A 72089-nucleotide genomic window follows, 5' to 3' on the forward strand; every position below is an offset into this window, starting at 1 on the left:
TTAGATGAGGCCCACCCATTTTAGGGGCCACAATCTGCTTTACCCAGTCTACTAATTCAATTTTTTTTTTTTTTTTTTTTTTTTGAGACAGTCTTGCTCTGCCGCCCAGGCTGGAATGCAGTGGCGCAACCTTGGCTCTTGCAGCCTCAACCTCCTGGATTCAAGTGATCCTCCCTCCTCAGCTTCCCAAGTAGCTGGGACTACAGGCATGCACCACTATGCCCAGTTAATTTTATTTTTTGTAAAGTCAAGTTCTCACTATGTTGCCCAGGCTGGTCTCAGATCCCTGGGCTCAAGCAATCCTCCCACCTCAGCCTCCCAAAGTGATAGGATTATAGGCATGAGCCACCCTCCTGGCTGATTCAAATGTAAATCTCATTCAGGAACATCCTCATTGACACACCCTGAACACCCTCTGGCCAAATGTCTGGGCATTTTCTGATTCAGTCAAGTTGACACATAAAATTACTCATCACATTCGAAGTCTTCCCAGGAATGCATAGAAATACTGGGGAAGGGTTTTGGATTCCCATTGTCTAAAAAACTGGGGATCTGAGCCAGTGTAATCTACATCTTAATAGGGCAGAATTCAACTTGAGTGAAAGAATAAAGGTATGTGGCATGGAAGTGTCTCTCTGTGGGAGGGACAAAGGCTTTATAGGGGATGTCGTAGTTGATCTGGGTATTGAAGCATGCATATGTGTGTGCTGGACTGACAAGGTGAGGAAGAGCAGGGGGAACAGATGGGCAAAGTCACAAGACAATAATGTAGTGCTTAAGAACACAGACCCTATGAGAGATTGCTTGGTTGAAATGCCAGCTCAGCAACTTACTAGTTATAGTACCAGAGGTAAGTTACTTACTCTTTCAGTACCTTCATTGCGTTGTTTTTGATTTTGTTTTTTTTTTTTTTCAAAATAAGTATCATGATAGCATCTACCCTCAAAGAGCTGTTTATCTGCCATTTCCTGGATGCCTGGTAAGCAAGAGCATCAGTGGGAGTTGAGCAAGAGGGAAGCAGTAAGGTCCATTGGAGCATGTGGATTTGAACCTCAGCACTTTTTACCTTAGCTCTTGAAATGCAGCATGATTTCTGTTCAGTGAATGGCAAAGTTTATGAGGTTATCTTGGAAAAATGGCAACACAACCTAATTGGAATGGACTTTCGCAACTAAGGACCACTCTGAAGTGTGTAGGTTGCTAGAAATCCTTCCGACTTAGCTTTTGTTGAATTTGAATCCAAGATGCAGCTGACGCTGTGTGAGAGCTAGATGGAAGATCGCTGGGTGACTGCCCTGTGAGAATAGAACTGTCGAATGGCGAAAAAAGAAGTAGAAATGATGGCCCACCTATCTCTTGAGACTGTCACCCTCGAGATGATCATCATAGGAGTCCTCCACCTCTCCACAGACGTCCAAGAAGGAAAAGCTTCTCTCACAGGGGGAGTGTCTTCCTTTCTAGAGATAGGAGAAAACACGGAGATCACTGTCTTGGGAGAAAAATCACAAGCCATCCCGATCCTTCTCTAGGTCTCAGCCAGTCTAAGTTGAATGAAAGGAAAGAGAAGATCAGTTTGCAAGAGAAGTTGTGTACAGGAAATAACTTCATTTGACAAGAGTATGTGCAGAAAACTCAAGTTTTGTTTGAGACTTCATAAGCATGGTACATTTTAAAGATGTTTTAACTTTTCAAATTTGTTTGCCTTTTGGCACAGTGACACACAAAGGTTCAATTCTCTGTGGTTTGAAATGGATTCTATGAAGCATGTAACACCAAGAATTATTACTTTATGATGTTCCCTTAAGCAAAATCGAATTTGCTTTGAATTTGAGTTATGCATAGACTGATAATAAACGTCTAAATCCTGCCCAGTAGAAATGTAATTTAAAAAAATACAGAAACAAAACTGGCCAAAATGGAACTAAGATTTACTTTTTTTCCATAGCTGTGATATAGTATGCATCTATAGTTAAGCAAGTGGTAAAAGTTGCTGTGGAACACAAGCCAATGGATAAAAAGAAAAGCTGTAACATCAAACTAAATTAGAGGTTTTTGAGAAATCCAACTAGTTTTCACCCTGGGAGAGGTTGCCAAGTTGGTATAGAATCTGTTAAATTTCAAATAAGTTTACCTTTACTTTAGGTCATAAGTTCCTTATGTAATTGCTATATATGAAGACATGGCTGTTTGCAACATTCTTCACTAGGAAATTTGAGATTTCAAAATACCAATGTCCTGCCAGTTTAAGGGTATTTTGTAGAAGCAGACTTTGAGTTACTATGCAAAAATTTGTTTTCATGCTGTCATTTGTAATATGTTTTGTGAGAATCCTTGGGATTAAAGTTTTAGTTACAAAAAAAAAAAAAAAAAACCTGTTTATGCCAATTGAATGAGTCACCAGTACACAGTAAATTCTCCCTGCATTAGCCATTGTATTTCAAGGCTCTCTAGAGGGACAGAACTAATAGGATAGATGTCTATGTAAAGGGGAATTTATTAAGGAGTAATAACTCACACCATCACAAGCTCCCAAAATAGGCTCAGGAGCAAGGAAGCCAGTGCAAGTCTCAAAGCTGAATAAGCTAGAGTCCGACATTTGAGGGCAGGAAGCATCCAGCATGGGAGAAAGATGTAGGCTGGGAGGCTAAGCCAGCCTAGCCTTTTCACATTCTTCTGCCTGCTTTTATTCTGGCCGCTCTGGCAGCTGATTAGATGGTGCCCACCCAGACTAAGGGTGGGTCTGCATTTCCCAGTCCACTGACTCAAATATTAACCTCCCTTGGCAATACCCTCACAGACTTACCCAGGAACAATACTTTGCATCCTCGATCCAATCAAGTTGACACTCAGTATTAACCATCACAGCTATTATTGTCATATTCAGCGAAAAATTAGTAGCTCAGCGTGACTTGCATCAGTGTGCCTAGTGGTGAAATTTTGAAGGTAGATTGTAAAGGTCTCATCTACCAGACTGATTTGAGAATGGCTTCTGTTGCATAGTTTTTAGTGTGGTCAGAGTTGCACTTTAGAACGGTGTCTGTGATATTGTCATTGGGCAAAGATTGGAAGTAAAAGTGAAGACAAGGAGAAAAGTTGTGAGGTTTCTGCATTATCACTGCAAGGCAATGTAGGCACTCAACAATATTTATAGAGTCACTGAATGACCCAATAAATGATCTTCCAATGTGAACTTACAAAAAGAAGCGGAACCACTTGGTATAGAAAAGAACGATGTGTTTACAATCGGGCTATTTTGTTAAACGCAAATGCAGGAAGCACTAATATGTAATCTGTTAAACTTAAATCAGAACGTAAAAAGGCTAGAGCTGATTTTCCCATAGACTCCAGGACTTTCTAGGTTGCCAGACTGATGACAAGGACAAGAGCAGAGCCTCTGCTTGCCCTCTTCTGATGGGCACATTCCTTTCCAATGCTCCATCAGGCCCAGCCAGTGCTGCCAGGCAGAGCAGGAATCGCCTCTGCTGGATTTGACCCCATTGCTGCTTACATCTTCTTCCTGGGAAGGGGGTGAGATCTTCTAGTCTCATCAGTCATTTGCTCGCTGTCAACAAGCCTGCTGCTAGAAGCCTGTGTGGCTCAGGTGGCTGCGGCAAGAAGTCCCTGTGGGGTGGAGGCTGTTTGGAGCCAGCAGAAGGCTCCACGCCCAGCAGGTGCTTAGCAGCCACAGAGGAGAGGAAACAACCTAGACGCCTTCCCCTAAGAGGTGGTTTTACCAGAAGAGGGATGAACAGGCCGGAAGCCATCCCGCCAGCAAACCTCCTCCTGTCAGCTCCAAGCTGGACAAAACAAATGTGCTTTATCTGCAAGCGAGATTGGCTTCTGAGGGCCGATACATCATGCAGAGGCCTGGCGACTCCCTCCCGAGGAGCGTCATCTTCTCCTTTCTCGCAATGCCCCAGTCCCTGAAGGTCTTCCTGCTGGCAGCCAAAAAAGTTCAAAAGAGCAGAGGATAAGGAGATGTTCCTCTCTTCTCCCACTCATCCAGCCAGGTCCAGGTCCCAGAGCCCAGACTGGCTTCAGGTGGGGGCAGCATCTCCAGCTTCTCTGCTGTGCTTGCCAGGGCCCAGCAGCCAGGCCTGGCCAGCCAGGAATGGCTGACCTCCAAGTGCCTCGCTTCCCTCCACTTGCTCCACCTAGGCGGCGCAGAAGAAGCTGAAATGCTGGTCGGCTTAGTGTTTGGGTCACTTTTCATCTCTGGTGGGAGGATCAGGGGAGTCAATGGCTCAACTGCTCAGCCTTGAGGATGCAGCAGCAGACTGTGGGCTTTACTGGCATGGCTGGGGTTCCCACTGTGTGACAGCAGCCTGCCAATAGGTCAGGGGAAGGAGGCTGATATTGGGCTGGAAGCTGGAATTGGGAAAAGAAAGAAACTTAGGTCATTTTGAGCTCACTCCTCATGATCCTAATCTTCTTCTCCCTCAGTCCTTATTCTGACCATGTCTGCCTACCATTTAGGGCATAGGAAAGGAGGAATTGAGAGTAATGGGAAGGAAAGGATAAAAACAGAGACCTGAATAAAACAAGGGACATGAAAAAAGTGAGGGGAAGGAGGTTGAGGTTATTTGAATGAAAAGCAGTGGAACAGAAGATGCTGAAAGAACAGGGCTTCTGCTCTGATGAACCCACTTTTTCATTCTTTTCTTAAGCTCTTCTATTTCTTTCAATCTTGAACATTGCCTTGGTTTCAGAAATGCTTGGAAAATCCTTGTTGATGGTGAATCCTCTTCTCACATTGAAGGAGGCCAAACTTGCAACTGCCTCGTGAGGACATAAGCCTGTATCCTGAATGCACAGTCTCATGCAAAACTCTGGAAGATACAGCTCCACTCACAGGATTGCAATCAGCCCTACTGGGAAAGATGTGATGGATTGGAAAGAGTCCCAAATAGTTCTTGATTCAACACTACCCTTAGCAGGCTGGGTGACATTGTACAAGTCACTTCACTTCTCTGGGTCTCGGTGTTCTCAATTGCAAGATGACACACCAAGTTATTTCTAAGATCCTTTCTAGCTCTAAAACTGTATAATATCTGATCATATCTTTCATTTGTTTAAAAACAATACAATACTTTGCCTACTAACCTCACCTAGCATAGCATGCTAGGTCCCCACTGTCCTCTCCAGCTGTATCTTCTCTTTCTCTTTTCCTTGTATTCTGTGGCCAACCCATTCTGAAGTACTCACAGTGAGTCTGTCTTGGTCCAGTCTTTGAACACAACATTCTCTCTGCTTGCAATGCCCACCCTTCTTTCCCCACCCCTATCTCCTATTTTTCCTTCAGGGCTCTGCCTTTTTTGGGAAGTCTTCTCTGTTCATATCCTCAACTTCAGCTGAGCGAAGTCTCCTGTGTATTCTTAAAGCCTCTGTGTTGACCCATATTTCACTTTGTAGAGAATATTATAATTGCTTTTCTATCACTCTGCTTCATTAGATCTTGATCTCATTGAAGACATGAGCTGTCTCTTGGATTCTTATGCCTAGATATGTGCCTTAACAAAATTCATGCACCAATTAATGATTAAAGCTGATCTTAGAGCCCTTGTCCATATCTTTTTGAGTTTTTCTTTTCTTAGAAATATGTGGTAGAAATGTTTTCTTTAGTGAGAGAACCAAGGCAATAGGAGTGGCAGAAAATGGGCAATAAAGCAAATGTATTTGGACCCCAAAGTCTTCTGGATTCTGTTAAGGAATTGTATACACTCTTGGACTGAAGACATAAGGCAGCTTGTTTTGAGGATTTGGAATGCACAGCATTGACCTCAGCAGTCCTGTCCCCTCAGGGAAAAGCACAATGATGTTAACTGAGGCTAAAATGTGGAGAGACATTTAGAGAACTGAGCAAGACATGATATCTGGGTACATTTTATGAATCACTTTTCTAATTTTTCAGTCACCGTGTTACTCATTCTCCCACCCATCTTAATTCTTAAGTACAGAAGCATCCAAAACATATAGTCAGACACTTATCCAAATCACAGCCTTCCCACATGATCCAAGAACAATGAACAACAAGGCTTTAGAAGAACCTGGGGTGATTCCAAAAAATTGCAAGAGAGTCAAAAGGGCACATGCATGTCATTATTTACTGAGCAAATGGGAGGTAGAACTTTGGAAACATATGCTTATTAAAGAAAAAGTGAAAAATGGAGAAACACAGCAAGAAAGGGGAAAAATGACTTGCAGTCTACCCACCCCTCCCCAAGGATAGCTACCACTCGGAGTTCAGCAGGTTTTATCAACATTTTTTTTGCACTTTCCACCACCTCCGCTTTACTTTAAAATTAATTGTTTCCCTAGTATGCATATACTTTTCAATTTTGATTTTTTTTTTTTTGAAGTGGAGTCTCATTCTGTCACCCAGGCTGGAGTGCAATGGTGCAATCTTGGCCCACTGTAACCTCCACCTCCCTGGTTCAAGTGATTCTCCTGCCTCAGCCTCCTGAGTAGTTAGGATTACAGGCGCCTTCCACCACGTCTGGCTAATTTTTGTATTCTTACTAGAGACAAGGTTTCACCATGTTCACCAGGCTGGTCTCAAACTCCTGACCTCAAGTGATCTGCCCACCTCAGCCTCCTAAAGTGCGGCGATTACAGGTGTGAGCCGCTGTACCTAGCCACATATTTCTTGTATAAATAGCAAACAGTGGAGACTACGCAGAAGTGAAAAAAATTTGAGTTGTAATCAAATAAAACTTACAATAAGTTTAATAAGGAGCGTGTCATCATTGTTGTTTTGCAAGAAAGAGCCATAGGTTGGGAGGCTGAGTCAGGAGAATGGCGTGAACCCGGGAGGCGGAGCTTGCAGTGAGCTAAGATCGCGTCACTGCACTCCATCCTGGGCGACTGAGCGAGACTCCGTAGGCGAGTGGCTCAGTGAATGATTTGTGGGAAAATAGGGTGCTTCTTTTCTAGAGTCAAAGTAAGCATTTCTAGAGCTAACTTGGGTAAACAGTGAGCTTATAAAAAGGGAGGAAAAAAAAGTTTGTGGTTCCTGGCTTGTCTTTCCCCAAGAGAAGGCAGGAGTCAGCCACCGTTCTTTTCCCTCTATTAGATTAGGCCACGTAGCCACCAACATTCCAAATTACTGTTGGTTGATTTCCAGTCTGAGGGTGAGAGATAGGCATAGAGGCCCTGGGCCCACAGGCAGTGCACATCTCTTGCTGGGGACACCTGGAGGCAGAGTCAGCTCAGACCTTCTGAAGTAGACATGGCAGACCTTCTGAAGTAGACATGGCTCTTTTCTTCTTCCACCAGGAGCCAGCCCACTTCGTCAGCTGCGATGGAGGTCGGCCCACAGCGCTTCTCTCCACAGAAGAGGCAGAGGGCAAAAGTGAGGAGACTTCTGCTAGATCAGAGTGATTCCTTCACAGCTGCCAGAAATGCTGTGAAAGAAAGTTCCATTCAGGTAGACCCCCGGCAAGGATCAACCGGTGCATGTGAGTTATTCACTAACACAGAAGCCATTCTAGACATGCATAGACAATGTAAGAATGAAGGCTGGGCGCAGTGGCTCACTCCTGTAATTCTAGCATTTTGAGAGGAGGAGGCAGGCGGATCACTTGAAGTCAGGAGTTCCAGACCAGCCTGGCCAATATGGTAAAACCCCGTTTCTACTGAAAAACACAAAAATTAGCCTGGTGTGGTGGCTCATGTCTGTAGTACCAGACATGAGCCACCACACCAGGGAGGCTGAGGCAGGAGAATTGCTTGAACCTGGGAAGTGGAGGTTGCAGTGAGCCGAGATCGCACCATTGCACTCCAGCCTGGGTGACAAAGCAAGACTCCGTTTCAAAAAAAAAAAAAAAAAAAAAAGTAAGAATGCCAATAAAAGAAGATTTGGTTAAACTATAGGCAAAATCTTCCAAATACTTCCAAAATATGATTTGGAAGAAACTGGAAACGTCTGGTTAATACATAACCATGTGAAATGCCTCTTATTGTTGACTCCATTATTGAGTAACAGAGCTGTGAATAGTTTTTCTTATTTTGTTTCAGAACTGCAAACTTTATCCCGTATCCCTATTTAGGTATATCTGATTTATCTAAAAAAGAGTGAGGTGAAAGAAGAATTATAAATTGCTAATTCCAAGGCTTATTAAAACAAAGGTGACAAAAGGGTAGGTCTCGTGATGGGACACATAGAAATAAAGGTTTTTCCCCCATAGCTGGAGAAAATCCTGCTGTTGTGTTAGATAATTTTTAATATAAAAAATGACTATTGAGAGAATGTGATTAGAATAAAAGTTTAAAAACTGCTTTCTTTTTAATAGAATATTTTAAAAATACAATAGTAAAAAGCAGAGATGTACAGTTATATAAAAATAATACACGCAGTTAAGTTGCAGGTGCTTAGGTGATTTCTAAGCATTTTAGGTAGCATTATCAAACATTTTCCTAGTAAGACAAAGGGAAGAGAAATTTTTTTTTACAGGGGGCATGGAGAGGAAGAAGGGAAGGAATGAGATGTCACTTTGGAACAGAATGTTTCTTAGGTAACAACAGGTCACATTTGCCAACCCTGATTTCCTATTACATGTTCAACCCTCTTCTGAGTTCCAAAATGCATTTCATTCAGACAACATTTATTGAGTGCCTAATATATGTCCATCAGATTTAAGGCTGCATTCTGAATCCCCTGCCTGTGTATCCAAAGGCATATTTTACATCAGAGGGGGAAAACGATAAACATGTATTATTTTCCTGCCCATCCCTGTTTGATGCACCTCCAAATCTGTTCTTTCCCCTGTTTGGCCATCTAGCTAATAGAACACGTGCACCCTGCCTCCCAGGCTAAGAACCTGGCTCTCTGTTGCATTTCCTCTTTTACTTACCACATTGTAGTCAGTCACCAAACCCTGTTAAGACTGCTCTCACTTGTGTTTTGCCTCTCATCTCCATCTTCTTGAACTCTGCGTTGAAAAAGACTGTTACCATCTCTAATCTGAATTATTGCGTTTGCTTTCTAGCCTCATCTGAGTTCATTCCCTTCAACATAACAGCCAAGGAGTTTGCCTCCCACAAAGTAGATCACATTATCTTCCTGCTTACGTTTCTGTAGGCTTAAATACCTGCAGTCTAACTTTCAGCTGTGCTCTGCCTCTGGAAAAGCACCATTTTAAAATGATTTGTCTTTTTTCCTATCTTTCCCTGACACTCCACTGGAACATTTTGAGGACAGGGTCATGTGCTTTCATATTTGTATCCTTCACCCGCAGCCCAGCAGCAAGTAAGTGCTCAGCAGCTATTTGTTGAATAGGATAGACTTGGGAATGGGCACAAGGGAAGAGAATAGACATAGGAGAAGAATAGAGGGAGCCAGTTCTCTTCCGAGGGGTTGGCAAAGCTCTTCATGAATCTTTTTCCCCATGCTATTCCACTGCTCCCCTTATTCTGACAGGAGTGGCAAAGGAACTTGACCCCACCATGCAGTAAGTCTTCCTGCTAAGCTGATAAGTACGCTGAAGTGTAAAAATTGGAGAGGTTTCAGTTAGAGTGCCTATGAGCTCTAAACAGAAGTATTCTTGCCTTGGATGGCCCAGGAGTGGACTCATGGGCACCCCTTAGTGGGAGTTATAAAGTATAAAGTCTGCACATGGCAGACTTCTATTAGTATCGGCCTCTGACTTATGTTAAATACACGGTAATATCTGGAAGCATACATACATATTTTTCATAGATTCAAATAACACAAAACTGGCTATAAAGCCATTGTCTATAGAACAAGTCCTGTGTTTCTGATGGTTTCCATTATGAATCCTATGAAAGAAGAAAAATAAGGTAGTTTAAGAGCTGATGAATGAACTCTCTTGAAGAGAAAGTTGTTTAGCAAAACACCTTAATGGGTAAACCATTTTGGTTCTGAAAAGATTGTTTGTAGGGCTAGTACAGAAAGATCAAAAAGGGAGACCAAAATAATCAAACCATTTCTGTGTAAGAAATGGGCAGAGAGTTTATGGACTGAGAAGCTAGACTGGAAAACGAAGGAGGTCAAGGAAACAAGAAAGAGACCTGCCCTGCCTAGAGACAGAGAGGCCAGACAGACCTGCCCTGCCTTCTTGACAGAGACCACTCAAAATCCTCCATGTAGGAATGATCCAAGCACACTTAGGACTAGAGATGTATGCATTGGACACACTTAGGACTAGAGATGTATGCATTGCTGCTATAGTTCACAGTGATCTAATCCTCTTCCATTGTCTAGAACCATAAGCAAAGCCCCCTCATGCATAACCTTCAGTGTGAAGGCAGTGCTTTGGAGAGTGAAAGCACCATAGACGTGCTGAGAAGGACAACATGAAGTAGACAATAACTAGTATACAAGAAAGGTGTAAAGCAAATGGAGTTTAAGAATTCAAGAAGAAGCCGGGCGCGGTGGCTCAAGCCTGTAATCCCAGCACTTTGGGAGGCCGAGGCGGGCGGATCACAAGGTCAGGAGATCGAGACCACAGTGAAACCCCGTCTCTACTAAAAATACAAAAAATTAGCCGGGCGCGGTGGCGGGCGCCTGTAGTCCTAGCTACTCAGGAGGCTGAGGCAGGAGAATGGCATGAACCCAGGAGGCGGAGCTTGCAGTGAGCCGAGATCGCGCCACTGCACTCCAGCCTGGGCAACAGCGTGAGACTCCGTCTCAAAAAAAAAAAAAAAAAAAAAGAATTCAAGAAGTAAGTGGGATCTTGGAGACAGAGGCAACTAATAGAAATGTAAGTGCTCAGTCACATCCCACACCCACACCAAATGTCCCTGGGGAGAAATAAAGGTTCTTCCCCCACTGTACTTGGTGTGGTGTTTGAACCCACTTTAACTAGATCTGAAAAGACATTGTATTAGTCCATTCTTGCACTGCTATAAAGAAATATCTGAGACTGGATAGTTTATAAAGAAAAAAAGTTTAATTGGCTCATGGTTCTGCAGACTATGTAGGAAATGCGGCTTCTGGTAAGGCCTCAGGAAGCTTTTACTCATCGTGGAAGGCTAAGTGGGAGCTTACATGTCACATGGTAAAAGCAAGAACACGAGAGAATGGAGGTGGGGAAGGTGCCACACACTTATAAACCACCAGATCTCAAAAGAACTCACTATCAAAGCACCAAGCCATGAGAGATCTGCCCCCGTGAACCAAACACCTCCCATCAGGCCCCACTCCAGCACTGGGGATTACATTTCAACATGGGTTTTGGGTGCGGACAAGTATCCGAACTATATCAGACATAGTGAGTAGCTTTATTTGGATAGCCAAAAAACTGGAAACTATCCAAATAGATTCACCAGTGGTTGAATGGATAACCAAACTGTCATACATCCATACAATAGAATAGAATTCAATAATAAAAAAGAAATGAACCATTGATACGCACAACTTGGATGGACACCAAGAGCATTAGACTAAGTGAAAAAACCTAATCTCAGAGTTTCAAACTGTATAATTCCACTTAAAGAACTTTTCAAAGGCACAAAATTATAATGATAGAGAATCAATCAGTGGTTGGCAGGGTTGTCTAGGGATAGGGTTGTGAGAGGGTATGACTGTTAAGCGGTAATGTGGAATTTTTCTTGTGGTGATAGAATAGTTCTGTATGCCAAACGTGGTGATCTTTACATGAATCTGTACATGTGATACAATTTATAGAACTGTATATATATTAAAAACTGGTGAAATCTAATTAAGGTCTGTACTTAATACTGTACCAACAGCAATTTCTGAGTTTTGAAAATAAGAGTGTTTCATTGGAGGTAGCTGAGTAAAATATATACAGACACTGTACTATTTTTGCAACTTCTTGTGAGTGCGAATCTTCAATTATTTCCAAATAAAAAGGTATAGATAGCCAACTCTCATTATTTGTGTTAGCTATGCTCTCTGAAATCTCTGTGAACATTCAATTAATGAATACTGAACCATTGCTCCTAGGAGACGTACAGGGCTAGATTCCTGCAAGCCTTTGGCCACAACATTATTGCCAACTGATAAATATATAACCCTGGTTTATGGATGTTTCTGTTTAAATATTTAACATCTATTTAAAATCTATTATTGATTTATTAACACTGAACTCACAGGCAGCAGTACTATAACTCATGCCTGAATGAAGCTTATCTAACATGTGTATTTTCTCTGTAAGGCACATCACAGCCTTCTAAAATTTAGGAACACTGGACAGCTCTTCAACATTACGCATGGGCCCATTTTAAGCAATGAAACCACAAACAAAAGCACAAAAATGTGAACAATATGGCACTAAATAAACCACCAGAAGGACATGTTTACAGTATGACAGTATACAAGCTGATATTATACAATAAGGCAGACTGTTGCCTTGTTTTAACTCAATTGGGACTGTATTCATCAAGCAACTCAAATTGCCTGTATTCATCAGACATCTGCTGCTCTGCACATGTCCACAAATGACCATGAAATAACTATAAGTATTGATTTTAAGATTACAAATAAATTTTAGTGAGTAGGTAAATTCACAAATACAGATTCTGCAAATAATGAGAATTGACTGTACATGTCTATATATGTCCATATACGCATATGTGCACATATGTGTACTGTATTAGTTTTGCAACTTTAAGCTACCCAGTTTATGCTATTTCTTATAGTAGCAAGAATGGACTAAGACCACAGGATGAGGATAGTGGGAAGGCATTCTAGGTATTCTTGAAGTCATACTTCCCAGCTTTCTGACTGTCTAAAAAGCCCTCGTGATCACATTATATTTGAGTGCTTTGTTAATAAAGGCTAAGAATATACATAGTTCTGTGAAAAGAATTATGTATATAGTTCATATATTATATATGTGTATATATGATGTATATACATATATCTTTTTATATGTTGTGGTGACTGCAGAAGAAGCTGGAGCCCAAATTTATGTAATGATATACATATTATATAATAAAACTGTAAATGTCATCTCAATGGGAAAAACAATGTCTGACAAATTGACATAAGAATCTCTCACATTTTCTTTGTAGTTTAGATATTTGCAGACTTTTTCTGAATTATGGGGTTTTTTTGTCTAAACTTTAACTGCTGTGCAAAGGAGTGGCTTTTGTCAGCATTATTCAGAAGGCCATGTTGGTTTTTCTTTTTTTCTTTTTCTTTTTTTTTTTTTTTTTTTTTTTTTTTTTTTTTTTGAGATGGAGTGTCTGTGGCCCAGGCTGGAGTGCAGTGGCACAATCTTGGCTCACTGCAACTTCCGCTTACTGGGTTCACGCCATTCTCCTGCCTCAGCCTCCCGAGTAGCTGGGATACAGGTGCCCACCACCACGCCCAGCTAATTTTTGTATTTTTAGCAGAGACGGGGTTTCACCATGTTGGGCAGGATGGTCTCCATCTCTTGACCTCGTGATCCACCCACCTCGGCTTCCCAAAGGGCTGGGATTGCAGGAGTGAGCCACCGCACCCGGCCGCCATGCTGATTTTTCAGCCATCAGTCACTGCTTTTTATGCCCCATTCTGTTTCGAACTCATAGTTAAATGTCTGAGCTTAAGTGCACAATTACCCTAACTCCAGCTTTTTCTTCCAATGACACACATGTGTGTGTATGTGTATGTGTGTACTCTCCACCTAGTGTAAGGGTTTGTATATAGATAGTATGCTATGGCCTGAATGTCGGTGTCCTCCCAAAGTTTGTATGTTGAAATCCCAACTCCTAAGGTTAGGAAGTGGGGCCTTTGGGGAGGTGATTAGACTACGATGTCAGCGTTCTCATGTATGGGATTAATGCTCTTGTGAAATAGGATGGAGGGAACCCATTCATCCTTTCCATGTGAGCATACAGGGAGAAGGCACTGCCTATGAACTAAGAAGCTGGTCCTCACCAGACACTGCATTTGCCAGCACCTTGATCTTGGACTTTCAACCTCCAAAATTTCAAGAAATAAATTTCTCTTGTTTGTAAGCTACCCGGTTCATGCTATTTCTTATAGTAGGCTGAATGGACTAAGACTGTAGGATGAACAGAGTGGGAAGGCATTCTAGGTATTCTTGAAGTCATACTTCCCAGCTTGCTGACTGTTTCAAAAGCCCTCCCTGATAACATTATATTTGAGTACTCTGTTAATAAAGGCTAAGAATATACATAGTTCTGTGAAAAGTAACAGCTGTTTCTCCTCCTCATTGGAACTGCATGCCTTTAACTGTTAGAAAAGGTGGGGTTTTAAAGATCCCAAGAGGAATCTCATTTCTCGCTATTGTTAGGAATTACCAGAGCTCTTTCCTGACCATACTGGGAATGATCTTTTAGTGATGGTGAGTGAGAAGCTCATTTTGACAGTCTGGAATGACCCTTCTCATACTTGGTATCTATAACCATTATACTCTCCATTATGAGTAAATTGCTTTCCTCGACTTTGGCTTTTCTCTAATCCCTTGTAGGCACATGCTAGTTCTGGAACTCTGAGAGAGTCTCTGGTTAGTGTATTTCTGAGAAGTTAGATAAGGCCAAGCTTTAGTTAAGCTCCACATAGCTGAGTGACATAGAACTGTTTTTGGCTGAAAGCCCTTTAATTTTCCAAGGCTCAAATGGAATCATTTAAAATGTAAAATGTATGAACATCTTTCCTCTGAATGAAATGGTACGCTTTTTCTTGGCTTCATTTCCTCTAGACATAAAAATTAAGACTCACCAGTACCAGCGATCAGTAATGTTGTACATATTGCCAGACTTACAGATTAGATAAGCATTTTGGTTTCCAGTAGTGTTTTCATGGAATTATCTCTATTCAGGTCAAATTCTATTTTGAGAACTCCAGCTGATTCAACAGCCCACAATTTGTACTTTTGGTCTCAAAGTAAATACTTGACTTAAGTCGGGAGAACTGCATTTCAGCATGTGAGCCCTGACCCATGTAATTTTAAATACCCATCAATCCCTACTATGGGATGTAACTGAATGGATCACAAGCTTTGTAGGTTCATGCAAACAGAGGGTAAAGCATTCAGGCCATTTCCCTTCCAAAGCAAACAGTGTGAGTCTATTGGTCTAAGCAGCAGTTGCCAATTGGGCTTTGTTTCTTCCTTCACTACCTTCCGCTTTGTGTTGTGGGGCCCTGAGTGCAGAGAGATGAAGGAAGAGGACTTGAAAAAGGGCATACAACTGCTTTAGCGTGTCTAGATGCAGATGTAAACTTGTGGTAAAGATGTATTCAAGAATACAGAAACACCGGTCCTCAAGGTGTAGGGATTTACAGCCTGATAGGAACATGGATCCCACCAGAACCTTCCATGTCTCCTAAGACACAGGGCAGAGAGTGTGGGACAGAGAGAGAATTCATGCAGGAACTGAGTCATTACAGCATAAAGAGTTAGCGTTAACCTCAGGGTTAATTAGGAATCTAGGAAGCTGATTTGCAAGCAGGTAGAAGAGGAGTATTCACAGCCAGTAAAGATGGCACACTGTGAAGTCCAGAAATGAAACCAAATCAAAATCTGAAGAGACAAGGTGATCATTAGAGACAGCAATAGAGACTCAAGTACATAGCACTTTGGTGAAATTGCTGCTCGCTTGCCCAAAAGGAAGCCCTCAAGGCATGTCTGCTTTGACCCAAGGATGCCATACATTCAGTATGTGGTAATCCTGGAGTCAATGCTTGAAAATGACCATTAATGATAAAATAGTCATTATAATAGCTACTTCTTATTGAGTGCTTACTGTGTGCTATGTACTAACTTTAGGCACTTTATATACCTACACCTGGTCTTATGCAATCTCCACAACTTCACTGTAGAGTGGGCTTGTTTCTGTTTTCTGGAAGAAGAAACTGAAGCTCAGAGAATTTTAGGAATTTATATTAGTTCAAGCAGTTTCTGAGTGATAGGATTAGAATTTGAAAGCATGTCAATCTAACTTCAAAGCCTATGTTCATAACCACTAAGCTACACTGGATCTCAGTATGGCATCAAGTGGCATGTAATTTAAATAACTAGAATTACCATCTGTAATTCTAATTAGCTAGGGTCTTTCATATTGCAAGGAACAGACTCCCTAGCCATCTTAGTTAATGAAGAGTTAGTGCAATAAGAATACATAAGGAAGTCAGAGTAGAAAAAAAAATTGCAGCCAGGCTTCAGAGAACCAAAATGTTAGCCATATTCAACTGTAACCCAAGTGGCCTTACACCAGCTTCACCAATGGTCCCCACAGAAGGCAGTTATGCTACCTTATTCAGTAATCTACCATTATTGGGGCTCAGTTACTCCACTTCACCTCTTCAACTTTCCTGGAGACTATGTACATTTTATTCACTTTCCTTTCTATGGTATGATGTTTGCTTACTCCTAGCTTCTATAGTCCCATGATGACTGCTGTCTAATGCATTTTGTTTACTGACTTGTCTCTATCATCTTTTCCTCCCTAATGTCTGTGTTTCTCTCTGTCAGGCACTCATGCTCCCTGAGAGGCAGGAGCTAATCACCAGCCAGGATAAGATATTCACATTGAACAATGTTAGGCCACTTCATAGGCTATAGTCAGCCTACAGAGCAGCCTTTGGGTGAGGTAATTATTCTTGGCCCAGCCAGCTGTGAACTTCTACATGGTGACCTGTGCACAGAGAATCTCTCATAACGGGCAGTGGGTACAGTGGGCACCTTATCTGACTTTCATTTTTGGATAAATTACATTTCCCTAAGTATTATCCCATGTACAATTGAACTCTAGTAGCCTATCCTGCTGTAAGCTGGGTTGGGACGACCCGGAGACTCTCTTCTAATATCCCCTGTCAAGCCCTAAGCCACGGAGAGATCAGAGCCTAATGTTTTTATAAGGCCCTCAGCATGTGGTTGCATGTCATTGAGTCTATGTTTCTGCATTTTATATCTAAGTATATATTTTTGTCTGGCTATATGTTCTTAGTTTCTCTTTCCTTCCCAGTGAGATAAAAACAAACAAACAAACAAACAAAAAACCCTGAAAACTCCTCTTTGATGTGGCGCTGTTGAGCTCTGTCTGTTCTTAAGGCACTAATAAAAATGGTAATAATATCGCTTTTTATAGCACATATATGCTTTTAACACTTTGGGTATTCAGTTTTGTGAGGAACAACTTTATAACATGAATAATTTTGAAATTGACCGCTATCTGCAGGGATGAAAGGGTGCCCATTTTCCCGATTGCTTTAGTTTTTAGATTGTGTTTTATGCGTCTTGTCATATGGAAGTAATAGTACTACATACTATTCACAAAGACATCTAATGCAATCTGAGACTTTGAGTCTTTGAGCCTTCTATTACTACATTATGAAACTATTACAATAAGATGTATGTTTTACTCTTCTTTTGTTCCCTATGGTTCTTAACATGGTGATCTGAACATAACTGCTTTTAAAAATATTTGTCAATGATTAAATGAATGAACAATTAGAAATGTGACCTGTAGGGATCCATTCCAAGATGGCTGAATAGGAACAGCTCCGGTCTGCAGCTCCCAGCGTGATCGATGCAGAAGATGGGTGATTTCTGCATTTCCAGCTGAGGTACCTGGTTCATCTCATTGGGACTGGTTGGACAGTGGGTGCAGCCCATGGAAGGTGAGCCGAAGCAGGGCAGGGTGTTGCCTCACCCAGGAAGTGCAAGGGGTCAGGGGATTTCCCTTTCCAAGGGAAGCCGTGACAGACTGTACCTGGAAAAACAGGACACTCCTGCTCAAATACTGCACTTTTCCAATGGTCTTAGCAAATGGCACACTAGGAGATCGTATCCTGCGCCTGGCTCAGCAGGACCCATGCCCATAGAGCCTTACTGCTAGTGCAGCAGTCTGAGATCAACCTGTGAGGCAGCAGACCAGCAGGGGGAGGGGTGTCTGCCATTGCTGAGGCTTCAGTAGGTAAACAAAGCAGCCTGGAAGCTCAAACTGGCTGGAGCCCACCACAGCACTGCAAGGCTTGCTGCCTCTATAGACTCTACCTCTGGGGGCAGGGCATAGCTGAACAAAAGGCAGCAGAAACTTCTACAGACTTAAATGTCCCTGTCTGACAGCTCTGAAGAGAGCAGTGGTTCTCCCAGCATGGTGTTTGAGCTCTGAGAACAAACAGACTGCCTCCTCAAGTGGGTCCCTGACCCGCGTGTAGCCGAACTGGGAGACACCTCCCAGTAGAGGCTGACTGACACCTCATACAGGCGGGTGCCCCTCTGGGACAAAACTTCTAGAGGAAGGATCAGGCAGCAATATTTGTTGTTTTGCAATATTTGCTGTTCTGAAGCTTCCACTGGTGATAGATACCCAGGCAAACAGGGTCTAGAGTGGACCTCCAGCAAACTCCAACAGACCTGCAGCTGAGGGACCTGACTATTAGAAGGAAAACTACCAAACAGAAAGGAATAGCATCAACAGTGACAAAAAGAACATCCACACAAAACCCCATCTGTAGGTCACCAACATCAAAGACCAAAGGTGGATAAAACCACAAAGATGAGGAGAAACCAGAGCAGAAAAGCTGAAAATTCTAAAAACCAGAGAGCCTCCTCTCCTCCAAAGGATTGCAGCTCCTCAGCTGCAATGAAGCAAAGCTGGACAGAGAACGACTTTGATGAGTTGACAGAAATAGGCTTTAGAAGGTCGATAATAACAAACTTCTCCGAGCTAAAGGAGGATGTTCGAACCCATCACAAGGAAGCTAAAAACCTTGAAAAAAGAGTAGACAAATAGCTAACTAGAATAAACAGTGTAGAGAAGATGATGGAGCTGAAAACCATGGCACAAGAACTTCGTGACCATGCACAAGCTTCAATAGCCTATTCAATTAAGTGAAAGAAAGGGTATCAGTGATTGAAGATCAAATTAATGAAATAAAGTGAGAAGAGAAGTTTAGAGAAAAAAGAGTAAAAGGAAATGAACAAAGCCTCCAAGAAATATGGGACTACGTGAAAAGATGGAATCTACGTCTGATTGGTGTACCTGAAAGTGATGGGGAGAATGGAACCAAGTTGGAAAACACTCTTCAGGATATTATCCAGTAGAACTTCCCCAACCTAGCAAGGCAGGCCAACATTCAAATTCAGGAAATATAGAGAACACCACAGAGATACTCCTCGAGAAGAGCAACCCCAAGACACATAATTGTCAGATTCACCAAGGTTGAAATGAAGGAAAAAATGTTGAGGGCAGCCAGAGAGAAAGGTCAGGTTACCTACAAAGGGAAGCCCATCAAGTGGATCTCTTGGCAGAAACTCTACAAGCCAGAAGAGAGTGGGGGCCAATATTCAACATTGTTAAAGAAAAGAATTTTCAACCCAGAATTTACTATCCAGCCAAACTAAGCTTCATAAATGAAGGAGAAATAAAATCCTTTACAGACAAACAAATGCTGAGAGATTTTGTCACCACCAGGCCTGCCTTACAAGAGGTCCTGAAGGAAGCACTAAGCATGGAAAGGAACAACTGGTACCAGCCACTGAGAAAACATGCCAAATGGTAAAGACTATTGATGCTATGAAGAAATTGCATCAATTAACGGGCAAAATAACCAGCTAACATCATAATGACAGGATCAAATTCACACATAATAATATTAACCTAAATTGTAAATGGGCTAAATGTCTCAATTAAAAGACACAGTCTGGCAAACTGGATAAAGAGTCAAGACTCATCAGTGTGCTGTATTCAGGAGACCCATTTCATGTGCAGAGACAAACACAGGCTCAAAATAAAGGGATGGAGGAAGATCTATCAAGACAATGGAAAGCAAAAGAAAGCAGGGGTTGCAATCCTAGTTTCTGATAAAACAGACTTTAAGCCAACAAAGATCAAAAGAGACAAAGAAGGCCATTACATAATGGTAAAGGAATCAATTCAACAAGAAAAGCTAACTATCCTAAATATATATGCACCCAATACAGGAGCACCCAGATTCATAAAGCAAGTCCATAGAGACCTACAAAGAGACTTAGACTCCCATACAATAATAGTGGGAGACTTTAACAACCCACTGTCAGTATTAGACAGATCAACGAGACAGAAGGTTAACAAGAATATCCAGGACTTGAACTCAGCTCTGCACCAAGCAGACCTAATAGACATCTACGGAACCATCTGCCCCAAATCAACAGAAGACACATTCTTCTCAGCACCACATTGCATTTACTCCAAAATTGGCTGCATAGTTGGAAGTAAAGCACTCCTCAGCAAATGTAAAAGAACAGAAATCACAGCAAACTGTCTCTCCAACCACAGTGCAATCAAATCAGAACCTCACTTCAAACCACACAACTACATGGAAACTGAATAACCTGCTCCTGAATGACTACTGGGTACATAATGAAATGAAGGCAGAAATAAAGATGTTCTTTGAAACCAAGGAGAACAAAGACACAACATACCAGAATCTCTGGGACACATTTAAAGCAGTGTGTAGAGGGAAATTTATAGCACTAAATGCCCACAAAAGAAAGCAGGAAAGATCTAAAATTGAGACCCTAACATCACAATTAAAAGACCTGGAGAGGCTGGGCGCCGTGGCTCAAGCCTGTAATCCCAGCACTTTGGGAGGCCGAGACGGGTGGATCATGAGGTCAGGAGATCGAGACCATCCTGGCTAACATGGTGAAACCCCGTCTCTACTAAAAAAAAAATACCAAAAAAACCCACAAAAAAACTAGCCGGGTGAGGTGGCAGGCGCCTGTAGTCCCAGCTACACGGGAGGCTGAGGCAGGAGAATGGCGTAAACCTGGGAGGTGGAGCTTGCAATGAGCCGAGATCGGGCCACTGCACTCCAGTCTGGGCGACAGAGCGAGACTCCGTCTCAAAAATAAATAAATAAATAAATAAATAAATAAATAAATAAATAAATAAAAGACCTGGAGGAGCAAGAGCAAACAAATTCAAAAGCTAGCAGAAGGCAAGAAATAACTAAGATCAGAGCAGATCTGAAGGAGACAGAGACACAAAAAACCCTTCAAAAAATCAATGAATCCAGGAGCTGGTTTTTTGAAAAGATCAACAAAATTGATAGACTACTAGCAAGACTAATAAAGAAGAAAAAAGAGAAGAATCAAATAGATGCAACAAAAAATGATAAAGGGGATATCACAACCAATCCCACAGAAATACAAACTACCATCAGGGAATACTATGAACACCTCTACGCAAATAAACTAGAAAATCTAGAAGAAATGGATGAATTCCTGCACACATATACCCTCCTAAGACTAAACCAGGAAGACGTGGAATCTCCGAATAGATCAATAACAGGCAAATTGTAGTTCTCCTAGAAGAGGTATTTTAGATCTTTTCACAATTGCTACAGATTGAGGCAATAATTAATAACCTACCAACCAAAAAAAGTCCAGGACCAGATGGATTCACAGCTGACTTCTACCAGAGGTACAAAGAGGAGCTGGTACCATTCCTTGTGAAACTATTCCAATCAGTAGAAATAGAGGGAATCCACCCTAACTCATTTTACGAGGCCAGCATCATCCTGATACCAATGCCTGGCAGAGACACAACAAAAAAAGAATTTTAGACCAATATGCCTGATGAACATTGATGCAAAAATCCTCAATAAAATACTGGCAAACCAAATCCAGTAGCACATCAAAAAGCTTATTCACCAAGTTGGCTTCATCCCTGGGATGCAAGGCTGGCTCAACATACGCAAATCAGTAAATGTAATCCATCACAGAAACGCAACCAATGGCGAAAACCACATGATTATCTCAATAGATGCAGAAAAGGCCTCCGACAAAGTTCAACAGCCCTTCATGCTGAAAACTCTCAATAAACTAGGTATTGATACAATGTATCTCAAAATAATAACAGCTTTTTATGACAAACCCACAGCCAATATCATACTGAATGGGCAAAAACTGGAAGCATTCTCTTTGAAAACTGGCACAAGAGAGGGATGCCCTCTCTCACCACTCCTATTCAACATAATGTTGGAAGTTCTGGCCGGGGCAATCAGGCAAGAGAAAGAAATAAAGGGTATTCAATTAGGAAAGGAGGAAGTCAAATTGTCCCTGTTTGCACATGACATGATTGTATACTTAGAAAACCCCATCGTCTCAGCTCAAAATCTACTTAAGCTGATAAGCAACTTCAGCAAAGTCTCAGGATACAAAATCAATGTACAAAAATCACAAGCATTCCTATACACCAATAACAGACAGAGAGCCAAATCATGAGTGAAGTCCCATTCACAGCTGCCACAAAGAGAATAAAATACCTGGGAATCCAACTTACAAGGGATGTGAAGGACCTCTTCAAGGAGAACTACAAACCACTGTTCAGTGAAATAAAAGAGGACACAAATGGAAGAACATTCCATGTCATGGATAGGCAGAATCAATTTCATGAAAATGACCATAATGCCCAAGGTAATTTATAGATTCAATGCCATCCCCATCAAGCTACCCCTGACTTTCTTCACATAATTGGAAAAAACTACTTTAAAGTTCATATGGAACCAAAAAAGAGCCTGCATTGCCAAGACAATCCTAAGCAAAAAGAACAAAGCTGGAGGCATCCCACTACCTGACTTCAAATTACACTACAAGGCGACAGTAACCAAAACAGCATGGTACTGGTACCAAAACAGAGATATAGACCAATGGAACAGAACAGAGGCCTCAGAAATAACACCACACATCTACAACCATCTGATCTTTGACAAACCTGAGAAAAACAAGAAATGGGGAAAGAATTCCCTATTTAATACATGGTGTTGGGAAAACTGGCTAGCCATATGTAGAAAGCTGAAACTGGATCTTTTCCTTACACTTTATACAAAAATTAAAGATGGATTAAAGACTTAAATGTTAGACCTGAAACCATAAGAACCCTAGAAGAAAACCTAGGCAGTACCATTAAGGACATAGGCATGGGCAAGGACTTCATGACTAAAACACCGAAAACAATGGCAACAAAAGCCAAAATAGACAAATGGGATCTAGTTAAACTAAAGAGCTTCTGCACAGCAAAGAAACTACCATCAGAGTGAACAGGTAACCTACAGAATGGGAGAAAATTTCTGCAATCTACCCATCTAACAAAGGGCTAATATCCAGAATCTACAAAGAACTTAAACAGAGTTTCAAGAAAAAAAATAACCCCATCAAAAAGTGGACAAAGGATATGAACAGACACTTCTCAAAAAAAGACATTTATGCAGCCAACAGACACATGAACAAATGCTCGTCATCACTGGTCATCAGAGAAATGCAAATCAAAACCACAATGAGATACCATTTCACACCAGTTGGAATGGCAATCATTAAAAAGTCAGGAAACAACAGATACTGGAGAGGACGTGGAGAAATAGGAATGCTTTTACACTGTTGGTGAGAGTGTAAATTAGTTCACCTGTTGTGGAAGACAGTGTGGCAATTCCTCAAGGATCTACAACTAGAAATACCATTTGACCCAGTGATCCCATTACTGGGTATATACCCAAAGGATTATAAATCATGCTAGTATAAAGACACATGCACATATATGTTTATTGTGGCACTATTCACAATAGCAAAGACTTGGAACCAGCCCAAATGTCCATCAATGATAGATTGGATTAAGAAAATGTGCCACATATACACCATGGAAAACTATGCAGCCATAAAAAAGGATGAGCTCATGTCCTTTGCAGGTACATGGATGAAGCTGGAAACCATCATTCTGAGCAAACTATCACAAGGACAGAAAAGCAAACACTGCTTGTTCTAATTCACAGGTGAGAATTGAACAATGAGAACACTTGGACACAGGGAGGGGAACATCATACACTGGGGCCTTTCGTAGGGTGGGGGGTGGGGGGAGGGATAGCATTAGGAGAAATACCTAATGTAAATGATGAGTTAATGGGTGCAGCAAACCAACATGGCACATGTATACCTATGTAACAAACCTGCACGTTGTGCACATGTGCCCTAGAACTTAAAGTATAATAATAATAATAATAATAATAATAATAATAATAATAAAATTTAAAAAGACAAGAGTTTTTCAGAGACAAGAAGATGATTCTTAAAGAAAATTAGGGCCATGAAGAAGTTGTAAAATCTACAGTTAAAAGTAAACATCCTGGAGAAATTATTTAAAGAAAAATAAAAAAGAAATGTGACCTGTAGAGGTTTGAGTTGTTTGCATGCAACCTTTGATTCATGACAGTACTCATACTAGGCTGGGATATTGCTAGGTTACTAGACAGTAGGTTTTATTTGATTACTACTTCTACTATTGCTAATAATGCTAATTTATATTTACTTAATTCTTGCCATGTACCAGACATATAAGAAAACAGGCTCAGGGGAGTGATGTATTTTGCTCAACATTGAGTAGTGGCAGTGGATCCTGGATTTGAACCGTGGCAGTGAAGCTCTGAAAGCTACATTCTTTCTATGCTACCTTGATCATGAAGGAGGTTGCTATAGAAGAGTCACTTGGGACCAGCAAAGAAGAGTTTTGGGAACTCAACCTGAGGTGCTTAGTGGCCCAATTTCTCAAGAAATGCCTTTGATATGATGCAAGAGACTAAGTAGGAACAATTAATGATCAACTGGGCTGTCCCTACAGTCTGAGTGATTTAGATAAACTTGTCCCTACCTGGTTGGGATAAGTCAGTGATCTGGAATAGATGCTAACTCAGTTTATCAGTCCATAAAACGTAGCGTGTGACCACTGAGTGCAAAGTCAGGTACTAGGAGATAATGGGGAATCCAAGAGGATGAGAAGGCCACAAATGCCTGTTCTTACGTAGTTTTCAATCTATCAGTGTCATAGAATTTAGGACTAAAAGGAAAAAAACAGGAACATAATAAGAATCATCACACAGAGGACAGCAAATTAGTGCAGTTTACGCAGAGCAAGCAAGTATTGTATTGGGTTGTGGGACTTAGGGGGTACCCTATGTATAACCTAGGGAATCTGTCTTTTTATTTTCCATTAATTCTCAGTGATTTTTTACTTTGAAAGGAGCCCAGGGATTATCCTTTAGAATGTTTCCCTTTTACTTATACAGTATATAAATATAGCTTTATTGTCATACACTTGTTCCTGACTATGAGATCTTTCAACATCCACTCAGTGAGTACCTACTATGTGCCAATTACTTTACACAGATGAAACAATATGATCCCTGCCTTTAGAAATTAAAAATTTATTGAGATGCTAATAGTTTTTACCTGTGAGTGATAGAATTATGGATGAGATTTATTTTTCAAACTATATTTTTCTGCATTTGTTAAAATTTCTGCAGTGACTATGTAAGACTTTTATAATCAGAATACAAAACTAAAATAAACTAGGATACACAAATTTAGTTTTATGACACATGCAAGAAGATAGACAACAGTCATAGCAATTTTGAGAGCTTCCTATGTAACAAATACTGTGCTGAGCATTTTATATAAACTATTTTATTTAATCCTCATAATGTTATTAAATTAGTACTTTTTAAAATCTCGTTTTCCAGATAGTAACACTAAGGCCAAAAGAGAGTAAATCCCAGACTACATAGCTGTAAATGGAACAACTACAGTGGAAACAACTATACTAATCAGACAAATAAAAGCAAAGTGAAGATTAAACACATATGTTTTGACCCTGGGAACTCTCTTCATTATGTAGTCTTGTAGCTATATACAACCAAGTGGTTTTATGCACCTGTACATATTTGGTGGTATATCGTGTTATTTTTGGAAGAGTTTCTGTTTCCTTTTGATAGATAGCAACTCAAGACCAAGAATCATATCTGCCTCAGTATTTTATGTATTTATTTCTTCTTTGGTTTGTGGTAGAGGCTTACCTGTCTGAGCAACACTTAAAAAATCTTGTTGACTGCCTGGCATAGTGGGTGTGTAGTCACAAATTTCTCCTGCTTTGCTGAGGGAGACTGCGGATTCTGATATGACCCTTAGCTGGGCTCAGTTTCTTAGCTTCACCATGGTACCTCAAACAAACACTGTTTTTCATAATAATATTATTAAGCATCTACATAGTTTCTAGCACCAAAGAAAGGATTTCGAAGTGGGAAATGCATTGCATACACAGTGTTTAGGTAGCTGTGAGGGATCATCCAGCTACTCCCAGGACTGCTCTGAGCCTAGATGTTGTGCAAACTGTAAAGTACTTTAATCTTCCCTGGAGAAACAACTATGTCAATTCCACTGAGACTTGATTTTATTTTCTGTAATTAGGTCACCCATGTGGTAAGCTGCATATTTTTCTATTGTTGAGAATTTTGTCTAAGAACAAACTCCAGTTGGATTCAAAAGAAAGGTTGACCTACTTTGTGAGGTTATTTAAATATGGAATTCTAGGTTTAAGAGTTACTAGTAAACATTGGACTGCCCTTTGATCATCTGGTTTTAAACTAATTATTTATTGAGAATGCTCTTCATACAAGGCATTATAGTTGGTGCTTCAGATAATGCAAAGATGATGAAGATGTGATCTCTGACCTCAACAGTTATAAACCCTAATGACGCAAATACAGATAACAGGAAAACAAAGCAAGAAGTAGTAAAGTAACACATGAAGGCTGAGGGACCATGCCACATGGAAACCTACTACACGAGAGGTCATTGTTGGCATTGCCAGAGTGTTTGAGCACTCATATTGTACCCAGACACCAATATAAGAGCTTCATATGAATTATTTCAAGCAATTCTCAAAGAACTCTGAGGGCTGATGTAACACACCCTTCTCTGCCTGAGAAAGATGGAGTAATAAACAAGGACCCTTATTACTGATAAAGGCTGTGATAGTGGATGTAGCTTAGGATCATAAACAGTCTTTCTAATTTACTATCTAGACCTTGGAAAAACCTATCGGAAGGAAAGTTTGAATCTGCAGAGCAAACACTCTTAGCCAGGTCATTGCCTCCCCTGGAACAAGTGGAGAGAAGGGGAAAGTGAGCAAATTTCCTGTGTTTAGGATCTTTGGGAGATGAGCTCCACTGGTGAAGAATTATGGAATGATAGCTGTGGCTGCTGACTGGGTGTCACTGGCCAGGTACCTCACACCATCTCCATGGGGAGGAGGAGAAGGGAGGCCAAGAGTGATTAGAGAAATTCCTTTTCATTGAAATAAAAAGAGGGGAATGGGCTTTTCCCTCCATGGTTCCCCAGGTTTTAATTCCCTTTATCCATTGAGTTTGCCTATTGAGTGTATGATAAAGATAGAGTGTGGCTTTCCCTTTGAGAGAGGAGACAGGTAGTTGATCAAGTTAGTCCTTCTTACCCATGAGAGACCACACCCTTCCTTTGAGGGACATCTAGAAAGCAGTGAGGATTTTTACCTCAGAAAGCTCTGAGATGAGTCAGAACAGAGCATTATGAGAATACACTTTGATGCCACATTGTCCTTAAGGCCAAAAAATATTACCCATTCCAATCCCAACTTATATTCAGCCATGTGTAAAATATAGACATAGAGATTCTGCCATAGGATAAATGAAACATTAAGATACTCCAATATTAAAATGCATAAATACATGTTAATAATAAAATGCCAACACAATAGAAGCTCTCCAAGCTGGAATTTGAAAAGCTCTTATTATCAATTGGCCTGGAAATAATTAAGGCCCTCAAATTAATTCCTTTTGCAAGGTAAAGACCCCAAACTTTCAAATCTAATGGAATTAAGAGCAGCATCAAATTATCTTGCCCTGATTAGTTAAAAGCAATTTAAGCCTGAAACTCACCCTTGTCTGATTTTTTATTCTGCTGTTGAAGGGCTCTTGTTTGCAGAGTGGGCAGGGGCAGCTGGAATTCTTTCAGCAGATGCTGCCTGGGCTGAGTATCTCTGCAGTGGGCAGAGTTCCTTGAGGACCTATGAAGCTGACCCAGTTCAACACCAAGTCTGTAAATTGCTCTCCTATGAAAAGAATTCAAAGACAGGCACGTTTATCACAGTAGGGGCCTCATACCCACCATATTCAGGAAACAAAGTAATTCCTAGCCCTTATCAGTTATTCCAGGCAAAATTACGTTGCTAGAGCCAAGTACCAATGGCCATCTAAGGGAAGGAATGTTGCTGGAAAAAAAAAAAAAACATGGTTTCAGCTCCTTCAGAGGCAGTTAGACTCTGTCAGTTAGTTGTCCAGAACCCATGATCCATTTCATATAAGGGACTCTCTCCTAAGAGAGTAAGGACTGTATGGAGTGAAGGGTCTTTTACCAATGAGCATTGTTTCTTCTCTCAGAGAGTAGCCTTTGAGAACAATGACTCTTTATGAAGTTTAGAAACCAGCCGCAGTCACCAGATCTTATGTGAGGTATGCTTTGTTTCTGCTTTTGTTATTGTCTTAAGCAATGTTCCAATCTTTTTGTCTATCAGCTTCCTTTGAGATCCAGTTTCTGGAACCCGAGATGAGCACTATCTACTGAGGTCCATGAGTAGTAACGTGGCATCCATTCTCTCCTTTGAGTCACGCTGGCTGCTTCATGGGGATTTTTTAGATGGAAGGTGTCTCTGTGCCCACATTTGTTCAGCTGGAGAATCATCCTCAGCGGATTCATGAATTGGAGCTGTTGTCCTTGCTCCTGGAGATTATGTCCATGGGAGGTTGGTGACTCCCAGTACCTCTCTGCCAGGTGCTGCTCAGGGCACTACCCTTCCTCTACTTTTTTTAAAAACTCATTTTTTAATGGAAAATTTCAAATGTGTATAAAAGTAGGCAGAATAATATAATACATTCCTTATCTACTGATAACATGGTTTCAGTGATTAGTAACTCATGCATCCTTTTGTTTTCCTCAAGGTTTGAATATTTTAGATCTTGAGGAGGCTTTCTTTCTATTGTGTCTTTCTCTGCAACACTGGGGTATGCGTCCAATGTTTTCTTCCCATCTGCTCTTTCCTTCTTCCTCTAGCGAAGCTTATTTGAGGTTCCAACAGCCAAACCTTTTTCTTCTCCAACACATACAGGGCTAGAGCTATGGGCTGGGAGAGAACAGTTTTCTTGCTTTTACTTGTGCTTTGCATTTAGTCCCACACTTTTGTTTGTTTTTCTAGTAAAATTCTTTAGATTTTGTTAGATGGTGTCTCCCATAGAGAAAGCTATGGCATGAATCAATTCCAGGCCTGCTAAAAACTTTCATTATTTAAAAAAATCTTTCAATATATGTGACAAGTATATTTTGAGCATCTTTTTTCTTTGCCCTGGATAATTCACAGAGCAAGGAAGCAAATAACCCTGCCCTCAAAGAGCATCCATTCTACTGGAGGGAGACGGACAAGAAACACACATTGCTAAAGCCTATGTCTATCAGATCATGAAAAGTGCCAGGAAGAAAAGTAAAAGCAGAGAGGTATGGAGGAAGGCCTGGGGATTGGGTTGGCCTGTCACACTTCAAAATAGGGTGGTCAGGGAAGGCCTGGCTAAAAAGAAAACATCCAAGAAGAGTTCTCCAGGAAATAAGGAAGAGCTTTACACACATCTAGGAAAGAGTATTCCAGGAAGAGGGGCACAAAAAGAGCCAAACCCTGCAAGGAGAGTGTGCAGGAGCAGCAGGAGGCTGGTGTGGTAGGAGTGGCGTGCGCAAGGGAAGGTAGTGGTAGGAGATAACGCAGAGAGCGAAGGGGAAGGGGTGGGACAGGTCTAAGAGGGTGTGGTCTGATCTCAGGCGTTGACTTTCACTCTAAGCGAAATGAGAGCTTTAGGAGGCCTCTGAGTACAGGAGTGACAGGAGATATTCTTCGACCATGAGACAGGCATTGAACCCAGGTCTAGGTTGACTTATTATTGTTCTTCCTGGTACCCCTTCACTGTGGCTCATCTCCATGTGCTCTCCTTAGAGTCCAATTCTGTGACTTTCTAGGGCAGGTCACCTCAGAGTCTAGGCAATACTTTTAGCTCTTCTTACAATGACTGTATGCCTCAAAACTCACAAATCATACTTTAAGTATTCTTCACTGGTTTTCCCAGCCTTCCCTTCTCAAATCTGTCCAGATTTTTTTTTTTTTTTTTTTTTTTTTTTTTTTTTTTTTTTTGAGATGAGTTTCACTCTTGTTGCCCAGGCTGGAGTGCAATGGTGCAATCTCGGCTCACCGCAACCTCCGCCTTCCAGGTTCAAGTGATTCTCCTGCCTCAGCCTCCCAAGTAGCTGGGATTACAGGCATGCACCACCATGCCCGGCTAATTTTGTATTTTTAGTAGAGACAGGGTTTCTCCATGTTGGTCAGGCTGGTCTTCAACTCCTGACCTCAGGTGATCTGACCACCTCGGCCTCACAAAGTGGCAGGATTACAGGCGTGAGCCATCGCACCCGGCCTGACTTTTTTTTTGTTTTTCTTTTTCTGGGTATACTTAATACAGCTCTCCTAGCATTCATAGGGCAATTTTCTGCTTGTTTTTACTATGAGCTTGCTACTTGTGGCTTAGAATTACAATAGTTTCCTGGATTCTGTCCCTCTCTGGAGGAATCATTTTTATGCCTGTGAGAAAATGCTTCTTTCTCTTAGAGACTTTTCTGGGTCCCAGTAACTTTTTTTCATCCAGTTACACTTGGGCCATCTCTCCTTTTTCTTTTCTTTTCTTTCTTTCTTTTAAATTTTGCTTTAAGTTTTGGGATACATGTACAGAAACTGCAGGTTTGTCACATAGGTATACATGTGCCATGGTGGTTTGCTGCACTTATCAACCCATCATCTAGGTTTTAAGTCCTGCATGCATTAGGTATTTGTCCTAATGCTCTCCCTCGCCTAGTCCCCCACCCCCGACAGGCCGCAGTGTGTGATGTTCTCCTCCCTGTGTCCATGTGTTCTCATTGTTTGACTCTCATTTACGAGTGAGAACATGCAGTGTTTGGTTTTCTGTTCTTGTGTTATTTTGCTGAGAATGATGGCTTCCAGCTTCATCCATGTCCCTGCAAAGGACATGAACTTATTCTTTTTTACGGCTGCACAGTATTCCATGGTGTATCTGTGCCACATTTTCTTTATCCAATCTATCGTTGATGGGCATTTGGGTTGGTTCCAAGTCTTTGCGATTGTAAATAGTGCTGCAGTAAACATATGTGTGGATGTTTCTTTATAGTAGAATGATTTATAATCCTTTAGGTATATGCCCAGTAATGGGATTGCTGGGTCAAATGGTATTGCTGGTCCTAGATCCTTCGAGAATCACCACACTCTTTTTTTCTAGTGCTTTATTTCAGAGAAATTTGACTTGAGTATCACTTATCCTTTCCCTTTTTGCTTCCTTTTTAGTATTTGGGATCTCTTTGTTTTGTTTCATATCCATGTAGTCTGTGTCCTAGGACCTCAGTTTCTCTCCTATGGAAACATTTCTCTTTTCTCCAGGAAAAGCAGTTGGTCTTCCTTTGCTTGCTTTCATTCTTAGAGCCCAAAAGTGCCCACTGAGGCTAGGACTAGGATTAGAAAGCCTCCAAGCAGCCTTCTGGAATTTATCCAATTTCTGGCACTAGCTCTGGGATGCTAGGTAATTATTATCATGGATCAGCAAATCTCAGAAAACCTGAACTTTTCACTCAAGAACAAGGTTGCTCATTGTCACCCCATTAGAATAATGAAATTAAGGGAACTGTGACCCCTGAGGTTCAGCACAAATCTATATAAGCATTTCTTCATTGGGCATGTGAGAGGTTGAAATTTAAGGAGGCTGGTGGGAGAAGAAAAGAAGGTTTCCCCAGAATTAATCTCCTTTAAGAACAAGGAAACAATATTTTACTGTCCTGAACTGCCAAAACTCATTTTTATGGAATCAAATCCATGAAAAATTGGCCACGGTCCATGTAATATTGTGAGTGTTAGAATTTGCACTTGGTCCCTCTAGTTACTTGAGCTGTGTGAAAAAAAATGCCTGTTGCCAGCTCACTCCCTACTGGCTACTCAGAGAGTATTATTACTCCACTTAGGAATTACACTTTAAAAAGAGACTCCAATTAAGGCCATTTTCAAATGATAGAATTTGAGGACGTGCTAGGCTATTTAACCTCCCAGCGTCTTCCCTATTTGTGCTGCTCCATTTTGATTCTCTTGTAGCAGTTAGTGGCCCATTTTGAAAAACCCAGCATTAGAGATCCTACTTCTGAAGTTTACCAGGTACAAATATTATACCTAAATATCTTGGGTCCCTTTCAGCTTGATGGCTGGCAATTCTGCCAAAGTCCTTAACCGAAATTTCAATTGGATCCTTTTTCAATTGGGTCAGTACATTTTCCTTAAAGCAGTTTCACTTGGGGCAGGGCATCCAGAATTAGTTTTTACAGACCCATAGATCGTACCCCCTTAGTGGTAGGTAGGGTGAGGTTGATTGGTTACAAACATTTTTTTATTTTTTGAGACAGGTCTCGTTATGTTGCCCAGGCTGGACTCAAAGTCCTGTACTCAAGCAATCCTCCCACCTTGGCTTCCCGAGTAGCTGAGACTACAGGCATGCATCATCATGCCCTGCTTGGTTACAAACATATTTGAATGGGCTGCATGTGCATGCTTCTTAGCAAGAGACCGCTCAATCATTCATTCATTCATCAAATATTTTTTGAACAATTACTCTATTTCAGACACTATTTTATATGTTAGTTTATTGTGATGAACAAGAGCCTAAAATGTTTTATACCTTGGACAATCAAACAATCAATGCTTCCCAATAGCAAGAGGACCATGATTGCGATCACTGTCTCCTTTGGATCTTCATTACCGCATGGCCTTGTCTGAGCCTCTCAATTGTGCATTCAATCTCCTATTATATTTGCAGTCATAGCATCAACTAAGCATCTGGAAAGGCAAATATCAGTGAGAACATCTGCACAATATAAACTTCACATGGGTCAGAATTTGCACTGTTATATGCATGGGCTAAGTTTGTGATAAACGATCCTTACTGAAATGGAAATACAATCATAAAAACATGTAATTTTACAGTTAGAATGAACTTAGACATCCTGAAATCCAACCCCTGGTATGATCCAAGAACTGCAAAGTGACCTACTAATTCATTCACAGATGTGCTCATTCATTCAATAACTGGTTATTAATTTGCTATTGTACATAAAGTATTGTGATAGACACTGGTGATACAGTGGTAAATAGGATAGACTTAGTGCCCTATCCTCACAAAGCTGATAGATTAGAAAGGGAAGTAAAGATTAAGCCACTATTTACATAGTTAATTATTTACTCTCATAGAAATAAAGATTGCTAAATAAGCATCTAAAAGGGACAACATTTCCCTTGTCTAGTAGAGTCATGGAGGCATCTCTGAGGAAGTGAGATATAGGGGAAGAATGAAATAGGCAGAGGAAACTGTGTTCCAAGGCTAGAAGAAGCATGCCACATCAAAAAATCTGACAGGAATCCAAGGTGGCTAGAGTGTTCTGAGTGAAGGGGGATGATTCAGGATGAAGTTAGAGTAAGCCAGGGCCCTGTTATTGCAGGCTCTTATAGGTCAGGTTCAATGTTTTGAATTTTACTCTAATTTCAATTCTAATTTACTTAAAGAGTATAACAGGTAAATTGTATATTTCACTTTTCAGTTATTTTTGCTTCTCTATTTTTCCATATGCACTGTTCTCAGGAAAGTTTGATACACAGAGAATAAGCACTTCAGATCCTGACTTTTGAGTTTCTGTGTTGACTTTTTTATTGTTATTATATGTTATTATTATTATTATGGTTTAAAACACATACCGTAAAATTTAGCGTCTCAACCATTTTTACTACATTGACTTTCGTAAACATATAGCAGAGACGAAAATTATAAAAGTCATGGCTTTCAACTCAAAAGGCTAGAGGATAAAGATCCTTTTACTGGAAATATCAAGTTCAAACCCAAAGGAAGACAGCATAAAGTTCACTCATTAACAGTAGATTGGAAAGAATCTGCTCAGGGATGTAAGAACCGGTTTCATTGAAAAGGGAGTAGCATCATGTTTCACTAGAGAGAACAAGGAGGAGATGAGAAAGGAAGCAGCTAGAAACTTAAACATCGTGGGTCTCTGGAAAAGGCTCAGCACCTCGGCTGCTCCTCCACAGAGGATTCCTGAAAAAAAGGAGGGCAATGAATGCACTATGTAAGTTTTTGAGAGAATCCCAGAGCAGATGGCATCATTGCTGTCTTCTCAAGGGGAGCATAGAACATCATACACCTGTTCAAAAAGCCCTCCACCTAATCAGTGAATAATGTTCCAGTCCTCTCTTGCTGTGCAAAAATCACTCCCAAACACAATAGCTTAAAACAAGAGCGATCCGTTTTTATTATCAATCATGGCTTCTGTGGGTCAGGAATTCAGGATGGGCTCCGCTGGACAATTCTGGTATGGGATCTCAGCAATGCTTTTGGGACACTGGCCACATACCTGTGTTCCAGACACCAAGAAGGGCAAAGTGGACAGAGATAAAGGAGGTGCCATCTTCAATTGAACACTTCTCTTTAAAAGGTCTTTCTGGAAGTCTCATACATTATTTGGTTTGCATCTTACTGACCAGAACTTATCCATATAAGCCATACTTAGCTCCAAGAGGCTGAGAAATGTGATCTTTTCATAGCGTTGCAAATAAAATCAGCTTTTTCTTGAAGGGCAAAATAAATTGTGAAGGAAATTAGCAGTTTGTGGTGCATTACATAAAGCAGACTCAGTTTTAAAGCATAAGAGAGTGAATTACCTGGCACAACTGGTAGTGAATTGCGAGAATTCAGGTTAGAGGTAAGGACGACTTGGACTAGAATAGTAGCAATGCAGATGTAAAGAAATGGACAGAGTCAAGTGACACATCAAGGAACTAGAGTCAACAATGGCCTGGGGGAGGGAATGTGTTAAAGATGACTTCCAGAATTCAGGCTAGAATGGATGGGAGCAGATAGTAGAACCATTTAATAAAATAAAAATCACTAGGAGAAGACATTGTTTTGAATAAAATAATAAATTCCAATTGAAGTATGCTAAGTTTGAAGTGCTTTTTTTTAAAAAAAAATTTCAACTTTTGTTTTAGATTCAAGGGGAGAATGTGCAGGTTTGTTACATGGGTATATTTCGTGATGCTGAGGTTTGGTTTTGAGACATTGAAGAGAAATGTGAAGTAGGCAGTTGGGTATTAGTATCTGAAGCCTGGAGAAATTAGAATTGGATGTATATATTTGGATATCGGATATAAATGGTAATTGAAGACAGTTGTGGATGAAATAATTTAAGATGGGCTAATAAAGTAAGCAAATTTTTAAATTATGAAGAATCGTTTGAGTCAGCAAAGGAGACTAAAAAGAAATGCTTAGAAAGTTAGGTGGAAAACTTGAAAAGTAAAATGACATATAGAAAGGAAGGAGAAGGAAGATCAAATATTTGCACTGTGATTTTAATAAGAGCTATCCCAGAGGCTCGTAAAAGCAGAGGCTAGACCAGGGGAAATAAAGAATGAGGGAGAGGTGAGGACTCAAAGGCCACAAGAGAAGTCCACTCTTCAGACGTTTCTCTAAAAAAGTAGGGCAACGTGGTAGTGGTTGGAAGGTGAGGCAAGGTGAAGACCTTTCTTTCTATAAGAAAGGAACTTAGTAAGAAATTACAAAATCGCTATTTTCTTATTCTTTCTTGTTATCTTTTCTGTAACTTACTTTTACTGCCTAAACACTGTGATGATTATGAGTTGATTTTAATCTACAGTTAAGGCGTGATTAGTATTCTGATCAGGCATATACTATTTAAGAGTATTTAGTTTAGGATGTTAAAACTTCTAATTAGAAGCCCAGACATCCTTGTTAATATAATAGATAGAAGCAATGGCTTTTTTTTTTTTTTTTTTTTTTTTTTTTTTTTTTTTTTTTTTTTTTTTGGTGAAAGTAGAAAGCTCAAGACATGTGGGTAAACTAGAAATATTATAAAGGTACCCCTGTCCTTGCACAGACGAAGTATAAAAATCCATGCCACCCAATGGCTTGTAACCTTTAAAATTATGTCTGGACCTTAATTTGAAAATGGTTCCTAATTCACAAGCTATTCCAGAATATAAAAAATTAAAAACCTATATGACTCATTTACCAGACTTCAAAAACTTAGAAAGGGAAACAATAGATAAGGGAAGTATAAGTTGTTCTTAATTAAAAATACGCAGCAAAAATTTTAAATTGAAATGTCAGTGAATAGAACAGAACTCTATTAAAAAGATAAAGCACATGATTCAGTAAAGTTATACAAGGACTGCAAAGGTGACGCCATACAAGAAAATTTTGCCCATGTAATTTAGTACATTAATAAGCTGATTAAATTTATGCAAATAATAAAAAATAGACTAATTAAACAAGATCCTTTCAATTATCTCTAAGGGATGTTGAAAAGGTATTTGATACAATCTAGCCACTAGTAAATCATAAACACTTCTAGTCATCTAAAAATAAGATAGATTTTTAAAAATTTTTGATGAATGTCTAACATAAATCTAGAGCAAAAATCATACTTAATGGGCAAACATTAGAAGCATTTCTAATTAAGTTAGCAAAAAGCAAGGATGTCTGTTATCACTGAGACTCTAAACTTTGTGCTGGAGATTTTAACCAATGCACTAAAACAAGAAAAAAATAAATAAAACATGTAAGCATGGAAGAATTATCACGTATGTCCAAAATGAATTTTTATATTAAAAATCCAAGAGAAGTAACTGAAAACTCTTAAAACCAGTAAGATAGTTAAGCAAAGTGACTAAATATGGGAACAACATATTAAAATTCATTACTTTTAAAATTTTGACAATCTGTAATTAAAACAATGCAATTCATTCTTCGTTCTGGATGAGGTCCCAAGAATAGGTGGCAATTGTTTCCACATTCCAAAATTAGGGCCTGGGTCATCCATAAAGAACTAACCAGTTCTGTGACCCTTGAGATTTTGATGTAACTCAGGGTGTAAAAGAATTAAAAGTTTACAGTTAAAAATTAAAGACATTATTTCTTTGATGTGAGAGAGGCTATGCGAGGACCACTTGGAAAGGCTGATACATGTTTCCTGGTGTTTGAGGGCCCGGAAAGCAGATGTTGAAAACTCGCCTGAGGAATCAAAAGATACAGCTAAGCTACACGTATTTCCATGGTCATATACTTACTTGTAAATCTGCAAGGAAATATCTTACACTAACAACAATAGTTACTTTGGCATGGGCTTGTGATTGGAGAAAGGAGGGTGTCAGCTTTATTTGAGCAGTTTAAAGACATACTATATTGCTTCATCAATGAGTGAGTTACCTGCTGAAAACTCACTTTTTTCATTTATCTATGTCTGAAGAGAATATAACACAGCTAGGCCCACAAATTCATTAACAGACACTACTTTTGTTAACAAAGTGTTCCCCAAAAGTTTTAGGACATAATTCACTTTTATAAAAAGGCTTTATTTTTTATCTCATTCCATTTTCATGAAAATTTTTAAACTCTTACATGTTTATATCATGCTTATTATAAGAATTAAATAATATAGAATTCAAATAATATAGTATCTTATTAGTTTTAAGAATTAATATAGAATAATGTAATTTAAGCTAATGTTCCCCTTCACCTCTCCTTCCTCTAGCCAGGGGTAATCATCATTATTAATTCAGTGAATATCTATTGAGATAATTTTTGTGCATTTACATTTATATTTATAACACATTTTCATAAATTAGATTAAGCCACACATATTATTATATACTTACGCTTACCCTTAATGATAATTGTGGAGGTTGTTACATGTTAGTACATATAGATTTCTCCCATTCTTTTCAATTCTGCATAATATTTTTTGGATGCTCTATAATTTCTTTTATTGTAAGACAAACTAGAAGAATTCATTAAACTGAACATACTCTCTGTGGCTCCAAGTATGTAGTTGTGTAATTTGAATGTTATGCAATGTTATTGTCCTATCAGAAATTGAACCACCTTAGTACAAAATTTAAGCTTCAGAAAGATATTACAGATATATGGTAAAACTTTTTCTATATTACTTATTCCAAATAGTGAAATTAATCACTAGATTCAAGTTATTTATTCTACTACTTACTATTCTGTATTTTGTCAGTGTTGCAAACTTTGGGGGAATAAGACAAACCCACTGAAGAATGAGAATTAGTATAAAAATTGGCAACACTTATCAGATATGCTTAGTAAATGCAAAGAAACTGTAATACACATAAACATATAATACTAAATATCCATACTAAAATTTAATTTGGAAGACATATGTATAGAAATGCTGAAGAATGGACTATACAAATGTTAAGAAAAAAAATTGGCATAACATTATTGAATGTATGTAGTTCAGTTTTGGCATGGTGATGTCTAGCATTCTGATGATTATTCATGAATATGAATACAATAGTGAGAATTGTCTTCATTTGGCGGAAATTGTAGCAAAAATTGCTAATATTTGTTGATTTTCTGTAGAAATTAAACATTGACACCAAATAATATCACACACTGTTTATGGTGTTAAAGTTTTTAGAAAGCACTAAAATTATAGTGCATGTAGTAACAAACCATTTTGAAAAAAGTAAGAAGTTCTGTCACTCAATTTTTTCTTTATTATTTTATCTCTGTATTTAAGGTGTACAACATGTTTTGATATATGTAGAGAGAGTGAAATGTTTACTAAAAGTAAACAAATTAACATATCTATAATCTTCCATAGTTACCTCATTTCTGTGTGTGATAAGAGCGCATAAAATCTACTCTGTTTGCAAATTCTTAATATAAAGTACAGTATTATTAACTCTAGTCCTCCTGCTGTACATTAGTTCTCCAGACTCACTGATCCTACTTAACTACATGTTTGTACCCTATGACCTATAGCTTTCCCTTTCCTGATGCTTCCCACCTCTGGTAATCACCATTCTATTCTCTGTTTCTATGTATTCAACTTTTTAAAAGATTCTACATATAGATGAGATCATGCAGTATTTTAAAGTAGCAGTAAATAAAATCAACATCCAAAAATCAGTTGCATTTCTTTATAGCAATAATGACCTATCTGAAAAAGAAATCAAGAAAACAATTCTATCAAAAAGAATAAAATACTTAGGAATAAATTTAATCAAGGAGGTGAAAGATCTGTATACTGAAAACTCTAAAGCATTGATGAAGGAAATTGAAAACACATTAAATGGAAAGATATCCCATATTTGTGATCTAGAACAATTAATATTGTTAAAATGTCTATACTACCCAAAGCAGATACACAGATTCAATGCAATCCCTATTAAAATTCCAATGGCATTTTTCACAGAAATAGAAAAAGAAAATCAATTCTAAAACTTGTGTTGAACCATAGGAGACCTCAAATAGCTGAAGCAGTCTTGAGAAAGAAAAACAAAGTTGGAGACATCACACTTTCTGATTTCAAATTATACTACAAAGCTATAGAAATTAAAACAGTAGTGTACTGGCATAAAAAGAGACCATAGACCAATGGGGGAAAAAAAAAAGAAAGCCCCAGACTAAACCCAAGCATCTATAGTCAATTAAGTTTTTAGCAAGGACACCATGAAGAAGACACAATGGGAAAAGGTTAGTCTCTTCAATAAATGGTGTTGTGAAACTGGTATCTATATGAAAAATGATGAAATTGAACCTTTGTCTTAACACTATACACAAAAATAAACTCAAAATGGACTAAGACCTAAACATAAGGCTTGAAACCATAAAACTTCTGGAAGAGAACATAGCAGGAAATCTCCTTGATATTGACCTTGGCAATAAATTTTTGTATGTAGTGCCAGAGTTCAGGCAACAAAAGCAAAGATAAACAAGTGGGAGATCAAACTAAAAAGCTTCTGCACACCAAAGAAAACAGTCAACAAAATGAAAAGGTGGCCTATAGACTGGAAGAAAATATTTTCAAACCACATACTGATAAGTGGTTAATACCAAAAATATATGAAGAACTCAATTCAGTAGCAACTGCCCCCAACCCAAACAAACAAACAAAAAACTAGATTAAAAATAGGCAAAGAATCTGAACAGATATTTTTATAAAGAAGACATAAAAATGACCAACAGGTACATGAAAATGTGCTCAACATAACTATCATTAGGGAAATGCAAGTAAAACCCATAATGAAATATAATGAAATATCTCACACCTGTTAAGATGGCTATTACAAAAAAGACAAGAGATAAGTGTTGGTGAGGGCATGGAGAAAAGGAAATTCTTGTGTGCTGCTGCTGTGAATGTAAATTGGTGTAGCCATATGGAAAACAATATAGATGTTTCAAAAAAATTTAAAAATAGAATTACTATATGACCACACACATATCTCTCTGCTGGGTAAATAATAAAAGGAAATGAAATCAGCACCTCTTAGATTTATCTGCACCCCCATGTTCCTGGCAGCTTTATTCATAATAGCCAAGATATGAATCCAACCTAAGTGTCCACAATTCTATATTCTAATGAGTGGATATAGAAATTGTGGTGTGTGTGTGTGTGTGTGTGTGTGTGTGTGTGTGTACTCTATATAATGGGATACCATTCAGCGTTTAAAAAGGAGAGACTACCGCAGTGGCTCACACCTGTAATCCCAGCACTTTGGGAGGCCGAGGCAGGTGGGTCACTAGAGGTCAGGAGTTTGAAATTAGCCTGGTCAACATAGCAAAACCCTGTCTCTACTAAAAATATAAAAATTAGCTGGGCTTGGTGGCAGGCACCTGTAATCCCAGCTACTCAGGAGGCTGAGACAGGAGAATCACTTGAACCTGGGAGGCAGAGCTTGCAGTGAGCCAAGATCACCCCTCCCCTCCCCCCGCACTCCAGCCTGGGTGACAGAGCAAGACTCTGTCTCAAAAAAAAAAAAAAAAAGAAAAGGAGATCGTGTGTGACAACATGGATGAAACAGGAGGAAACTATACTAAGTGGATGACCTACAGTTTCTTTAACTATCCTCCTATTAAACAGCCCAAATTTAGGTTTTTTTCTTTTCTAAATTTTAACTGCATAGAAAATTTTTGTGTATATAATTTGAAATACAAATTAAAATACATGGATAGGAGTGGGAAGAGATGATTTCTGAAAGGAGAATCAAGGTACTGTTACTTCAGGAAGGTTGGATCGATGGATGGTGAGTGAGCAAAAGTGTCAGGCAAAAACCCAAGATTGGAGAACTTACCTGTTTACATTAAATATGCTTACTTTTGCAATTTGGTTGAACTATGTGAGAATGCTGATAGCATGCTTTGGGGTGTTAGATCTAAGTTGAGAATAACCACCCCATAACCTGTGAATGGGTAAGGTTTTGTCTTTTAGAGATAAACTGAGACTGAACTGAAGTTCACATAAGCACCTTCATCAATGTGAGCAGTAAAATAAAACTATGTGTTGTATTGATATCATTCTACATGAAGAGGACAGCTGACAGGTCTTTGACTAGTCTTGATGACTAAAGAACACTGATTAGGGTAAATCATGTTCCACTGTGTAATATCTATACTAATTTTGTGGTGTGAAACTCTATAAAACTTGATTTTATCAACTGATTGTTAATCTACCCTTGATCCTGAGCTTTGTCAGTTCAGTCTTAATGATTTGATGCCCTTGATTTAGGGGATTTTAATCCATGATTTCTATGCCAGGTTTGTGTATTTTGTTTTCCAAGCTTTTTACCTTCACTTAGTCTTTCCTCTGGATCCTAACGGCTTGGTTTGAATGACAACCTGTTAACATGGCCTGCAAGGCTGATCCCTCCTGTCTCTGAATGGGGTGACGATACCACCATTCTTTAGCTCATGGAGAATGTCTTGCAGCTGTCTGAAGAGTACAGATCATTAGTGATTTTGGCAACATTTTGTTGGAAGCACAATGCTAAAGATGAAAGGTCAGTTTTATTTAACTGATGAGAACAATGAGTAGCAGATTAAGCTAGTTTTCTGGTAAACAGTGACATTACTTTCCAGTAAATAATGTCAGGATGCCTTGATGAATAACATACATGGAGATAAAGAAGAACATCTCTCAGGGATGGAAAATTAGGTATCTCTATAAACCCAAATATGCCTTTAGTTTTCTTCTTGCTATGAGCTGTTCCCTAAAACATTCACCAATGGGTCATTTGGTTGTACTTGTGGAAAAAATGAAGTATGTCCTGTTGAAGACACAGTCTACAATGATGGGCCAGTTTAAGGCTTATTCTTTTCATCTGTCAGAAGTGTTAAGATGCCGAAAGAAAGCAGTGTGTTCCGTGCTACTCCTGCATTGCCCACCCGTCTGTTGACGCTCAGGGATGAGCTGGAACGCAGGAAGAGAAGAGCCAGTCTAATAAAAATCGAATGCAACATACCAACCCGTCAGCATCCTTCACTGCAAGACAGAAGACATAGTTTTGGCCTGCTTGCATAAGTTTTTTTGAAGCACACATTGACAGTCCATGCTGAGAGGCAGAGTTTCTGAACTTGAGACAAGAAGCTACGCAGTGCTTGCTATCTGGAGAGTTTAATTCTCCATAGCACCCAAGTCTCTATGGTATTAAGATGCTGAGGGTAGGTGCTTAAGGAAGAACATTAACTCTTTCAAGGTGTTCAAGCACCAGTTAGTGATTTTTGTTGTGGCACCACTAATAAGAAGTAAAATAACAACTACCATTTATTGAATGCTTATTATGTCCTAGGCCTTGTGCTCAATACTTTTCCGGAATAATTACACTGAATTCTTTCAGGAACTCCATGCAGTAGAAAAAAAGAGGCACAGTAATTTTTTTTTCAGAGGGACTGATTTTTTTTAACCCCATCCTGATTTCTCCTAAAGGGCTCTGTATGGTATTTAAAAACTAAAGGGAAAAAAACTTGAAACAATTAAATGTGTGTGTGTGTGTGTGTGTGTGTGTGTGTGTGTGTGTGTGTGTGTGTGTTTCATTTATTTCTAGGCTTTTGCAACTGCCCTTGCGCAGCACTCTGCTGAGCGGTGCAGCAGATAGGAGTGCGTGAGCCCCTGACCTTCCGTGGATGAATTTCCTAGCACTCACCAGGGCTAGGGTTCTCACTTTACACATTTTGAAAGATCCCGATGCCTAAAAAAAAGGAACAGTAAGACAGCCAGCAAGTTGGCCAGCATGAGGGGAATCCAGCTGCGCTTAGCCATGTCTGGTTTGTTGCCTCAGATGTTAAAGGAAAAAATCTTTTGAAACCATTACTTAAAAATGGAGCTTTTTGGACACTGATTCAGAACTGTTTTTGATCTTTTGGCCTTGTTTTTGTTGAAACAATATACTGTTTTACAAGCAGTGCTGAGCTCCAATCCCCCATTCCTACTGATATAACTATAATTGTTTCATGGTTTCAGCATCTTCTCCGGTAACCCTATGCATACTATTTTTTAAATAGTGAGATAAACGTGTGTACATGTGTATGCACATGTGTGTGTGTTAGGTGTAGGGTGGGAAGGACGATCTCTCAGGGGAGTGCCAGATCTGGCTTTGGGTCCATTCAGATTCTTCTGTGTATGGACAACAAAGCAGATGTACCCAAAGCACCAGTATTTATAGTGCAATCTGTTTGTGCAGCAGAAACAAATTGGTCCTGGTAAAATGGAGTGGGTAGAATTGGATGTGGCTTATTGGCTTTAGGAGAACAAGAAGCAATGCTATCTCCTTGGGGGAGAATTTTTTTCCTTTAGGGTGATCCTGTAGAACCTTCTTTCTGCTTTCTATTTTCCAAATGGAAGTCACAGTGGAGGACAGGAGTCAATTGCCTTGTAGCAGTTTGAGACCCTAATTAGTTTTGCTCAACTCACTGGCCAATTTGAATCTTAAGCAAGAAATAGAGAAATCTAATACTTCAGCAATGCTTCTTACATCATTTACTATAGTATTATCACACAATTCTTTAGCACCATAATTAATAAACACTTTCAAATAATTTTCTCACTTAATTTTTCCCTTAAATACAGGAAAACCAGCATTGTCCCCATTTTATCATGTATGGTAGAAAAGTTAAAAGACATGATAAATAGAACCCAGCTGGTAACTGTTGGATCTGGGATGAGACCCAGGTTGTCTGATTCTCATATTGAGCTTTATTTTAGTATACCAGGATCCCTGTAATCTTTTAAATATGACATTTATAGTTATGTAATTATAATGTAACATTATTGTAGAAAACCCAGAAAATATAGAAGAGTAAAATTACCAATAATCACACCAAACAGAAGCACTTACTATTAATATTCTGTATGTTTCACATGTATGTATATGCAGGCATATACATATATAGTTTATATTTGTTTATTTAATATATACATTGATATATACACAGACACACATATATGTAGGTTAGTGCATTTACACAGTTTAAATTTCAACAAGTATAGAGACTACAAGTCTTTTACCTGCCATTATTCTCTAGGCTTACAATCTCCCTCTCCACATATCAAAATAATTTTTATTAGGTTATTAGGTTGCTGCAAACACATTAGGTTGGTGCCATTACTTTCAATGGTAAAAAATGCAATTACATTTGCACCAATCTAATAGTTTCTTGAATGGCTCTCTGGAGATGTCTCATCCAGAACTATTTTATCCATACAAGAAAAAAATGAATACATATTCATGTATACATATGAACATATATAATATGTTATATATATGTATATGTGTGTATGTACATTCATGTGTACACACACACACACACAGACACACACATGCACACACATTCTCCTCACCTCCAAACCCATTCATTCATGAATGGTAAAATGCTATGTATACCTTGTCGTTTTCCAGAAAGATCAAATATCTCTGTTTCTTTTTCACTTAACAATTTATCTTGGAAAAATTTTTATATAAATATATAGTTTCCTAAGTGTTTTTAGTATGGCTGCATGGTTATGCATTAACCTGTCCCCTATTGGTGACATTTAGGTTGTTTCCAAACTTTATGATTAGTCACACTGTGTAAAACTATAAAGCCATTTTGAGTGTGTGAGTTTGCCTTTTAGAACTAATTCTGAGAAGTGATATTACAGGGTCAAAGAGTGTATAGATGTCTAACTGTGAAATATTGACAAATTGGCCTCCACAGAGGTTGAACCAGTTTGTATTCACCAGCTATACATGGTTGTGCCTATTTCTCCACATGGGTATCAATAGAGTGTGTTATCAAACTTTTTGATATTTGATAATCTGACACATAAAACATGATTTCTTGGTGTATTTTTAATATGCAAGTCTCTTATTATGAGTGGATTAAATGTCTTATGTTTTTTGAGAACTAGTTAATTGTATCTTTTGCGAATTGCTTCTTTGCCCATTTTTCTACTGACATATTGTATTTTTAATTAATTTATGAGTTATTTGTATCTTAGAGAAATTAATCCTTAATTTGTAACATAAATCAATAGTACTTTTTTCTAATTTGTCTTTTCTAAAAAAAAGAACTTTGCATATGATACTTTTTGTTTTGCAGTTAAAAAAACTAGGTAGCCAAACTTAACGAATTTTTTTATAGCTTTTGAGTTTTATGTCGTAGCTAGAAAAGCCTTTCCTGCTCAAAAGTTATAAAAGAATGTTCCCTCTTATAGAACTTTTACGGTTGCAATGTTTATATTTAAAATACTTATTATTTTATCTTTGTGTAATCTATTTTGAGTAATGTATGTGATGTGAACCCACTGTTTTTCGTTCGTTTTTAGAGATGGGTACCTCTGACTTCCCTGGCCGTATACTTAAGTTTTCCCACAAAATTGAGATATCATCTTTGGCAAAAACTAAATTCCTCTATAGATGTGTATTTATTTGTTTGCTTTCTATTGTGGTGCAATAATCTATTCAAGTGCCGGTATCACGCTGTTTTAATTCTTGATCCTATAATAATAAATTAAACTTTATTATAATAATGTTTTTTTCTTCTGTAATACATCCTTATTGCTTTTTGTTTTCAGAGTTTTTCTGTCTATTCTTGCTTGTTTATTTCACTGCCTAAACTTTGGAATCAGCTTGTCTACTTCCAGAAAAAAAAATGTGTCAATAGTTTTATTGGGATTATGTTGTATTTATAAATTAATCTAGCAGAAACTGGCATTTTAATGATGTGGAGTCTTCCCCTCCAAGAACGTGGTATTACTTGTCATTTGTTCAAGTCTTCTTTGTGTCCCTTAGGAATATTTAAAATATTTATTCAAAGAGAAAACTTTGACATTTCATGCTAGTTTTTCTAGTACTTTTCCTTTTTGCTGTTACTGTAAATGTAAATTTATCTTCATTATTTCTGTCTGTATTACATGTATTGGTTAGATATTAATTTTCACTCAGTTACCAGCAAAATGTGAGAATTTTACTTCTTTTTCTTTTCCCTCAGTTTTTATACCTTTAATTTCTTTATTTGGCAAAATTGCTTTTACTAATGCCAATAAAGTTAAATATTAGTGGTCATAGTGGAAATCATGGTCTTTTTTCAGTTTTTAGTGGCAATATTTCTAGTGCTTTAGTCATTATTCTGGCTCATGTGTTGAGAGATTTGTATTATGTTAAGAACATCTTTATATCTTCTATTTAATTAACAATTTTCTTCAATTACTTTTTTTTCATCAGCATTTTTTTTTTATTATACTTTATGTTCTAGGGTACATGTGCACAACGTGCAGGTTTGTTACATATGTATACATGTGCCATGTTGGTGTGCTGGACCCATTAACTCGTCAATTACATTAGGAGATATACCTAATGTAATTGACGAGTCAATTACTTTTTAAGATCAATAATGGGTTTTGAATTTTACCAAATGCCTTTTCAAAAATCTATGAAGAAAATCACAAGATTGTTTTCTTTAGAGCTATTAATATATTGGATCACATTTTTTTTCCTCATTATTAAACTACCTTCACATTGCTGGAATACATTACTAGATGTAGTGTTTTTTTTTTTTTTTAGACGGAGTCTTGCTCTGTCACCCGGGCTGGAGTGCAGGGGCATGATCTCGGCTCACTGCAGTCTCCGCCTCCCAGGTTCAAACCATTCTCCTGCCTCAGCCTCCCTAGCAGCTGGGACTACAGGCGCCCGCCACCATGCCCAGCTAATTTTTTTGTATTTATAGTAGACATGGAGTTTCATTGTATTAGCCAGAATGGTCTCGATCTCCTGACCTCATGATCCACCCGCCTCAGCCTCCCAAAGTGCTGGGATTACAGGCGTGGATGTAGTGTATTTTTTAATGAGTTACTGGGGTCTGTTTACTAATATTTATTTGATATTTGCATAAATAATCATAAGATTGGTTTATAGATTTGTTGTGCCATCTGTGTTGGATTTTACCAACATTATGCTTGATGCATAACAAAGGTGGGAGCTTTCTTTTTTCTGTTTGGAACAGTTTAACTGAAGGATCATTATTGTTATTTTTTAGGAACAGATAGAGGCTCCTCATACAACTATCTAGGGCTGGTGATTTTGAAGGAAAATAGCTCTTTATTAGCTTCCTCCATTTTTTCTATAGTAATTGATTTATTTAGATTGTTTCTTCCTTCTATAGACAGTTGGCTTAGTAAATTTCATTCTGCTAGAAAATTTATTCATTTAATTAAGGTTTCCTAACACATACATAAAGTTGAGAAAGTCATTGCATATGGTATTTTTTTGTTTCTTCTATATTTGTAGTTATTTTCCTTTATCATATCTTGTTTACATATTTATGATTTCTCCTTTCACTTTTTTGGATCAGGTTATTAAATAGTTAATTGGGCTTGCTGGTTTTCTCATTCAGCCTTTATATTTGTATATTAATTTTAAAATGTACATGTTTTCATAAAACATATTATTTTAACTTTAACAATTTTCTTACTTTCATTAAATAACTTCTTGATTTGGATTCTTAAACCATTTAAAAAATTATTTCTTGTTAGTATGAGTACTGGGGACTGTGCATTTTCCTGTTGACACTTTCAGCTGGCTTGATGCATATTTTCCTTATTATTATTTTTTAGATAGTGTTCAGAGTTTATTTGGAGTTTTTCACCTCCTTAAATATCTTCACAGTTTATCACCCACATGCAGCCTAGAGATCTTAGTGTTTCTCATTTTAAAAAACTTCATGTCCTTCACACTCTTTAATCCACAGGCTTGCCTCTCTGACCCTTGCATTTCCTCCAGATTGGCAGCCAGATCAGACTTGTGCTCTGTCCCTTTGTCAGGAAGTGTAAGTGAGGGTGGGTTCTTCCATCGGGTTGTCTCTCCTTTTGTTGGTGCTGGCAGACATTGATGCTCCTTGCCTAGATCCATTAATTCATTGGGGGCTTCAATTGGTGATCATCTAATTTCATCATTTCTTTTTCATTTATTACTTGTACAGAGAGGTTTTTATTTTCCTTACCTGCCAGTCACATAAGAAAGACAAGCTAAGTCCTCAGATTTCCCTTTATTCACCAACTTTACTTGGTTTGCTGCTTTCCTCTAAGAGTGACCAATTAGCCTGTTTAAATCATCATAATTCATGGACTTAAACATATTTGATGGGTTTCAATCAACTGCAATTATTATCTTTTGTAAAGCTCAAGTTGTTCTATTTTTGGCCAATGAGAGTCTCTTCATGTTGGCTCCTGGGTCCTTTTGACACAATTCTGAAGTCTTTGATAGCTTCCTTGCTTTCCAGAATACTGAGATGTTCTAGGCTCATCTTGTGAATTTCCTGCCCCAGAACTGCAACCAACCATTCCTAGAAACATCTCTGGTTTCTTTCAGTGACACATCGTATTTCAAAATCATCATGTAGGTGCATGTAGGTGCTGGGAGTGCTCACTACTAATGTGGGCATCTTTACAGTAAACAGAACCCATCAACACCTCGTGAATTTATAGGACAATTCCAATTCCAATTCAGTGTTCCTTTTTTTTCTCTAAAACTTTTCAAACTTTTCAGTATTACATCTATTCATCTCTGTTCTCCCAAACTGAAAACCCTAATTCTCAAGGACATAGAAGATAATAGAATTAGAATATTCCAGGATCACTCATTTATTTTGTTTAACATTACACTCATAAAAGTTTCAGAACTATAATACTACAGCAATATAATTACTGAAATTATGACAGTTGCACTACATACATTATCTGAGAAGACAGCCATTAGACAGGAAGCTTTCCCACTTCAAACCCTTATTCATCAGTGCTGTAAACAACTAGAGGCTTAATGCTCACCACCAGTCTTTGCAATGTCTACCCATTCGTTTTGATTGTCTGAAGCTATTTTTTCTGTTAAATTTCTAAAGAAGGGGACATGGGACAATCTCTTCTGAGTTCTTGTGTACTGTTAATAGCTAAGGATACACTTTATGCACAAAAGTCCATTTTTCTGGATGTGAAATCTTTGACTTACATTTTCTTTACTTGAACATCCAAAATATGTCACTCCATTTTCCTCTGGCATGAAGTGTTGCTGTCAAAAAAATCTATTGATAATATAATAGTTTTCCCTTGATAAGTCACTTGCTGTTTTTGCCTAACAGTGTGAAGCATTTTTATTTTTAAAGTCCAATAATTTGACTAGAATATATTTTTGTGTTGGTCATCACATTCTCAGGTACATGATGCATTCTTTCAGTCTTAATTTAAAAAAAAATTAATCACACCTGTCATCCCAGCACTTTGGGAGGCTGAGGCGGGCAGATCACTTGAGGTCAGGAGTTCAAGACCAGCCTGGCCAACATGGTGAAACCCTGTCTCTACTAAAAATACAAAAATTAGCTGGGCATGCTGGCCTGTGCCAGTAATCCCAGCTACTTGGGTGGCTGAGGCAGGAGAATCACTTGAACCCGGGAGGTGGAGGTTGCAGTGAGCTGGGATCTTACCACTGTACTCTAGCCTGGGCAACAGAGTAAGACTCCAACTAAAATTAAAAAAAAAAATCAGCAAAGTTTTTTTGAATTACAGAATATGTGTTGCCTCTCCTCAATATATTTATTTTTTCTAAAATGCTTTTTACCTCATTTCTTTTCTATTTTAAAAATTTCCTCCTGTTTTGTAACCTTTTGTTCTTTTTAAGGCATTATCTGTTGTGTTCATTTATTCTTGTCTCACTTTTAGCTTCGTCTTTATTTCTGCAATGAGGTTTTCTTTTATTTTTACATTTTTTCCCTGATGTCTGATACTTTACTTTATATTTCAATTCTAATGTTGATCTTTTGTAATTATTATTATATGTTACTATGTTATTTATGTTATATATTAAATGTTATATGTCATTTAAGACAATTTATACAATGTTATATCTTGTGTAATTTTCTTGGCGTTTCTTAGCTTGTTTTGAAATAGCGCATTACAATTTGACCCAGGTTTGAGCATGTCCTTCTGGTATACAGACAGCATTTTATTTTCTCTCTCTCTTTTTTTTCTCTCTCTCTCTTCCCTTCCCATTCTCTCCCTAATAACTTTGTATGGAATTTGGTTTTGATATATTTATATCATTCATTTTTATGTAAAATTAGTTTTCTAGAAGGAGGCATGATTCAGGCTACCTTTTTAAATTTCACAGAGCTCCTTCTGTTTTTTGCTTATTTTTTTTGTCTTTTTTCTTCTCTTTTTTATTTTTCATTAATTAATTCATTTATTCATTCATTTTAGGGGGGTGGGTGTTGTGTTTAAAAATATGATGGCTCACTTTCTGAGATTTCCTGGCACTATTCTTCTTTCCCATTTTTATCTGAATCTTCTCTTGCCTTCATCTCTAGTGACCCTTTTCTGCTCAATTTTGATTCTCCTTCCAACAGGTTTTCCTCAGTGTAAAATTCTGTCCTGGAAGGGAGCCCTGGAAAGTCAGTTTTGAGAGTGTATGGAGTTTAGACTGATCCAACTCCTTTAAATTTCCCTGTGAGCCCCTTGCATTGGTCTGCAATTGAACTAGGGAAAACACTCTCCATTTCAGCTGCTGTTCTCAGGTGGGCCTCCTGGTGCTTTGCTCTCACCTGGTTGCGTTTGGGAGTTCACAGACCATCTCATCATTCAGTTTTTAATATAAATAGTGTCTGTGGAATTTGCTTTTTCTATCTAGTTGCTCTGTTTTAAATGCAGGGGTTTGGAAAGATTTTTCAAAAATCTGTGATGACACTGTTGTCATCTTCCAAGAATCTCCTTTGGATTTCTTCCTTTCTTTTTTCTTTTTTTGACACAAGATTTAAAAGAGAAGTTTTTTGTTAGTGATGATATTGTTTTGTTTTAAAACTTTTTGTTTGTTTTTAACTTTTAGGAAGAATTGCCTTTTACCTTCTTGTTTTATTATTAAATTCCTAGATTTGTTGTAAGATTTCTAGTCTTGTTTTTGTATTCAGGAATGGCTTTGGGTGCAGAGATACTCATATCTGTGTTATCTTCATTGTGAAATGTACTCCTTACCATTATAAAGTTCCTTTTTTTGTTATTTAAATAATTCTGCAACTAGATGAAGTTACTTTTTGTTTGCATTTCCCACAATATTTTGTTATTATTTTTAATTTAAGCAGTGAATTGTCTCTTAAAAGGATTGCAGTTGGGAAGTTTTAAATTTATATTTATGGAATGTATAATAGTGGCTCCCAAAGCTTTCCAAATCCTAATCCCCAGAACCTGTGATTGTTGCATTACAAGGCAAGAGTCAATTAAGTTTGAAGGCTGAATTAAGGTTAGTAACCAGCTAACCTCAAAATAGGGAGAGTAGCCTAGATAACTCAGGTGAGCCCAATATAAATCACAAGACCTTTAAATGGGGATGATAAGGGGCAGAAATGTCAGAACCAGAGACAAGACATTATGAGAAGGACTTGATCAGCCATTGAAGACGGAAAAAGACATGAACAACGAAGCTGGAAGGTGCGAGAAAACCATTTCGTTTCTAGGACCTCCAGAAAAGAACGCAGCTCTGTCAACACCTTAATTTTAGCTGAGACTCATTTCAGACTTCTGACCTCCAGAACTGTAAGATAGTAAGTTTATGTTGTTGTAAGTCAAATATATGGCAATTTGTTATAGCAGCAATAGGAAATAAGGGCAATATTATTCTATATTTGCCACTTATGGACCTCTTCATTCCTTCGTATAGATACAAATTTCCATTTGGTGTCCTTGTCCTTCTGCCTGAAGAGCTTCCTTTAACATCTCTTATATTGAGGGTCTGATATCTGAAAAAAAACCTTTGTGTCATCCTCAATTTTAAAAGATATTTTCATTTGGTATAGAATTCTAATGAGTGTTTTTTTTTTAATGCCTTCTGGACGTCACTTCCTGCTCCTTTGGTGTGCAAAATTCTAATGAGAAGTACTATGTCATCCATATTTTTGTTTCTTGTACCTAATGTGTCTCTTTCCCCCTCTGGCTGTCTTTAAAATTTCTCTTTATCATTGATTTTGAGCAATCTTACTATGTGCCTTAGTTTCATTTCTGTTATGTTTATTTTATGTGATATTTATTGATCTTTTTGATCCTATAGGTTTATGGTTTTTATAAACTTTAGAACAGTTTTAACTGTTTTTTCAGATTTTTTCAAATTTTTAAAATCTCTTCCTCCTCTTTGAAGAATCCCATTATACCTATATTAGACCACTTGCTATTGTAATAGATATCATGGAGACTGTTATAACTTTTTTCCTTCTCTCTGTGTGTCATTTGTATAGGTTCTATTGCTATTTGTTCAAGTTTATTGATCTTTTCTTCTTCAGTGTCTAAAATATTAGACAGCTATTAATCTCATCCAGTGTATTTTCATTTAGGCACTTTTAATTTCTACATGTTCCATTTTGTTATTTGTCAATGTCTTCTGTGTCTCTCTCAATAATGTTAATACTTCCATTCACATTCTTGATAAATTTTTTTTTTTTTTTGAGACGGAGTCTTGCTCTGTTGCCCAGACTGGAGTGCAGTAACGCGATCTCACCTCACTACAACCTCAACCTCCCAGGTTCAAGCAATTCTCCTGCCTCAGCCTCCCAAGTAGCTGGGATTACAGGTGCCCACCACCACACCACATTAATTTTTGTATTTTTAGTAGAGACGGGTTTTCACCATGTTGGCCAGGCTGGTCTCAAACTGCTGACCTCATGATCTGCCCGCTTCGGCCTCCCAAAGTGCTGGGATTGTAATCCACACCCAGCAAGAATGTTTTTAGTATTTATAATAGTATTTAAAGATTCTGTGTCCTAATCTATCCTCTCTGTCATGTCTACACCTGTTTATAATGATTGGATTGCCCCTGAATTGTGGTTTACCTTTTTTTCTTTGCATGTCTGTTAATTTTTGATTGGATACTAACATTGTGAGTTTTACACTTTGAGTGATGTGTTTTGTTGTATTATTTTGGAGAGTTGGGTTTTGTTCTGATATACAGTTATTTTGGGTCAGTTTGATCCACTTCTGGCATGCTTTTAATTTCTATTAAGTTAGGTCTAGAGTATCCTTTTTTCTAGGGATAATTCAGTTCTACTACAAAGGTGAAAGCCTTCTGAAGGCTGTATCAAATTCTCTGTGGACTACAGCATTTCTCCACAATGGCTTTCCTTTCTGAGCCCTAGAGATTGTTTGGTCTACTTTGTTCCAGTATTTCTTTTCCTGGCCTCAGGGAATTTCTACTCGTGTGTACACTGACTGCTCAACCAAGACTCAAGAGGACCCTCTGAATATTTTCAGAGCTCTCACTCTGTGCATCTTTTTCTTCGCTAGTATTTGCACTTACAAATCCAAGACATTACAACCTCCTGAGATATACCATTTCCTCTTTTAAGCAAGACTTGTAGGCTGTGTGGTTAACACTCTCTGAGCTGCATTCTAGAAACTGCCTCCAGGCAGTAAGCTTTTGCATTGTAAGGCCCACCTGATCTACTTCCCTTTTGTCAGGAATCAGTGCCATGCTGCTTGTTGGCCAATGTCTGATAAGTCATATATATATTCCAGATTTCGATTAGAAGGGCAATTCCCATAACAATTAATCCTTTGAAGGAAGAAACAAATGTCCCCTTCTCCTTTAAAGACAAGTTCTCATACCCTAAAACTTGAGGGAAGTCTTGCTTCAAACTATTATGATAGCTTTTGAGAAGTGTATGCTTCTTTTGTGTACACATATACTTTGGGAAAGAAAAAGGGAGGATTTCTGGCTTAGTATGGGCACCAATTTGGCTTCTTCTGAATCAGAACATGAGACTAGTACTTGTGTGCAGGTAGTTTATTTGCCAAGTAATTAGATAAAACAATATGAGGTAGTTGCGGGGAGTGAGACACATCAGGAGGAAGACCAGGGTAGAAAAAAGAAAAAAATGGAATTTCATTCTGCTGTGATCTCTAAAAAAGTATATAGAACTATAAACAAAGTACTGAAGCTGAGTTTTCTTGGGGAGCATCAACTCCTCTGTACTCCCAGGCTGCCTTTGCTCCTGCACACTCAAACCCCCTTGGCAATGGGGAAGGCCCTGGAGTTAGAATGTGTAAAGAAACCAGGCACACTCTTGAGATGGGTGCTGGTAGTGCAAAGGGAGCTGGAGATGCTCACCAGAGCTACAGCTGAAGTTAAAGGTGAGTCAAGGAGCAGTGGAACAGGCACCAGAGATGTTGGCTACAGTGTAATTTTTTGGATGAGAACACAATACATCCTCAAGACTAGACCATGAAAGACAGTCTGACTGGGCTATAACCAAAACTAGGTTTTAATGTAGTTTCCTATTGAAATTTGTGGCCTTGGATAAAAGGGATCCTGTGGCCAGCCTATAAGTTAAATCATTTATACATTTTCCACCAGAGGGAAAGACATGAAAAATATAGCAGAGCAAAGGTCTGGGGATGGGTGGAGCATACATTTTATACAGAGGCCGGGTTCCTTTGGGAGCAGACTTCCCCTGGTTTGGATTATCGGTCCTCTTTTTCCAACCATTAATGTTCTGCATCTCTTTCCCTACTTGTAGAGTTCCAGGGTCTTTCTACCCAACAAAACACCCTGTTGAGTAAGGCTACAGTGGAAAATAACCTTAAACCCTCAGATTTAGCAAATCCTGGCCAACCAGATGCTGACCTGCTGTTATCATTGAATAATACTTTTAAAAAGACTTGATGTCTATTAAAAAATCACAGGACATTAACAGAAAAAATGATTTAACAACGTGATATTGCCCCAATTCTAAATCTCCATGTAAGAGGATACATTTCCTCTTATATCTCTTGACTCTAAGCATACCAACTCAAACTTTACAACCATATCTGACCTCTTCTCCTTACAACATAACTCCTCTCTCCTATAATTCAAGCCCTTATCATAAAGTCTCTGGATGAAAATCACCAATCTTGAGTTCTTGACAATAGAGCTAACAGATGAAAGAGTAACAGATGAAACAAAGTATATATCCTGCACATCATGAAATAACTGGGAGATGAGGGACTATACCAGGGCACTGTGACCTACCTTAATTTCTGAAGAAAGATGAAAATCCCCATGGCACCTCTATGAATCTATGCAATTGTTAGAACAGGGGCAGATCAGGCAATACATCAGTCAAATCAGCCTGCGTTATGGTAGAGTCCCAGAGTATGAATTGAATTGCATCGGTACATTACAGAATGACTCAAGTTCTATGTATCTAAGCTATAAAAAACAGTCATATTTAAAGAGGGGAACACAGGGCTGGTCCCAGAAGAGATTGTAAAGCCATCCAAGACAAGACATCTGCTGCTGAAAACGTAAGTGTTAGAAGCAGAGCACAAGATGGAATGAGATAGGTTCAGGTCAACAGTTTTACAGGGCTGGAGCTTTCTTAATGGATGGTGTCCAGTTATGGGTGATGGGCGGAATTAGATAAGAATGGGTAATTTTGATTGGTTGGTTTAGCTGAAACGGAGCTGGTGTAGACAGGCTCATCTCATATTCTACCTTGTATTGAAGATTGAGTACCCTATCCAGATGGTAAGCACTTTGGGGATAAGGTGGTGTCGTGCAATTTTCTATAACCAACATACCACCCAGAACAATGTTTTTCTCACTGCATGTTTCGTAACTGGCTGAAAACCCTGCTAACATATCAGCCATTTCATTCAGTCTGGCATAAATAATGCTAAGTGCTAGTTCATGTAAACTACATTTGACAAATCGGTGTTTAAATGTTTTATGATTTATTATAACTAGTAATATTTACTAAACCCATTTTGCTCTTTAAAAAGTAAATCAAGAACATATTTGCAGGAGGTGTGTGAATTTTAAATCACTGTCACCCACATTAAATGTTCTCATTTAATTTAATGAGAATGGTCTCATTTCCATTAGGAAGTTCTCTTGTGTTTTACTACCTCAATGCCTTAAAGAAAGAGTCAAGTTTATATTCCAGCAAAAGGGCAGTGTTCCATCAAACCTGGGCAGCCTGCATTATATTGAAAATTCCATCCTGCATTGATTACTGGTCTCAATAAACACATTATGAAGACTTTTATGATTACTAGTGCTTGAGATGTATTATAAAATATAATGAAAGAAATATTTAATATTGCCATGTGATTGCTTCCTACATTTTTGTTTCTATTTTAAAGAGTTAGTTAAAATGGTAATGTTCACCTCTAAGATCCCAATACTCTGTGGTTATAATAAGATTAAGAGACACATAACTTTATTATTTTTTTCTTTTCTATTATACTTTAAGTTCTAGGGTACATGTACACAACATGCAGGTTTGTTACATATGTATGCATGTGCCATGTTGGTGTGCTGCACCCATTAAGTCCTCATTTACATTAGGTATATCTCCTAATGCTATCCCTCCCCACTCTCCCCACCCCACGACAGGTCCCGGTGTGTGATGTTTCCCTTCCTGAGACACATAACTTTAAAGAGCAGCCGAGCAGCTGAGGTTTGATGCTTTCCAGACAGCGTGGTCAGGCAAAGTGATCTCTCAATCTGAAGGGCACAGGTTCTCAGGTGGACAGCGAGGACAGTCACATTCACTTCACACTAAACATTCCGGACAAGATCTAACATTTACCAAATATTGAAAATACATGAAATGAGAACTTGTGGAATGGTGTTTATGGACTACAGATTAGTGTGTATGTGCATGCACATGTATAGGACTAATGGGGTCTTGATAGACTAACTTTTCCTATAGACTTTATAATGGTCTTTCTTGGCCTCGAGAATTCAAGTAAAAGTTCTGAATATTCAAATTACTTTTGAAATTAAAATAATTATTTTTTAGTTTGTGACTGATGTGATGAATTAAGAATATAATCTTTATTCTACAGATTTTTAAACCATTCTAGACTCAAAGTCATTCCCCAAAGAGGAGTTACACAGAAAGGGGCAAAGAGGTCTAATATTTACCTGTGGTGGTTTCATAAAGTGTCACTGTGGCAAAGTTGAACTACACTTCCCAGAATTCTCCTTCCTGTTTCCAGAAAGGGTGGGCCACAAGAGGAAGTGGGAGGTTTGGAGGAGAGAAGTGAAGCAGCAGCCATTTTGTAGCTCAGCGTGTTGTCACTAATTGGCTGACTCGCTTCAATGGTGTGAGGTAGTAGCTAGGCTTGCAACTACTTCACAGTCCCCCCAATCTTCCTTCCGCTTCTTCAACTTCTGGGAGAGTAGACATGTTTAACTCCATGATGAAGGATTCCAGCCATCCGTACCACTAGAGTCAGAGGTGACAAGGACTGGCATGGGTTCACTCTGTCCTTGCAGAGATCTAACTCATGCTTGTGGATTCTCCCCTACTTTACATTCATCTTCACTTCCTAACTGCCTGCCCTGTAGACTTCAAGTTTCAGGTCAAATCCCTGTAATGGTGTGTATTAGTTTATATGTTGATCAGGACTCAGAAGCAGAACCACAGGATACATGTAGAGACACGTGTGTCTGCATATGTGTGTATGTATGTATATCCTATCCCTCTGCTTCTGAGAGAATCTTAACTGATACACTATCTCCATCAGTCACGCTGATATTGAGGCTTGGGTTGAAACCCTAGATTTGTTATTGTTCTTGTTGTTGAAATGCATTCTTCATTTCATTTTGGGTGATCTGTGTTAGTGAAAATGCCCTTGTAGTGGTTTTCCAGCACCTCCCCTAAGAGATTACTTTAAAAGAGCTGAAATTGTAAAATCTGGGAATATTTCCAAAGTGCTTTTATTAACCTCTCCTTGCTCCTCTTCTCTACTGCTGTCCCTCTGTTGACTGCTCTACTTTACATCTACAGGAAGGAGATTACACTTAAGAGAGTGGCTATGAAAACAACATCTTTATTTCTTCTATGATTTTTAGTTCTGACTTTAAAGAAGAAAATCCAGAAAGAATTTTTCCAGTGGTCAAGCCTGAGAACTTGGTCTGAAATTTGAAAATCAAATTATGTTTAGTCTTGCACATGGAAAGTTGGCTCAATTCTCTCATGATTTATTTTTCACTTTGATCTGATGTTGGGCATGCAGTACGCATGGGATGCAGGATTTCAGACCTGATGACCTGGCCTGTCAACTCCTTTGTTACCTCATCACTCAGAAGAGGGGGCATTTGGAACTTTGTTGATAGATTGGCTTATATATGAACAAACTAAGAGTGATACAGCTTTCTCGTCCAGATCAACATTGGCTCAGTAATGCTGACAGTAGCAAAAATTGCTTGTGATTGCAAGAGCGATTACCTTCCGCCACAGGGAGCAGATCTGCTCTTTCTCCTCAACTGACGTGGTCCTCTGCCATTACTGTCATGGCAGCCATCCTGAGGTTTCCAAATGCTTTTAGGCCAGATGTGAAGGCACATTGAGCTTGGACTGATTTTGGAGCTTCTTGAAAGCCAATTCAGTTTCTGAGAATTTAGACCAAGAATTTAAATAATAACAGCTCACATTTACAAAGTGCTGATTCAGGCTCAGTGCCAAGCATTTTACAGGCATTTTCTCATTAGAGCAACTCTCTGAGGAAGGTGTTATTATCCCTGTGTTAGAATTGAGAGCACTGAGGACCCAAGGGGTTAAATAACTTGTCTGAAAGTCACATGACTAATAACTTGAAGAGCTAGGATTTGAAACTGAAACATTGAGAACCAAGTCCATGTGCATAATCACCATGCAGCACTGGAAACTGGGGGTAAGTCCCGTGGGAAGGAATGAAATACTCTGCATTGGTGTCTTACAGAAATAGAATAGAAGATTGCCTTGCTCCCTTTCCCATCTCACCGCAAATCAGAGAAGCCTATCTTATGGTCAGAGAATAGACTGGGGAAGAGCTAAAAGTGTACATTTATCTCCCTCTCATAGCCCTTGGAGTCAAAGCCAAAAATAAAAATTGACTCAGCAGGTGAGCGGGTGCCTCAAGGGCACTGCCTGAGGTGTCTCTGCCTCTTCTGGCCGTAGCCCAGTTCTGTGCTAGGACAACAAATTAGAGCAATAGTGGTGTTTATCTGAACTTTTACTAAATAACTGGGGAAGCTACACATACAAATTTTCTCAGACTATTAAATTACTACTAAGTTAGGAGGTAGGAGTGAGGCAGAATGAACAGATTCTACTCCGTTTGGCAAGCAAAGCAAACAAACAAAAAAATCTGGTCCACATGATGCCAGTCAAATATGCTAAATGCTCTGTTACCCAGAAAGTACATTTTATGTCCCTTGGTGAACTGTTAGGGATCACTCTGCTGAGTGGCAGGTGGAGAGAAAAGCCAGTCCTGCAGGCTTTTCCTGTGGTACTTGAGCTGGGCCCACTGTTTGACCTGCCCCTTTTAGTTTTAATTAATATTCTCATTGCCTTCCCATTGATGAAGTAAAATCAATATGATTACTAGCACTTGATTTATGATGTATAGCTTGCAGCATTGTCTCTGTCCTTCCAATCTGTAAGAACTAATGAGATATATTCAAAGTCAGAATTCTGATTCAAGTCATCTAACATTTTGTAAGCACAAATGTACCTGTCCTTGTATCTCAGTTTCATCATTCCTCTGTTGGTTGTTTTCTCTTAAGAAAATGTATTCACTCCTTAGGACATATATTAAGTGTCTCTCTGTGTTAGGTGCTGCAGATACCAAATCCCACATGGTCCCTTACTCAAGGAGGTCAGGGACTGGCACAGGAGCTTATGGTGTGAATTAGCCATAGTCATCCAGTGCCTCCTGGGTGCTGGAGCATCTCTGTCTACGGGTAAGATTTCGGGGAAGTCTTGATAGAAGGCAAAAGAGATAATTGAGTCAAAATTTGAAAGAGACAAAGGAAAAGAGGCTTGAGAAGCTATGAGAATTTAAATGACTGAATAGCATGAGTAGAAAAAGGGCACATGTAGGGGCATTGCTAGAATCACATGGAAGAGTAGGCAAGAAGCCAAAAGGAATCTTGAATGTCATAGTAAACAATTTCCATGAAATGGGAAGCAGCAGCCATCGAATGATTTGAAGCAAGGGAGAAACACAATCAGATTAGTATTTTAGAAATTCTCACTGCGGCAATGTTGAAGATGGATTCGAGAGTCCAGACTGGAGGTAGAGAGACCAGTTAGACGCCTTTGCGTTATTTTTGCCAACAGGTGATGGAAAAAAGGAGTCATTAAACAGACTTTAAAAAATGGTCTTCTAAGAAGCAGGGGTGGATCCAGGATTGAGGATAGCCAATCAAGGAGTTTCAAACCAAGGCAGCAGGGTTTCATGAATACAGAGTGGCTGACAATGTCAAATGCTGCAGGCACATCTGAAAAGATGCACAAGTAGCTGCTGGATTTGTCATTTTTCAGATGACTGGTAACCTTGGTAAGGTTTCAGTGAAGTGGCAAGGGTTGAGGAGGGCTTGGGAAATGAAGATGTTGGGAGGTTAGTATGGCCTGTTATTCTGAAAGACTTGGCTGTGACATTGACCAGAATGACAGTTTTTGATTTTTCTTTGTTCCATTTAAGAAAATAAACGAAAAATAGGAGATGGAAATGGCTGTGAAAATGGAACTCAGTCAGCTCCCTGTGGTCTTGCTAGTATTGGCTTTTTAAGTCCCAGGACATACTGCAACTTCAGAAGGATGAGCCAGTTGGACTAAGCCACCATGAGAATAATTGTTTTTTCTTTGTCAAGGGCAACTGTCCTGATCATTTTCCTACATTTATACCTGAATCCCATCTCCTGCCCCATTGCTGAACCTTCTCCCACTGACTTGGTTAATGCTTGTGCCTTTACTAATCCCCCAACACTGCTGTTGACAACATTACAGTCCTCTGGCTCAGGTTTTGACTCTTTTTACTCCAGATCCTAGACTGTGGACAGACTTTATAAGGTCATCCTGGGTTGCAGTTCCACCCATGCCTATGAACAAGGCCAGGATCCGAACCTATCCCGGGTTAGCATCCTCTAAACAGAATATCAGATGGCAGTTGGAGGATTAGAGTAGGGACTTTGTAGCCAGATTGCCTGGGTTCAAATCTTGCCTCAGTTACCTGCTAGTTGTGTGATCTTGGACAAATTTCTTCACCTGTCTGCCTCAGTTTTCTTATCTGCTCTATGCAAATAACAGAAGTCACCTCAATGCATTACTTTAAGGATTAAATGTGTTAATATATGTAAGGTGCTTAGAACACCATTTGGCACATAGTAAGTCCTCAGTGCTTGTCCTTATAAATAGGACAAGTTCTACAGTAAGTTCCAGCAATGGTTTCTACCTTTTTGCTGCCCTCTGGTGGCCAGTGAACATATTGGAGGACTTAAAACCCAAAGTTGACCCCATGTGTGCTGAACACAATGTAAATCAGACTGAAATGATGAGGATGACAGCAGAAATACTTGCTTATATTATGTAATCCCCTAAATAATTCTACTGAAATAGGTAATCATTGTCACCTTTGTATAAAGAAGAACATTGATGCTGAGAAGAGAATTTGCCTAACAAAAGCTATATGTAAGCTATATGTGGATTAAATGAAATATCATATGCACTAAAGTAATCCTTATTTGTAGCCAGGGATTCAGTTTGAAAGAAATAAAAATTTAGTTTAGTTTAAATTCCGTTCAGGGAATATTTTGATCTGATTTTGTCCCAGTTCAATAGTTTCATAAAACATATAGTTTTGGCTTCAAATCAAACTGCTTTAGTAGGCATTTTTTTTCTTCCCCAGGGAAGGTTGCTTCAGTTCATGGTTTAGTGAAACATTAACATTTGGGTTCAGTTCTATTTGAATATTGGTTTGGAGTTAGGTTTGGTTCAAGTCCTGTTTCCAGGAGTCTGGTGAATTTTAGATTGATGGACATATTCAGGAAACAGCCAATGGCTAACAAGAATGCACTGTGCCTGTTTCATCAAAAACATTTCCACGGCTCTCTTGTCTGGACCCGTATGATATCTGGTTCTCTTTAACTTGGCTGTCCTGAGACAGAATAATAATGCTAAACATAGTAGTAAGTAGTGATTTTGCAACACTGACAAATGATCTCACTTTGCTGGATAGACTTCTAAACTCACAAATTCATGAATTTAGTCACACATTCATTCTAAAAGATTGTACCTCATAGATGGATGGAATCTGGGGGCTACATGTATCTTGTGCTTGCTCTCTTGTCCCTGTTGTAACTATGCAAACAGTGTGTGATTGTGACAACTTTTTCAAATATAGACAATATCTCGCTGGTAAGTTATTTTTTATTTTAAAAGATTTTATGATTCTGAGGTCCAATTCACTATATACAGGGTCCAAAATGTTTTTCAGAAAATTGTGTTTTCAATTTTAGGATGCAATTTAATGACAAAACAGGACTCAGTTTATGGAAAAGGTGTTTATAGCCAACTTAGCTGAAACAGATTCATTCTATTGAGCAAGGGGAAGATTTTGTCTGTATTGGGATAGTGGTTAATGTGTCAGAATCGAGAGGATTAGGAAGCTGGGACCAGAGAATATAGGCTGAATTGGGGTCTTCATCAAATCATAATTGTGGTAACATTTATTGTTCATAGACTGTGTGCCAATCCTCCATTACATAGGTACCATAATTATTTTATTTAATAGTTAAGAAAAACAAAGCATAAAGAAGAATAAAGTACTTGTCCAGAATAAAGCAACTTGTCCAGAGTGTGCCAGTTAGCAAGAAACAGAATTTGAACCCAGCTTAATGCAGAGCTCAGTCACTTAACCATCACAGCAAGTTTTCGGGTAGTTAGGAATTGGAAACAAATATAAATTAAGATCAAGGAAAAGCAGAAATTCAGACACCAAGCAGACAAACAAAAATCAGGGCATGTGCAGGGACCTGGAGTCAAGAGAAGTCAAGGGTCAGAACCTTTTCACATAGATGAAAACCAGAGAGGGGAGAAAACTAGTCTGATGATAAAATGAGAAAAAAAAAATGGTAAATTTGGCCAGGCAAGACAAGGAGGCTAGGAAAATAAGGCCTTAGCTGTAAAAGTCCCTTGTCTGAAAGGCATTTTCCATCCTGGCGAGGTGGCATTGTTGGGATAGAAACCAACTTGATATTCAGCTCCTTAGGTGTGATTATAGCAAAAAGTATATACATTTATTCAGTTTGGGTAGATATGGAAAGTCAGAAATAAGAACAACTTTATGTAATAAGCACAGGGGCAAAAAATCAACAATTTTGTTATATGTCATCTAGTTCAAGCCCCCACTTAAAGGGAGACTTTCTTTGGTGGCATCTCTGATCAGGTTATGCAATCTTTGCTTTCACGTTTCCAGGGGTGACAAGCTCACTGCCTTCTAGCCAGCTCCTTTCTTGTATTGCAACATTCTGATTGCTGGCATGTTCTTTCTGTAAAGACCCAGAAATTCATCCTTATGACTGCTATCTATTATCTTGATGTCTGTCTGTGACCACCCAAGAACACATACATGCATTTTTTTTTCTATATGACAGACCTGTAAGAGATGAAAACGTTTTTAAAAATCCAAGATACAAAATCTTCCAAGAGATTTAAAAAAGTCCAAGGTGTCTTTACTTGTTTTATTAGGGTTATAGTTACAGGTGGGAAGAGATGCCACACCCAACAGTAGTCCAATGTTTTCATTTTCACTCCCACTCCAAGGAAAGTTCACCCTCAGATACCAAGTCTTAAGCAATATCCTACTGTCTTTGCAAAACTAGAGAGTTAACAGTGCTTTCTTTTTCTCATTAACTGTGTAGAAACAAGCTAGCATTTTGCAAAAAGAAATGTATTAAGAGTCAGAAGGATAAAAACAGCAGAAGAAAAAATGAAAAAAGAAGAGAGTGACTGTATGATCAATAGACATTTTCACAAATTTGCCCAATATTTCTCCTAAGCCAAGGTGATTCCTTCTATCTGCTCTCTATAAGACAGGGGAAAGGAGACTGCTCTGGAATTTCATCTTCCCTTTGAAGAGTTATAGCAGTGTTATATCAAATGTTGAACAAGGGAGCTGTGGTGATCTTTTACTCAGATGGTTGGCAGAGAGCACAGTGGTCATTACTTCTGCTGTGAAAAGAGAACTAGAAGAATCAACCTTTCTTGAGCACCTGCTAGGGGCCTCTTCATCCTCCTCGTGGTAACCTAGTAAGGAAGCACGCATTATAAAACATTTTACAGATGAAACAGCTAAAGTTTAGAGAGGGTAAATTGCCTCAAGTGCACATAGTAGCATTAATAATAGTAATAAAAATATAGGTGACTGCTAAGTTTGGATGTTTGTGTCCCCCCCCCGACACACACACACAAAATTCATGCTGAAGTTTAACTCCCAATGCAACAGTACCAAGAGGTGGGGTCTTTTGCGGGGTGATTAAGTCACGAGGGTTCCACCCTCATAGATGGGATTAGCGCCTTATTAAAGGTCTAGAGGGAAATAGCCAGGAACTTTTGCCCTTTCTGCTCCTTCCACAATGTGAAGAGACAGCACTTGTTACTCCCTAGAAGATGCCGCATTCAAGGTGCCATCTTGGAAGCAGAGATTGGGCTCTCACCAGATACCAAGCCTGCTGCTGCCTTGATCTTGGACTTCCCAGCTTCCAGAACTGTGAGAAATAAATTTCTTTTCCCTATAAATTACCCAGTCTCGGGTATTTTGTTATAGCAGCAAAAATAGACTAAGACAGTAACCATCTTTTATTAACTTCTATCACATAGTAGTTACATGTAGCAGTTACTTGACATACCCTTTTTCATTCATTCATTTAAATATTATTAACTTATAACCAGTACATAGCTAAACTGTAGTTTGAAAATAATCAAATTAATGTATATAGATTGAAGGCCTATTGACAAGCCAGGCATTATGTTATGCACTACGTTTGATCAACAAATTACAAACCCACTTTCAAGGAATTCACCCTTCAGTAACTGAGACTAGCAAACAAATAAGCAATCGCAATGTAGAATGATGAATATTGGTCTGAAGGCTATGCTCTCTTCCTTCCATGAGAAACATTAAATCTGGAAACATGCTGATGGTTCCTTAGGCTGGGCTCCAAGGAATTCTCCCTGTAAAAGTCTGAGCCATAGAGCCTCCTCTGCTTACTCTGTATGATATAGCCCCAGCAGAGGAAGGAGTGGACATGGAGGTGGCAGTGTGGTACCTGGAAATGTCAGCAGGAGGGGACTTGGAAGTAGCCGCTTGGCCACGTGTGTGTGTGCGTGTGTGTGTGTGCGCGACACTCAAGTGGTGTGTGTATGTGGTGTGTGTGCACGTGCACACACTCAGGGGCTTCCAGATGGCTCAGCCCTTCTAGTTAACTGCTTGCCAAGGTATGAGTGACCTCTTCTGTAGGGCACTGGAGTATTGGCTGGGCCTGGGGAGTGGGGTGGGGGTAAATGAGGTGGGGGTTGGAGGGAATTGGTGTGCTATGGTCCACAAAGACAGGAACATAAATTTTTTTCATTAAAACAATCTTGAAATTTTTGGCAAGCCCATAAAAAGGCTTAGTTAGAGCCGTCTTGGGGCAACTTTTCTTTGAGTTCAGTTTATTAATTTAGGTTTTTACATGGCTTTTTATTAAGAAACATATGGTACTTTAGGCCATTTAACACCAAGGAAAAGCTTCATAAAGAAACATTCTGAACACCAATATAATATAAACTTGTCCTGTTTCCTTTTACAGAAAAGCAAGTTATTGAGAAATTTGTGAACGATTTCTGTACTTTCTTATATTTAATGATGAGATATTTCCATTTACAAACATGTATTAAGCCTTTCAAAAAGGAAAAGAAGAACTTGGTTTAAAAAAAGTATGTGTGTGTGAGTAGTTGAAGGAGGATGGGAATTTCACAATAAAAGAATATATGCTATATACATAACCCAAATGCCTTATTGGCCTGTTGAGGAATTTTCTTAAAGCAACTGAGGAGGATGTCTTATGTTGCTTGAAATTAGGGTAAGATTCCATAAAATAAAATCCTTTCAAAACTATTCTCTACAAAGAAATGCAGTCCAATTAGAAAAAGAGCCTCGGGGTTGACCTCATTTGCCCCACTTCATTGGGCCCATTGCTGGGCTCTGGTTCAGAGTTCCAGCCCCAGAGGCAGAGATTTCTCAAAGAAACAGTACCCAACCTGGACAAAACATCTATTGGAGACACACCCCTCTCACCCTCTGTTCCGTTGGGAATTACTTACAGCATTGCAGTTGAGAGCCTTGCCACCTATGGTGGAGGTGGCCATCCGGGAACATCCACATGCCAGGGGCTGAACTATGAACACTAATCCCAAAGATGATATGTAGCTGATTGTGGGCTGCCAGTTGGAGGGCTGGAGCTGAGACCAGTGGAATCTCAGCCTTACAGGGGTCACATATATGGCGATTTGTGCCAGGAAAACCTTACACTGATGATTCTCAATTGGAAGAGATTTTGTCTCCCAAGGGATATTGGACAAGATGTGGAGCCATTTTCAGTTGTAACAACTGAGGGAGGGGGTGCTACTGGCATCTAGTGGGTAGAGATTGAGAATGCTGCTAAATATCCTATAACTTTTGCACCAACCTAATATAATGCATGGAATTGACCCTACAACAAAGAATTACCCAGCCCCAAATACCGATAGTCCTGCTGTTGAGATATTAATACAGGGAGATGTCTGCTGGGGATTGGATTAGTGAGTGCATAATTGAAGTGGAGCTATTGTTTTCCTTTTCATGGTCTATCCAGAATAGTCCCAGAAACTCACCTCGATCATGCCTGAGAGTCCTTTGAGGCACTATGTCAACTCTACTTATCTTGCCATGTAGGTAGGGATATTGACTTTTCAGGTAACTGTGCACCTTAGGAGGGTGGACACATGGGTCTGTTTTCTTTTTGTAGGCTTTAAAATGAGACAGCAGAGACAAAGGAGGGGTGGGGTGGAAAAAGATGTTTTGGACTTTGAGTTCATGAGGTGGAAGATCCCACCTTATGGAATGGAATTGCAGTTCCGGAGGTGGTTGTATCTTTGACAAAGAAGAGGATGGCAGTGGAAGGCATCATTACCACCTCAGGTCAGTGGAAGAGGAGAAGACCGAGACTCAGAACAAAAATGGGACTTCCCCTGGCCAGCTGCTGATCTCCTACAAATGTGCCCCATTTTGGCCACAGTACAGGTGTTTTGTTGCTTCCTTAGTTGACTGTCTTAGTTGCTTCCCCAAGCTGCTTCCCTAGTTGACTGAGGAAGCCAACACTACTGTCCTCAGGGAATGACCTAGGGTGGATAGTGTACCATGATCTGGAAAAGATGAGAATGGATACTCAGTTTACACCAAACTTAGATTTTCATTAATCCCATATAGCAGTGAAATTCACGTATTTATTCAGCCCTTGCTATTAGCAAGACACTGTCCTAGGATCTGTGGGAAAGATATAAAGAGGAATGGATCATGCCCCCTGCTCTCAAAGACTCATTCTATTGTAGGACAGACAGACATATTTCCCACTGTATAGAATATAACTATAATAAAAATATATTGTTTGTAAGTGCTGTAATAGAGGTATGACATGTCACATGTAGTGGGACAATTGGGAAGCAGAAAAAAATTATTCCCACCGGGGGAGTGTGGGAGGATCTTACAAAGATCCTACCATCTTTCTCTCTGTAAGAGAGAAAGTGGCATTTGCACAGGACCTTCAAAGATGGTAGGACTCTAACAGAGAGATTAGCATTGAGTGAGCGCAACAGAGCACATGGCTTGTTAGAAATCACAATTCATTTGGTATATTTGAAACAGATGAAACTTTCAGGGGACCTGTAACAAAGACTAAAAAATGGGCATTTAGAGTTGATCACAGAGGACATGAGTACACAGATGAGGAATTTGTGTTTTATCCTACATGTAGTAGCAAATTGAAGATATTTGAGCAGGGGATTTATATGTTCAGCTCTTTTCTTTAGAAAGAGTTTTGTCAGTAGCCTTTAAGATGGAATGGAGAGATGGGAGGCTAGAAAACCAGGTAGGGAATGAAGCTGAAAGGTCACCCCAATGTTTGATACTGGCAGTACAGCATAGCAGAAAAGAGCAGGGGAAATCTACACCCATGCCCAAGTCCTTATCTGCCACTTGGTACCTATTTGATTTTGAGCAAGTTACTTTTTGCACCTAGTTTCCTCATCTGCAAAACATTGCTAATAAATAGAATATTCCTTACAAGGATGTTGACAGGAGTTTTAAGTGTGTTATCTAAAAAGCACTTAAGATATCATTAAAGCTGATAATTAAATTTTCAGGAATTTCACAAGGTGGCAGACATCATGTTGGTAGATGGAAATAAGCAATAATGTAAGTATTTACACCACAGAAACTGGAAAATGCTACAAATCAAAGAGAAAAGAGAAGTAAAGAAAGTGAGAGACAGAAAACCCACATAGGACTAAGATCTGAGACTACCCCAAATTTCAAAACCAGCGTCTCAAGCAACTTTGAGTTCTTTGAGTGGTACTGAACATTTGATGGAAAGAACAGGGTCTTAAAAATTAGATAGTTTATCTTATTACACTTCTGTTGGACTTGATATATGTGGAAAATGGAAAAGTAGAATTTGAGGTGACTATCGAGGAATTAGATAAAGTAGATTACCTCAAGCAGCAAGTGCTATATGAAACGCTTTATTGCTATATTAAGCCCAAGACCACACGATATGGAAAATACTATGGTTTAGTCGGAAGTAAGGATCAAGGACAGTATAGCTGGTTTGAAAATAAGACTACTTGAATTTGAATCCATCTTATATTACTCATTAGTTTAGACAAGTAACACCAAACTCCCTTTTTCCTCCCTACCCCCAACTTTCTCTTATAATTGTATTTCCAACAGTATTGACAATAGTCAAGATCTCTTCCACCATCCAGTTAGTAATGTAAGTTAGGGATCTTCATATCCTGGAGGACTTTTTTCCTTTTATCCTCCACATTCAAATAGCTAAGAGTTTGCTTCTATTCTGCATATATCTTGTTTGTCCCAGAGTTTTTGCATCTATAAAATGTGGTAATAATGACATCTCTGTTGCAGGGTTGTTGAAAGGATTATATAAGTTACAATATAAATTAATATGTAGACCACATAGAACACCGCTGGCACAGGGTAAATGCAGTAGCAGAATTAGCTACTATTATTTTTCCAAATATTAACTGTTTTAATTTCATTAAATTATTTTATTTCCTTGAGGCTGGATTTCTTATATATAAAAGAAAAATAATATTAACAACTACTCATCTATCTCACAAAGTTGTTGTGAGGCTGAAATAAAATATATTGAATGTGAACTTGCTTTGGAAACCATAAAACATGAAAGAATCACCTTTGGTGATTATGAGAAAAAATATAGTGCAGAGAGGCAGTCTTGGAACACAACTCCAAGGAATGATATAGCTATTTTTGAGTAAAACCCACAGAGTGATTGTGAACATAAGAGGAAAATTACAACAGGCTGTGCAAATCATGAATGCTTCTGCCAAGCACACATCAATATGCACATGTGCCCAGCATGGGAAGGAGGCTGGCCACACATTAGTCTTTTTGGCCACAAACCCATAAACAGACAGCAATCATTGTAAGCAGCACCAACACATTGAAACACTTCCCCTGCCTGGCTACATCTGACACTGGAAGAGCCACTACATAGTGAGCAATGGTGTGATGTTATGAGCTCCAGGAAAACCTCTAGTCTCTCATCCCCTTCCACCAAGCCCACCTACATTGGCTGAATAATGTCTGACCTCAGTGCATTTCTTCCTTCATTCCAAGGGAAGCTAAAGCTTTAAGCCATTTTCAGCTATTTAAACCTCAGGATGAATGACGAATTAGAGAAAAGCCTGTTCAGATCTGGGAATGCGGTAAATGAATACTCTCCACAACTCTGCTTGGATTGCTTCTGCAGGTGTGATCGCTGTGTTTTCTGATGGACAAACCTCACTTTGTGATTGATAGTATCAAACTCCCTTATCCCTACCACCCCCACCTTCTTCTTTTTTTTTTTTTTTTTTTTTCTTTTTTTAGACAAAGTTACTCCATCACCCAGGCTGAAATGCAGTGGCTGCTGCAACCTCTGTCTCCTGGGTTCAAGCGATTCTTATGCCTCAGCCTCCTGAGTAGCTGGAATTACAGGCATGCACCACCGTACCCAACTAATTTTTGTATTTTTAGTAGAGATGAGGTTTTGCCATGTTGGCCAGGCTTGTCTTGAACTCCTGACATCAAGTGATCTGCCCACCGCAGCCTCCCAAAGTGCTGGGATAACAGGCATGAGCCACTGCCCCTGACCCCACACCCACCTTCTAAAACTCTCTTTTCCTTGAGTTCCATGAATCACCTTCTTTGTTTCTTCTCTTCCTCCCTGGCCATTTCTTCCTGTTCCCTTTATTGATACTTCTCCCTCTTAACTGTTGGTATTGCTCTTGTATTTTTTGTTCATTCTATAATTTCTTCTGGGTGGTCTCAGCTGTATATTGATGTTTCCAACACTTAAGTCTTTAGCCCAACTCTCTTCCATGAAATCTGCTATCGTTGTGGATGACTTAAAAGCACTTTGGGGTCAAATGTCTAAAACCAAACTCATTTTTTCCTCCCTATCCCCAACTTTCTCTTCTAATTGTATTTTCAACCTTAACCATAGTCAATGTCTCCACCATCCACTTAGTAACCTAATTTAGGGACCTTCTTATCCTGGATGACTTCTTTTCTTTCACCCCCATGTTCAAATAACCACCAGTTTGCATCTTTTCTACTGCATATATCTCAACGAATTCTCTTCCTTTTGTGCTGTTCCTCTCTTGCTGCCTTCATTTATGTCCTCAACACGTTCCATTTGCACAAATGCAGTATTTTCTTAACCCGTTTTCCTGACTTGCATCTCTCTTTCCACTGGTATTCATTTACCATGAGGCCAACAAATTATATTTGTAAAGTAAAAATTATATTATTTTACTCCCCTTATTATCAGTATCTATTAGATACTGAATTGTATTGAAGTTATCACATGATCTGGCCCTAAATACCATTCCAGCCTCCTCTCCCATCTCTGTCCAAACATGCACTCTGTGCTTTAGTGGCAGAAAAAATTGACTAATGTTCCATTAGGCTTGCCTGCTTTCGTACATGGGAGGCCTGCACCCCCTACTCTCATCCCCACAGTTCAGCTAAATATAATCTCTTGTGGGAAGGCATTCCTCCTTCTCTAGCCTCAAAATTGTAGTCAACATGAAAGTAGGTATGACATGATTGAAAGTAAATATCTGGAAATGAAGACCTAGCCTCCAGTTTCACACAAAGAATTGAAGCAGTCATGGGAGAACTTCACCAGAAACCCACCACATCTTTCTACCCATCAGTATCTGCACATGTAGTTTACACATTTTACCTTCCTGCCTACTGCTGTAAGATTTGCATTCTATGTCGCCATATAAAGCAAGTTCTGCTGTGTACACACTTGAACACACTTGATCCTACCGAGTCACCTACTGAAAGGTGGCACTCTAGCAATTCTTGACCTCTCTCTAGACCCATCTATGTTTTTTGCACTCTCTACTGAATCATTCCCATCAGCACTCAAGTTTACCTTTCTTTCTTTTCCTTCTTTCCTTCTTTCTTTTTCTTTTCTTTTTTTTTTTTTTTTTTTTTTTTTTTTTGATGTAGTTTTGCTCTTGTTGCCCAGGCTGGAGTGCAATGGCGTGATCTCGGCTCACTGCAACCTCCACCTCCCAGGTTCGAGCAATTCTCCTGCCTCAGCCTCCCAAGTAGCTGGGATTATAGGCGCCTGCCACCATGCCTGGCTAATTTTTGTATTTTTAGTAGAGACAGGGTTTCACCATGTTGCCCAGGCTAGTCTTGAACTCCTGACCTCATGACCAGACCCCCGCCCCCGACCTCCCA

The sequence above is a fragment of the Macaca nemestrina genome, chromosome 8 (assembly GCF_043159975.1).
Source record: "Macaca nemestrina isolate mMacNem1 chromosome 8, mMacNem.hap1, whole genome shotgun sequence".
NCBI classification, from domain to species: Eukaryota; Metazoa; Chordata; class Mammalia; order Primates; family Cercopithecidae; genus Macaca; species Macaca nemestrina.